This window comes from Hordeum vulgare, chromosome 2H (genome assembly GCF_904849725.1).
Source record: "Hordeum vulgare subsp. vulgare chromosome 2H, MorexV3_pseudomolecules_assembly, whole genome shotgun sequence".
NCBI classification, from domain to species: domain Eukaryota; kingdom Viridiplantae; phylum Streptophyta; class Magnoliopsida; order Poales; family Poaceae; genus Hordeum; species Hordeum vulgare.
In genome coordinates, this window is record NC_058519.1 from 161,353,440 (window position 1) to 161,425,528 (window position 72,089).

A 72,089-nucleotide genomic window follows, 5' to 3' on the forward strand; every position below is an offset into this window, starting at 1 on the left:
TCTGTAAGATATTCAGTAAAGTTTAATGGCAAGTTACTGGAATACTTTTCCCCCTCGAGGGGGCTTCGACAAGGTGACCCACTACCCCCCTTCCTATTCTTATTTGTGGATGATGCTCTCTCTGCTTTGATTAGTAAATCTACGAGGGGGGATAGATTGCAAGGGGTGAAAATTTGTCGTGGGGCTCCTGAGATTTCTCATCTACTTTTTGCGGATGATTCACTCCTATTGTTCCATGCAACTGAGCAGCGAGCGGTAATGGTTAAAGGTTTGTTGAACACCTTCGCGTCGGCCATGGGCCAGTTGATAAACCCCTCGAAGTGTTCCATTCTTTTCTCAGACAACTGCTTGCCATCCGTTATGACTGATATCAAGAGTGTGTTGGAGATTACTCAAGAAGTTTTTGAGCCAAAATACTTGGGTCTTCCAGTTCCGGAAGGGAGAATGCACAAAGGCAAGTTTGAAACAGCCCAAGAACGTCTCAGGAAGAGACTAATTGATTGGAGCGAGAAATATATGTCGTCAGGTAACAAAGAAATTTTAATAAAATATGTGGCTCAAGCTATTCGTGCATATGTTATGAGTTTGTTTAGGCTTCCTGCCTCGGTTTGTGATGAGCTTACCCGTATGATGCGCCAATACTGGTGGGGAGTAGAAAATGGGAAGAAGAAAATTGCATGGATGAGTTGGGACATGATGAGGCTTCCTAAATCAATGGGGGCATGGGCTTCAGGGATATGAGAGCGTTCAACCAAGCGTTACTGGCCAAGCAAGCTTGGAGACTTCTCGACTCCCATGACAGCCTATGTGCGAGACTACTGAAGGCAAAGTACTAGCCTCAAGGTCAGTCGTTAGATACAGTGTTTTCAATCACTGGTTCCGCGGTATGGAAAGGTATATTGCACGGGTTGGAGCTGTTGAAAAAAGGTGTTATATGGCGGGTGGGGGACGGGGAGCACATCCGGACGTGGCGAGATCCTTGGATCCCACGACCATCATCCTTCCGTCTGATCACCCCGAAAGGAACCTGTCGTCTTAATCGCGTTTCAGCTTTTCTGGACGCTAATGGAGCTTGGAGGACCGATCGTCTCCGTGAATATTTCTGGGAGATGGATGTTCAACATATTCTCAAGATACGCACTTCTCCAAGGCAGCGTTCTGACTTCATATCATGGTACCCAGAGAAGACTGGAGTTATTTCAGTTAAAAGTGCTTACAAGTTGGCCACATGCGATCACGACATAGCCTTTTCGGAGGGGCATCAAGTGCATCAGCAAATGGCTCCCGTTCTTTGTGGAATTGTGTGTGGCAGTCCTCGGTGCCGCAAAAGATGAAGATAACTGCGTGGCAAATTATCACAGGAGTTTTGCCCACGCATCAGTGTAAGGTGGTGCGCCATATTCCCACAAGTTCTACTTGTCGACTATGTGGACTGGAGGAGGAAGATACTTTCCATGCCCATGTCGCTTTAATTCGCTCGGCTTATGATCATTTGGTTCTAGAGATTAAGGAGTTGATGAGTAATAGGGAGTTTGTACCTCTGAAAATATGTCGCTCTCAGAATAGAGTTGCCGATCGATTGGCCAATTATAATCGCTCCGAGCGAGCTACAGCGGTGTGGTTGCGTTCGGTTCCACCTTGTATTGAGGGTTTGTGGCCTCTCGACTGAACACTATGACTTTGGAATAAAACTTCGTTTACCCCGGAAAAAAATGAAATGGAGGAAGATTGGGTCAGCCTATGTGAATCTTGACGCGCCGATCCAATGTTCACTTTTCCAATTAAGAAAAGTTAGCAGACCCGTAAATACAAGATGCATAAAATAAAATTTATTTAAAAAATAGTTTAAAATACTAATTTAAAAAATAGAAAACTATCAATAACTTATAAAAATAAACTATATATATTTTTATGAAGCTCCTTTACAAACAAGAATATACAACCCTTAATTTTCCCAGACAACAAAATAACAATAGTGTAACAACGAAATAGTGACCTCCGGTAAGAAGAACGGATAAAAGAGAGAAACTGCATAGAAAAATAGGCATGAAAAAGGAATATTAACCCAACAGTAAACGTTAAAATCAGCTCACACTGGCAAACATAAAATGAGAGAGCTCCTACCTGCCGCTCATTGCAGCACGGAGCCCCAGCGCCCCAAAGGGGGGCGCCCCTAATGGGCGGGCCCAGTTTTATATCTTTTTTCTGTTACCTCTTTTCTTCTCTGTTATTTTTATTTTTTTGTTCGTATTTTTCTTTTTCCTTTTCATTTTTTATTTTAAAAAGCAGAGCAGTTTTCAAAAATATTGAACAAATTTGAAAGCACGAACACATTTTTAAAGCACGAACATTTTTTGAATTATGAGAACAAAATTTAAAAAGAGGAAAAAATATATAAAATATGTACAAAATCATTTTTCGAATTCCCATATATTATTTCAAAGTCCAGAACATTTTTTCCAAATTCTGGAAAAAGTTCCAGAACATTTTTTCAAATTCCAGAACATTTTTTCAAATTTGAAGCATTTTTACAAACTGCGGAACATTTTTTCAAATTCCGGAATATTTTTCAAATTCTAGAAGATTTTTTAAAATTCCGGAAAATATTGCAAATGACAAAAAATCAAATTCCGGAACATTTTTTCTAATTCCGGAACATATTTACAAATTCTGGAACATTTTTTGAAATTACGGAACATTTTTTTCAAATTCCAGAACATTTTTCAAATTTCGAAAAAAAATCAAATTTAGGAACCATTTTTCAAATTCCGAAACATTTTTTCAAATTCCATGACATTTTTGAAACAAAAAATAGAAAAAAAGAAACAGAAAGAAAAAAAAGGAATAAAGAAACAGTCAAAAAACAGGAACAGAAAAACAAAAAAAATGATGCTGGGAACCTTCGGCAAGCAAAACTGTGCCGGCCCAAGTGTTGTCAGGAGGGTGTGCGGAGCCCCGACTATTTCTGCGTCAAATAGGGTTTTTCATAAAATGAACCCATAAATAATGAACGGATAATGCTTGCTTGAGCAAGTCTGGAGTTAGTCCTAATCACTACGTGCTAAATCTGACGGTCAATGAAGTGAATGAGCCTAAAATTTTTCTCAGCTAGCTGAGAAATAGCAAAACCGTTTTATATTTATGAACGGTGTAGCATTTCTGCACGTTTAGTTAGCTACTGGACAATGAACATCACAAGTCTACCTGTCATCGTTTTAATCTCATGCAGACGGTGGAAAAAGGTGGTTTTTTTCAAGCTTTTGAAGATACGAACAAACCGTGGAAAGAAAGCGGACCGACGGAGCTCCGGTTCAACCTGTGCCAAGGGAAGCCATATTATAATAAACAACCTGCTTAACGTTCTTCCTGACGCGTGTGCGTGTGTGACTAAGTATGTTGGAAGCTGTAACTCGATCTTCCCCTTTATCCGAAGGGGTTTCCCAACAAGTTCATCCAGCTCCGTAACATATGATTAGTTTGATTTCCTGGTACAGTCAATTCGAAGTTTTGAATCACGCCAGTCCTTTTCTTCCTGGTCCACCAAGGAAATCAAGCAGAGATAAATCTATTGCTGTCCCTTCCGTGCGGCAGTGTTTTGAATCTCTGACCACCGGATCTGGATCCGGGCCAGTAATTTTCTATATTCAGTAACCGTCGCCGTCTAGCCAGACAGCTTGGCAAATCGAAACTTCAAAGATTTGTGACGGTTGGTTGACTGTATACGCTTCACCTCCTCGCCAGAAAAATGTTACTACTAGGTTACCAACATTTAACACCAGTCGCTAACACCACGAACAGCCTTAGCCATCGGCCGATCACGCATGGAGCAGAAAGAAGCTCCGGTTGAAATTGAATAGTACTACTAGTAATCCCTCCATTCCTTCTACGCCGTACAGGTACAGTTCTATGCTGACCTTTGATCCTGTCAAAATTCTGAGTTTCTGAGCCTCTCTCTGACCGGACCATCCGGCCCGGACTTGCCCAGTCAGTTGCCCCCCTTAACGCCGGGGCTGCTGCATCTCATCCAGGAACACGATCGAACAGCTCGATACGGGCAGGTCTGGCTGCTCGTGCATGCCGTCGAGCGAATGGTCTCCCAACTAGTACTCGTAGTACTCCCCCATGCATTCACAGTGACGGAGCGATCGTTTGATTAGTCAGGCGAGACTGCGAAGCCTGCCGGCAGGTCCCCGGGGTTTCTCCGGCTGCGTGGAAAAATAGAAACAACAGAGACGCCAGGCGGAAGCGGCGCAGAAGCTTCTTCATCATGCCGGCGTCAAGTTGCGCATGCAGTTGCTTGTTGGACAGGGAAACGCTCGAGCACGCGCAGCATCCGAGCAAGTATCAGAGATTGGAAATGTAGGAGTGGTCGTACTAGGGTAGGAGGAGTTGACCTCTCTCTTTCTCCGGATCTGCCGGGAGCAGACAGAGAAACGAGACACGGGGGGTCGTTGAGATTTGCGGACATGGAAAGCTTTGCTCGAGGCATGCATGATGGGCCCGTCTTCGTCTCGTATACAAGTAAACCCGTCGTTGTCAGAGACACTGGCTGGAGCTCGAAAATGATGGATTTGGTGTTCCTGTTTATCAGGAGGACTACTTTTATTGTCGCGAACGAGTCTTTTATCTTCACTGTTGTCTTTTTTTTGGGGGGGGGGGGGAGGGGGGGGCTTGGTGTGTGTTTTCACACAAATATAACACCGTGTTCTTGGTCATGTAGATGGAAAAAAAAGAGCATTCTAAAGAGGAGTAGTTGTTTTAGTCGAGCATATGCTACATTGTTCTGGACTTTGGATGCGTCTTACCTTGCCGGTCAGGATTGCTCCTCTCTTTTCGTATATCAACTAGCATGAGCTACTAGAACGACGCAAGGTTTTGTACTCCCGTTTAGAAAATACAGTTAAACTTGCGTGCGTTTTTAAAATAGATAAGGTTTAAGGCGTGGAAGCAATTACTTTTATTAATTAGTACTAGTACTAGTCATGTATGCGCCCTCCCAATTTGCTGCTCAGGCATTAGTACTACTCCCTTCGTTCCTAAATATAAGTCTTTTTAGAGATTCCACTAGAGGACTACATACGGAGCAAAATGAGTGAATCTAAATTTTAATGTATGTCTACATACATCCGTATGTAGTTTTCTACTAGAAACTCTTAAAAGACTTATATTTAGGAACGAAGGGAGTAGTATTTTCTCAGTTGATTAGGCGCATTAACATTTACACCTGCTACATCTCACAACCAATCGATGACTACCTTGCTCCCAGAGATTTTCAAGCGTGCCTTCTAAACCGTGAGGAGGGAGTAGTACTAGTAACAGCCTTTATTAAGGAAAAATTAATGCAATGCTTTTAGGATCATTGTTTTCTACCGCATTTCAAACACTAATGTGTGTTCTTTTTCTCTCTAGGATACTCAACGTTGCATGCATCTTTTTTTTCTTCCAAAAAGTAATTCTTTATAAAGATTCATAGGACATAACCAAAATCAGTTTCGTTATAACTCATCCAGCTGAGTTTTAATTATGTCTCATTCACCTTTTACTTTTATAGTCCTTGAATGTGATACTTTAAAATGCGTGTGTGTTGACGTGGTTGTATCTGTTTTTATTTTTTTTATGTGAATGAGATTAAATTATATCTCATCTAGATAAGTTCTAAACACCCAACAAAAATTACATTGAAATTCATTGACCACAGAACAACCATGGCCGCCTTCAGAACGAGAGAGGGGAAAGATCTCGAGCTCTTTGGCTTATCTGTGAAGAAGATTCATAAGTCATAACCCTATGTTCGGTCTTGACACCGCTGCATGCAACCTTTGAACATATAAAAACTGGTACACTGCGGCCCAGAGACAGAAGCTGCCGTACAAGTTCCAGGAGCCACGACATGTTGATCCGCCGGGCGGTTGATCGGCGACCACGTCTCCACAAGGGAGCTGATCGCTGACCACGGATTAAAGACGACAAGCGTCCGGCAAGTCACAGTCTGCACCGGTATAACAAACCCACCTCGAACTGAAATTTGCATCGAGACAGGAGCTGAATGCAACGTGCAGTACGGTTTGACTGCGCGCGAAACGCCGGGAGGGAGAGAGAGAGAGCGGCATGTGGCGGTTGGCGACCGGGGAAGGCGTCCGTGTCATGTGGAGCACGGTTTAAACGCGCGCGCGCAGGAGCCGGTCGCCGCTGGTTTAAGCCGGGAGAGAGGGGCAGCGGCAGCTCGCCGCCGGGACGACAGCGACGGAGAGGATTCCGTGCCTGCCAAGTTCCAGGATCCCAGATTCTGCCCTCCACTAGAATCTGCATCTTTTTTTTTCTTTTTCCAAACCATGGGTTCTCTTTCTCTGTCGCTGGAGTTAAAAGCAGGAACGATTCTCTTCGAAATTACATGGTCGATAGCCAATCATGTCCCCATTCCATTCCAGTAGAAACAAAGATGGGAACAGTGTCAACCAGCCGGTGAACCGACCATTCAAAGCTACGGCATTCAACAGTCTTTAGTTTTTAAATATGTTTATAAAAGTACCATGAGATAGAATAGGATGACTGAAGAAGAATAAGAAGAAGAAGAAAAATCATGGTTGAATTATGCAGGTAGGAGAAACGAATCAAAAGTTTCCATTGGGATTCAAGGTTTGAGTCTTCATTTGGTCAAGTCTAAAGAAAGTATACGGTTGTTCTAAGTTTTGTAACTCGACATTGCAAACTAATTCTAGTTCAAGTTTTGCTCTCAGTCAAACTTCTCACTACACATCTCTTGTCTTTCTTTCCCCTCTCGCAAGGCGACTAGGACAAACTCTTTTGCCCCTCGATCTCCACCTGGGGCTCCTGTATTCGCCTCCTTCTTGCATGTCGAGGCAGTCAATGGTGGGGAGAGGAATACTGGTGCTTCGGCTTCGGCTAGTAGATAGGTTAGGATTTTAGAATGACGTTCGGAAGGATGACGACACATCTCTGAGTCAGCCTTTCAGACTTTGATTCTTCTTAAGTTCGTCCATCGAGACGGATTCACAGCTCCAGCGTAGATTCCCGCAGCTCCTCGCGACGGAGAGGTTAGGGTTTTTCGTCGTGCGTACGAGACGACGAGATTTGTCATCACGGTCCTTACATTAATTCAAGGGTGCAACATCGACGTTTACGGCTTCGGATTGCTGGTCCTTAGCGCATTTGCACAAACACTTTTCGATTGTTAGAACAAGGTCGGGCCTTCTCTGGTATGGGATCTGCGACAACGGCGTGTCGGCAACTCATTCTGGCATAGGCAGTGGTTGTTTGCTGGTCCAAAGATTTTAATGTAATTTTTATTATGTTTGAGGTGTTTTATATTTTTGTGAACTTTTATAATAAATAAGATGATACCCATGATGTTGCGGGAACGGCTGCAATATATTTCAGTGAGATTTGATTGTCTTGATTACAAATATTTATATTAATAACACGTGAACTAAAAATAAAAATTGACTTATTAGGTTTGATTATGTATAGTTGTAAAAATATTTATTAAATATAAGTAGAATATTAGCATGGAAAATAGTTTCTCATGCATGGTTGCATGTTGAGGTGGGTCTTATCAATCCATAATTTTGTAGTGATGTGACATACTTGCATGTTGAGATAAATAAGTCGGTAGGAATGACTCTCTTGGGTATATAGAATTTGAGGGACGTGGAGTTTCTACGCAAGGAGCAAATGCTCCTGAAGTGAACAGTAAAATAAAACATATTCAAAAAACTTTCAAAATTTCTGAATTTTTTTGTGGCATATTTTCATAATTGTTTGTTGTGCAAGCAAAATTTCATTGTAAAATCACATTGTTGGAAGGCATGGTAAAAGTACAAAATCGATGCTCTGGAAATGTTACTTACAAAAGCATTTTGGAGTTCTGATTTTGTTTTTTGGCACGACTTCACCAAAGTGATTTCGTGATGAAATTTTACATGCACAAGAACCATTTGTGAAAGTATGTCACACAAATAATTCAGAATTATTTGAATTTGGTCTGTATTTTTTAAAGTTTACTATTCACACCAGGAGTGCTCCTGGATGTAGAGATTTTTTGTTCAAAAGGACCACCCGTCGAATTAAGTTGATAGAAAAGACCACTTGTGATAGGCGTGCCAGGCCACCAGCCGACACGTGTCACCTGTCGCTACACGCGGAGGCGCAATACTCTTCATCGCACTGCTCATGTATGGGATGGTTTCACACAACAAACCTGCACAACAACAAAAAAAATGGCGTGAGCGGACAGTACATGCCGCCACATCCCGTGGCAGCAACACTTTCATGGAGGGGTGCGGTGAACAATAATTTCAAAGAAATCAAAAAAAGTAGCAGAAACATGTAAAAAAATTGCACCCACTAAGAACACTCAGTCGTCTTTGCTTCAAAAAAAACAGATTTTTAAAAACTATTGTTCACTTGCATGAACAGTGTTTCCGTTTTGTTGTGAGAAACATGTCCCGTGCGTGATCTGTAGCATGAACGGTGTTTGCTACTTCAGTGCGTGGCGGCAGGTGCTATGTGTTAGCTGACGCGCCTGCCACCACATTGCAACTGTTTTTTTTTTAAGAATTCATCTCACATGTGGTCCTTTTCGTTAATTTGATTCGGCAGGTGATCCTTTTGCAAAAAATCGGGTGTAGGAAGGCACTTTCGGAATTTGAGTCATTTTTTCACAACAAGACAATCTTCTTGCTATTTCACAATTATATTTAAAAAATGCTAACATACAACACCAAATATATAAAGTATGTAAATATATTTTATGATGAATCTTATGAAACTAAATTAGTGTCATTAGTGGTTGATATACTTTTTGTGGACATGGCTTAGAAAATATGTTGAACTTCAATAAAATGATGCTAAGAGCCAAGCATTGGAATGGTCTTATAACACTTCCTTGTATGGCAAACCAACCTGTGATTGGATGGTTAGAGAGACAGTGGTATCCCCAGCCCACCAGGTTCAAGTTTTGGTGCTTGTATTATTTTTGAATTTATTTTAGAATTTTCCGTGATACGCTTTCAGTAAGAGGAGAAGTTTTCATCGATGACGAGGTGCCTATGATGACTTCGTAAATTTTAATATGATATGACGACTCAGTTTTTTTGGAGATGCTTATAAGGATAGGATATGCATACGTGCGTTCATACGAATGAGTTTTTCGGAGGTGCTTATAAAGATAGGATATGCATGTGTCCTTGCTACGCATCCCTTCGTATCAAGTGCTCCATGGTCCATTTTGGTTCCAGCGTGAACCGGGGTCGCCCGTCGACCGTGCGACACCTCTCGATTTAGCGTTTGAGGGCAGTTGACCTTTGCAATGTTGGAGATAGATGGTTGTTGCTTCCATGGTTTGGTCTTTCGAGTGAGGGCAAGGGCACGGTGCTTTCATGGTAGTGTCTTCCCAGGACTATAGTTTCCTTTTGGGTGCAGGTCGTAACGAAGGTCAATGGCCACGCCATTGCAAGTGTTTTGCTTCCTCCTACCGTTATCTTCGGTTTTTTTAGCACTTTCTATCTTTCATTTAGTTTCTTTTTTAATGTAAATTGATGGTACTTCCTTCATCCCGGTGTATAGACTAACGGGAGTAACATAGGTAGTAACATAAGAGGGTGCTTGGATCCAAGTTACTAAAACTAGTCTCACTAAAAATAGTCTCTTTAAGAGGTTAAAGTTCCAAGCACCCCTGACTAAAGAGAGGCTAAAACTAGTCTTGAGGCTAAAATCTTTTAGTCAGGGGTACCCCTACTAAAATGTGGATTAGTCCTCTCTCTCCTCATTTAACTCTTCTCCTTTAAAACATGCGAGTTATGGATTGGAGGGTTTGAAGGATAATAAATGCTCATTAACTTGGTTTTAGTCTCTTTAGTATTTGGATTCAAGCATGGGTGAGGCTAGCAAGCTTTAGTCTCATTACTTTTAGTCATGGGACTAAAACGTATCCAAGCATCCTCTTAGCATGTTACTACCTAACATAGCGGATACCAAGGCAAGATGAGTCTATAGCCTAATAAATGGTAGGCTCAATGTTACTACCTCAATGTTACTATCCACTCTAGAGGTAGTAACTTAGGCAAATAACATGTGTATGTTACTACTCTATGTTACTCTCCATTGTGAGTAGTCATCATCTTAGGTTGGGCACCATGACCAAGACAGAGAGGCAAACAAGAGAAATAAATGCTAATTTGCTAATTAATATCATTGCATGCAATGAATTGACCACTGCATGTCATGCTACTTAGGCTGGCCATAGTGGGGAGTATCGTATAGTAGTATCATGCATATGATACTATTGTATAGTACTACCTTCATAATGCATAGTATCATAAAATAGTATTATAGATGACCTTATTTATTAACATGCATGACACATAGTAGCATATCATTTAACATGTTACGGTATCTACCTATGTTACTATAACCCTCTCTCTCTTCTTTAATTGTCTGCCACATCAACATGTTTGTTAGTCCCAAGTATATGATATTACCTTAGTTACTCCCACTATGGCCAGCCTTAGGCTGCTCATAGTGGGGAGTAACATATAGTAGTATCATGGATATGTTACTATTGTATGATACTACCTTCGTAGTGCATAGTATCATAAACTAGTATCACAGGTGATCTCATTTATTGACATGCATGACACATACTCCCTCCGTCACGGTTTGGAAGGCGTGCATGCAAATTCTATAGGACCTAGGTGGTTACTGATTCGCTGTGAAATGAGTTAAAAATAGCATTCACACTACGCATGCATATAGAAGTAGTACAACGGAGTACTAATTAGCTGCTAGGAGTAAATGCAACGTGTCTTAATCTTTGTCTATTTTGGAAAACGCACGCAAGTCTAACTGTGCCTTCTAAACCGTGACAGAGGGAGTAGTAGCATAGCATTTAACATGAAACGGTATCTACCTATGTTACTATAACCCTCTCTCTCTTCTTTAATTACTTGCCACATCACCATGTTTGCTAGTCCCAAGACTATATTACTAGCTATATATGATACCCCCACTATGGCCAGCCTTAGCCTCAATTCATTAAAAACATACATGTCCCACGTCTCATATTGGTTGATTCATTTACTCATGTCAAAAAACAAGAAACGAGATGGAAGTTAATGCACCGTGTCTAAGTGTTTTGAGATTATTTGATTTTCGTAAGATGACTTATACACCGGGACGAAGGGAGTATTTGTAATCTTGCATGATTGGCTCTGTTAATTTAAAGTCGAGCTCGCCTTGAGCCTAAGATCATAATCACAAAGATACTCTAATGCATGATACCATAGTAAAGCAAGATTACGAAAATATCATTAAAATATTAGATTCTTGGAAAGTGGGACTGAAAAACGGATTATAGGAAAGGTCAACTCCTATAGCGTGAAGTAACTTGGTCCTCGGGAATCCAAAAAAATACCGGCAGGAATTGTTTGCTATCCGAAAAAATAAATCATAGAAATATACTTTCTTCGTCCTAAAATAAATATCGATGACTTAGTATAAATATTGTATTAGTAGTTTAGTTAAAAATTACCACATTTATTTTAAGACAAAGGGAGTATTTGACAAACATGTGGTGTTTTGACTAAAAAACATGTCTTGTTTGGCTCAAACGCAGGCTCATCAGGGGCGGATCCAGTGTATAAGCAATGAGGGCAGCTGTCCCCATTCAATTTTTAGTATATTTGTAATTGTAATATGCCAAGGTAAATAGTCATTTGCGCCCACTTAGTGAAGAAAATTTTCTCATTTGACACATTTTTGCGTCCTCTAAAATTTAATCCTGGGTTCGCCCCTAAGGCCCATATTACATTTTTGCAGTTGGGAATTCAGAACTTTCACATTCTGCATCCCAAATATGAATTTGATCCATGGCAAGTGAAAACTTCTACATTTAATACCCAGTATATCTAACGCGGTATCTTGACTATATAGTTTGAATCCATACGGTTCACTGTTCACGTGCCGTACGTCTGCCGCTGTAAACATCAAAGGAAAAATAAGAGATGAAAAATATACGTCCGCTGCACCTACACACTGTAGTGCACGTGTGTAGGTCGCGAAAACTGAGGTACATATCGTGATGTGTGAAGCCAACACCACTGAAACCGAGCACTGAGTCACACATATTAGGTCCTTAAGATTTTTTTAGGCCGGCCGATTGCAATATCACACTTCCAAAATGTGCGGTGGCGTTTTTTTTTTTAAGGATAAAACATATCCACGTTGACTTTTTTTTCCTTTAAGAAATGTATTCAAACTTTTTACAGACTTCCTCTAAGAGCATCTCCAACCGCAGCCCTATAATTGAGCACGAAAAATAGATGGAATAAAATAATTTAGGCATAAATTATTATTATTTTTTACATGAGAAATAGCCGTCTTGAACAGCAACCCTATTTGTTGCCCAAAAATGACAGTTTGGTGTGGTTTTTGACACGAAATCAAGGACAACTGCTCCAACAGCTGCCCGAACGTAGGATGGCAGCGCCGCTCAGCGTCGGAGGAGCCGGCAATGGTGTGTGGTAGCCGGGGGACAGGCAGATCCGAGGGCTTTCGCCTGCATGCAGGTGTTCAGAAGCACCTCACGTTTTTGGACAGTCGTCGAAGTGCCCCAAATTTGCCGCATGAAAAATCTCTTTTTAGTGCTGCCCAACAAGTTTTTTTTTAAAGTTTGGCCAGTTGTTAAAGACCGTATTTTGGCTTTTCATACCCTAAAAACGACTTATGCCCTATTATATGGTTGTTGTTGGAGATGCTATAAACAAATACGTTTTATAGTAATTTTCAAAGAGTCGCCTTATGGATTAAAAAGTCACGACTGAAACTACTAAAAATATATAAACACCTTACATGTAAGTAATGACGGGAACTATAGTTTTTTTTTTGCGGGTGAACATGAACTATAGTTTTGCTAACAGATTGACCGTTTACGACATGTGAACAAAGGTAAGATATTCTTCATCGATGAAGTACATGTATGCATTTTTGTTATACTTCAATCTTCATAGACCTTTTATAGAAGATTTTATGTAACGGAAACCAGTTGAAGGGTAAAATGCTCTAGGATGTGATCTTCTAGGGGGTTAAATGATAGAGGGGAAAGTGATCCAAGATCATTTAATTACAGAGTATTGTTTTGTATGTTTTTTAGAAACAAGGTTTTTCTTGACTTCCTTTGAGGAAACCATCGTCTTCAAGGTTCATTTACAAGGTACAAAATAACATAATATCGAAATGCCAACGAAGGACATCTACATTATTGTATGTTTTTTAGAAACAAGGTTTTTCTTGACTTCCTTTGAGGAAACCATCGTCTTCAAGGTTCATTTACAAGGTACAAAATAACATAATATCGAAATGCCAACGAAGGACATCTACATTATTGTTGATTGGTATACACTCCTTTTCTTTCACATCCCCACCACCCCACCCCCAAATCAGGCTGGCACTCAACATCATTCTTGGCTTGTAGGGCGCAAGTTGGAGGATCCGCGGAAGCTACTTTGGCATGGTTAAAAGATCAGCATTGGTTAAGATCCAACGCCTCAAATTTCATAAACAAACTAAATTATGAAATATGTCACCAATCTCGAATTAGTTCACTTTATGCATTAGCACATATCTCGACGAGCATAGTGAGCTCCCAGGAGTAGTACTCCGCGAGTCGTTGTAGCTCGAGGAGGCGATGGACACAAGGACCCTGCATTCATGGATGGCGGCACTGCTCCGCTCCTTGCAAAAACAATTTTGGCGCTCTAAAGATGGCGGAGGGCCATTTTTTCTTAATTGACAGAGAGCAATTTGCATTACATATATTCAAAAAAGAAACATTATTGCCATTCTTGGCTCGTAGGGCAGAGCCTGCAGGATATGGTTAGATCGCCATTGGTGAAGATCCAAGGCCTCCCAAATTTAGTAAACAAAAGCAAATTATTGAATATGTGATCGATCTATACTTTATTTGACTTTGTGCAGTACATGTACATATGCCCGTCATTATTTGCAAAATCTGAACTTCCGGTGCCTGCATGGCCAGCCGTATAGCTTATTTTACTACACATTGGCGGCTAAGGCATGCACCCATGAACCTATACTTTAATTTACCGAAAAAGAACCAACCAAAGAAAAACGAATGTCCCCTAATAAAAAAACAAAACGAACGAATGAATCCTCTGCACGTTAATTAATTATTTGATGACTGTTAATCTGCCCCCTCGACTATTTTGTTATTCCTGACGTGGAGCCGGGTACTTCGCTGAATAGTAGCCGTTGAATTTCCGTTCAAAATTAGAGCCTTGAAACGATCGTTTCCCTCCTCTGCACTCTCTCCATTTTTTCTATGTTGTACAGCACCGCGTCGGCTGCCGCTGACACCAGCTCGGCCATGTCCCTGCAGAAACGGATCGCCATTGCATACAGTTAGCTCTCAATCGGTTGCATCCATGCATGCATGCATTTGCGCATGGAATTTCACGTACGGCACAGAGGGATTGATCCAAGAGGAAGAAGAAAACGATGCATGCGTATAAGGATAAGGATCCATGACGTACCCTGTGGCCGAGTCGTAGGTGAGGCCGACGGTGTTCTTGGCCTCGCGGAGCGCGTACTTGTAGCGCTCGACGTCTTCTGGGAGGTAGCCTTCGGAGGCGGCGACGGCCTCGGGGAGCACGAGGTCGGAGGGCTTGATGTTGTAGAAGATGGGGATGATGGTCTTGCGTGACTCCACGAGCATGGCGAGCTCCCAGAGGCAGTACTCCGAGTCGCAGTAGCTCGGGGAGAAGATGGCGACGGCGATGCTGCATTCGCGGATCCCAGCCCTGATGGTGTCCCTGAGCCGGTCACCCGGCCGCATCGACATGTTGTCCAGGAAGCCGCGGATGCCGCCCTGCGCGAGGCGGTCGTAGAGCAGGCGCGCCACCGTGCGCTTGGTGTCGGCGCCGCGATGGTTGATGAACACGTCGTACTGGGGTTCCCCGGCCAGAGACTCCTCGTCGTACTCCACCCGTCGCGCCACCACGGCCTGTTGCTTCTTCCTCCCCTCGCTGGCGCGCACGGCCTCCGCCGACGCGCTCAGCCGGGACGCCATGATGGACGACCTACGCGAAACTCCGGTTGAGGCCATTGATGGAGAGGTCGAGCAAAGCAAGCTCTCAGCTGCGTACGTACGTGTGTGTGCGTTGGATCGACGATGGAGATCTGTACTGCTGCTACGGGCGTGCAGGTCGTGGCTAGCTAGGTAGGTCCGGAGCGATGGAGGCGACAGCAGCTGTATGAATGAATTGATCAAACTGATGGAAGGATGGGGCTTATATAAGGCTAGCTAGAGAGCGGGAGAGCTATACGAGCTCCAACGAGGGAGACCGCCAGCACGCGCGCGATCGAAATTCCTGTCGCCTGGTGGCTATGAGCAACTGGTCGCGCGCGGAATCAGAGGGTTTGAAAATGAGGAAAACTAGTAGTAAACGCGTAGCGATCGAGCAGCTACCCAAGCCCCATGTGATACGTACAACTACGCACCGCGCGCGCGCCGGTCCGGTTCAAATTCAATGCTGCCCTCGCGAGACGCGAGAGAAACCAACGCCCGGACCAAGATAGTAAAAAACCACTCCTCTACTACGTAGTACGTAGAATGTTTGATCGTACGTTGATCACTTTTACTACTACGAATCGTCTTTCGTCCATTGTTTGTGCGTGCATGGATGATGTGCAGACCGACCGATCCCGGCTTTTGGGCGACGAACGAATTGAGGGGCGAATTCCTTCGAGGCAGGTTTGATTTGTCAGCCAAAAATGTGCATGCACGCTTGGACCGTGGAGCGGGAGCACATGCGGGAGTATTTTAGATGGATTGGGAGACAAGGAAGGAAAAGCAACCAACGGGCCGGGTTGGAGGTGGAACAGAGACTCCACGTACGTACAGAGCTACCGTTTCAAAAGAGACCGCTTCAACAAAAGGGCGTTCCTCCTGCGCATGGGGCCTGACGTCATCTTGGACTCTCCGACTGTACGTACTAGTACGTGTCTGCGTTCGCTTTGATGAGTTCAACTTTCAACACCTCGTACTCGTGCCCGTCCAAATTTACCCTGGCTAGCATTCCCGTCTCGTCTCGTCTCGTCTCGGTAAAAAGGTGAGGTGATTCTTGTTTCTTGTTTTTGACAGACGGTGATTCTTGCTCTCGTTTTACCGGACGGATGGACGGGCGTCGCGTCAAGACTCAAGAGGGAGGGCGCATGCATGGATCCACGTCGGAACCAGGTAGGTAGGTCGATTATATTGGGACGTGGGGCCCCGAGACTGATCCAAGAGATCAGTGTGACAGGGACTTGAGGAGATCAACTAGTCCAGCAAGGACGGCGTACAACTGCATGCACTGCGTGCGTGCGTGCGTGCGTACGGGTTGATTTGTTCCTGTGAATAAATTTCCTTTTCCCATCATCTGATATATATATGTCGTAATGGTGCAAATTAAAGTGTTGCATATCGGAATGTTCAACTAACTAAATATTCTACGCCTAGATCTTTGTGTATGCGTTTTACATTTGGATATGTATACGAACAACAGGGAAGAAAGCTCGACCGGTCCCGTAAAAAAAACTAGGCAACAAACTAGCTCAGATGGTTAGATTTCTTGTGGCTGAAAACCCAGCATGGTGTGTTTAATGTGAGAAGATGTACGTTTATGATGATTTGATCAATCTTAAAATGTTGTGTCTACTAACATAAAAAAAAGGAGGTGTGAACAAACGACTAAATCATGAGCATGCTTCCTTTTTTTTCCTTTGGAAATTGTATGAGCATATACTCTTTTCATCTTTGGGAAATGTATGAGTAGGAAGTACGATCTATTTTTTTTCTATGAGAAATTTCCATCTATTCATACTCATGGCATCACTACCAAAGGTACTCGCAAAAGAAAAAAGAATATTAGAGGTAATAAAAATTACAACCAGGTTAGTGGATCACCTAGCGATGACTATAAGGCTGATCGTAATGAAAGTATCATAAGCAGTATCATGCATGCAAGCTAATTTTACTTGATGATGTGGCACACCATTAAATAAGAAAAGAAAGGATATGATAGCGTATCATATGAAATATTGTATCATACGCTAGTATCATATCCATAATACTATGCATTACGAAAATAGTATCATATACTATAGCATCATATGCATGATACTAGTATATGATGCTCTCATTACGAACAGCCTAAACTAGGATCCAAACTGTGATGTCAAGTTTTATAAATATATTTTCATAGAAAAAATAAACAGCAACATAAAAGATTGTACTTTAGTTGTAGTAGTTTAAACATATTTATTGTAGCACCCCTTTGGGATAATACACACTCCCTCTATAAATAAAGAAATATAAAACTCGGTAACAAACTAGCTCAGATGGTTAGATTTCTTATGGTTGAAAACCTAGCAGGGTTCATATCTTAGATTTAACATTGATGATCATAATTTTTTGGTTTATTTCAATTCATCTGATGATGTGTGTTCAGTGAAAAGTTGTACATCTCACAACTTTATCAATCTCAAGATGTTGTGCTTACTAACATAAAAAATGGGGTGTGAACAAAAGACTAAAGCATGAGCATGCTTTCTTTTCTTCCTTTGGAAAATGTACGAGCATACTCTTTTCCTCTTTGGGAAATGTATGAGTAGGAAGTACGATCTATTTTCTTTGTATGAGAAATTTCCATTTTATTCATAGTCATGGCAGTACTACCGGAGGTACTCGCAAAAAAAAGAATATTAAAGGTAATAATAAAACTTATAATCAGGTTAGCGACAACTACAAACTAGGATCCAAACTGTGATGTCAAGCCTTATAAATATATTTTCATAGAAAAATTAAACAGCAACATAAAAGATTGTACTCTTTGGAATAATACATACTCCCTCTATAAATAAAGAAATATAAGAGTTTTTAATTTCTAGTGTTACATGGCAACTGGGTGGAACTGTCGTCGCGAGTCCACACGTCTGTCAGTTGTCATGTTTTTCTAGTGTCACATGGCAATGCAATTGTTTAGATGTGACGACTGCAGTTGAGCAACCATGACAACTGTAGTTGTTTAGACATAACAACTGCAGTTAAGCAAACAATTACCACGGTTCAACAAACATGACAACTTTCACGTGGGGGCACGCGGGACCGCGAAGTGGTAGGCCGGACGTGCGGGCCACGAGGCAGAAGGCCGGACGTGTGTGCGTTAGCTGTTTTGCCCACACGTAGATGTGCGGTCTATTTTTTTACACACCACAAGAGACGTGTGGCAAGACTCTCTTAGGGCAACTCCAATGGGCCCACCCAAACAGACGACGATTTTGTCCGTTTTTTGTCCGTTTGGGTCGGTCAGGCGGACACAAACGTACGCTTTGATGTTTGGGTCGGCGCATGCGTCCAACGCTGGCTCGACCCATTTTTGTCGGCGTGCACCAAACATGCATAATTAAACATAAAAGCAGGCCACGAAGGCCGACGAGAGTCCATGTGCTACATTATTAATAAAAAAAGAAAAAACCCTAGGCGTCCTCGACGACGGCGGCAAGGTCGAGCTGTGCCGAAGCGGGGGTGGGCTATGCCGGCGCGGGTAGTGCTGGTGTCGGCGGTGGCGCAGCACGGGCGCGCTCGTTCGCTAGGCGCAACGCCATCTTAGCTTGAAGGTAGGCGGCCTCCTCTGGAAGAAGCGCGCGAGGGTGGACGACGAGGGTGTTCTGAAAGAAGCCGGGCGTAGCACTAACGCGTTCGTGCGACTGGTGCATCGCCCTCTTAGCCTGCAGGTAGGCGACCTCCTTTGGAAGCATCGCGCTGGCATAGACGACGAGGTTGTCGTCGTTGTCCATGGCTGTTGGGTCGTCGACGAGGAAACAAAGGGGTGGCGAGATGGGGACGGGAGAGGGTTCTGGAAGAAGATGGCCGGAACCCACCGCACGCTCGGATTAAAAAAGGCCGGTCGCTGACGCGTGGGCCCGAGGATTGCGGCCGTCATAAATAATGTTGACCGCGGTGGTTGGGGGCGGACACCATGGGAGCGCGCGCGTCCGCGCCGACGCATTTCAGTCCCAAATTTGGGTCGAAAATGGGTCGACACAGACGCGTTTAATTTGGCAATGGATCGGCGCGTTGGACCATCATTTTTATCTGCGTCAATCCAAACGGCCGGCGACGGACGAAATGAATCGCCCCATTGAAGTTGCTCTTAACATCCACACATGTGGACAACGTCAGGACCCATAAAGAAATATAAGACCTTTTAGATCACTTTGCAGTCCTTGGACAAATTTATCCATTTATACCACTACAAAGTACAAAGCTTAAGACCCAACAAGTGATAAAACAAGCTTTTTGTGAAGATAAGAGAAACGAGATCTGCACACCTTAATCAGAGAAAAGAAAATTGAAAGAGAAAGAAGATAGAACATACAAACAGAAGCAAAAGGGGCCTCGTCGTAGACTCCTCGTGCACTTGCCGGTCGTCGGAGGTACAGCTACGGGGAGTTGGTGACCGGCGGAGCAGCGGAAGCGCCGGCGCTCACGGTTGTGCTTCAGGGAGGCGGGCGTTTGGTGTGCAACATGTGCATCCTCCCCACGGCGTTGTGCTAATTGCCAACTAATTAGGAAACTTAATTAATAATTCGATAGTAGGAGTATGAGGAACCCAATTGTCACGGGATATGAGGATCATCTGATTTTAGGGAAGTTAACTATAGCAGCTTTGTGTTGTGCCAATTGCCAATTAATTAGGGAAGTTAATTAATTACCATAGTACGTACACGGGATATGAGGATCACCAAGATTCCAAATAACTTTAACTCTTCGTGTTATTTTCAAGCCGATCGAGCACGTGGTTGCACAATTGGAAGTGACATTGTATCACGCAGAGGGATCTGTTCAAATGCTTGCACACTAAGATTGCATTACTAACTTAGCTCGCTATATTCAGTCAACAATTTGTATCACACTTTAAGTAGAGAACGACTAAGAATTGGTAGCCTGATCCTAGGATAGGATCGGATCAACACTACTGTGAGGACACATAATATTAAACCATTCACAATTGACACTTTTTCTAGAGAAGGATAACCTCCTGCCTTCTACATCGATTGCTACACGAAATCTCAAACTGTTGATTACTATTAAACAATGTCTAGCAGTGTCAAGAATTGTTACCAAACAAATCGTCTTATAAAGAAACCGAGGTCATCCACATTGTTTCTTTTACATATGCAAAACGTGTAGCATGAAAATGTTGGGGCTAGTCTGAGATTTAAGTGTGACCAATTTGTGTGCTAAAGCCAGTTTTTCCCAAAGAAACTCCTCCTACCAAAACCTGAAATGAGATTACAGATATATAGCATTCTGTAGATCATACATTGTATCACAATTTCTATCTAGATGAACGCAAATGCGAAAAGCAGTGTATAATTAAGCTATGTACCCACCAACAATTTAATATAGATTTATCTATCATCAAATATCTCCTCACAAGCTCTTGGTACGGGCGCTTCTAGTAGACAACCTCCATGAGATCGGCCTCATTTGTTGTGGTCATGTGGACCTACACATAGTCGTGGATGAAATTATAATGTGTCATTTTACATGGGTGGATCTAGAACTGGGCAAAGCCCCGAGCCCAGGTGTGCTACAGTCCATCTACGGTGTCGCTACCTTGTAAATATGCTACAGTAAAGGAAGTATTTGCTCTTTGTGTCCCGGGCCCAGCCCCCTGGGACTGGGTGTACTTCGTTCATGTATCACAAATTCTTATGGTGGATGTAAAGTTTTAAATTCTTCACTCCAAAACCATGTCTTTATTCTTGCACTTTTCTCCATCTGCATACTTGATCATGCTCCAACATTGGCACCTATTGTCCATGTTAGGTCATTCGTTCCTAAGCAAACACATCTGACTTAGGCCCTGTTTGGAACCACCCAGATTATATAATCCAGTTTTTATAATCTATTCTGTTTCCAAACAGGACAACTTATAGTGTAGATTATAAAAACTAGATGGATAGATTATTAAAAACTCATAATCTACTCTATACCAGCTAAAATCAGATTATGGATTGCTAATGACCCATTACCCTTATAAAGTTGGAGATAATTACATTTCTACCACCGCTACCCTCCTCTTTTAAAAAAAACAGAGGGTAGACATGTCATTATGCAATGTAAAATCTGGATTACAGTTTATATAATCTGGCCTCCAAACATGTCCACCTAGATTATTTTTATAAACCAAATTATATAATTTATCTTCATAATCCAGATTATCATAATCTATTATGGTTCCAAACAAGGCCTTAGGCAGTGATACATTGCAAACGTGTTGATTCCTTTCTGAAGGTTGCTAGCATAAATTTAGTGATTGTGTACAATTCTAAGGACTGGCGCACTCACAGTTTCCAAAAAATATTATTTTATGATATTGTGATTTCAAGAACCTTTCAAAAAATTCCCAAAATACCTACAAGGAATTTCATAAGTAACCACGAAGACTTGCGGAAGGGAACCTATGGACCCTAGTCCATTTTCTTCCTACCAAACTTTCAATTTCATTCAACGCTCCTTTAGTTTCTCATGTTTACATTCACGTTAAATTCCCATCAAATCCAACTCTTCATTTTATTGCATTTAATCCTTATAGCTACCTAGCTATTGCAATGAAATACCATATATAGGTAGGTATGATGGACTCTCATGAAAGAAACTTGGTTCAAGAATTTGGATCCACAAATAGTATCTCTACTTAGTACGAAGTTTGGCAAGCAAAACGTTCTAATTAAACAAGCACCATATGTCGGAGGATCCAAAACAATATAACTTCTATGCAAATATATTCAAACATAACCACTACGTTGTCTTCCTTGTCCAACTTTAACAATTTCATGAGGGTTGAAAATAATTAATGGATACTCACAGTCATAAAAACGGTCCAACATAATAAACTTGTATGTGAAAGTTCACTTACTTATTGACGGTGTCCGGGACTAGGGGATACTCACCCGTCGTCTCCCAGCCAATGGGTCAGGACGAGGACCCCCATGACGGTTCACTACGGGACTAATTAGGGCAACCCATGACATATACGAGCAATATTTCACAAGACTTGGTGATCAACGCAAGGACACTTCTCCACGGACGTAGCCGACTAGGACTCTTGTTATCATAGGCCTCTGGTGCATTACATAAGTCGAGGTCAGGCTAGACATAATCATATTATCAAACATCATTACCCTTAGGGTTTAGACCACAACATACGATCTCGAGGTAGATCATCTATGTACTCGATACTTCATCATTAATATAAACAAAAGATGACGTAGGGTATTACCTCCATCAAGAGGGCCCAAACCTGACTAAAAATTATCCATGTGTTCATCCTGTTACCCATTGATCCAAAATCCATAGCTCGGGACCACCTACCTGAGAACTGTCGGTTTTGACACCAACATTGATGCTTTCATTCAGTTTCACTGTTGAGTCATCAAAGATTGATGGCTCGTCTGCTTATTAGCAACAATTTTTACTCAATGGCAAATTCGTATTCAACGTATGCGTATCCTCGAGTGTCTCTTTGATGATTGCCTTGGCGGAATTGTGCGGAATTGAATCTACAATAACCTGGCAAAATTTCTCAACGTTCCGATGGAAGAATCTCCGACAACTTTCGATATACTAGAGCCGTGTCGAAACTAGACGGGAATCTCGATGAGTTTAGGACGAGGTGTGCAGTATCTAGCTCGGACGCACATGGGAAAATCCAACCTTTCATTGGCTGCGGAATTTCTGTGTGGATCATCCCTCAAAATTTCAGCTCGATCCGACCATTCAAACTCCGATTAACGTGTGATGAGTGCATCAATTTTCGGATATGTTTTATGCGCGAAAACGAATCCGACCCGAGTTCATCTTTCTTCATGAACGGGGTATTCGACATCCTTTTTGAAAGAATTTTTGTCAAGGTATTGTCTGTTCTCAGATACGTGCCCACAAATTTTAAAGCATTTTTCTAGGTAAGCTTCACCGTTGCGTTGGTGTCAAACCAGTCCGACAACGTTGCTCCACGGGTGCCAACCTACGGTAATATGACATGATGTAGACAAAGTAAACTCAAGCAATATGAATAAACCCATCATTTTATCCTTAGCAGCAGCAACACAAATACGCATCTTGCCCCCTTCAGTCACTAGGATATAGAAATTTGCTAGGTTGAACCTATTGTTGGGGAACGTTGCATGAGAAGCAAAAAATTTCCTACGCACATGCAGACCTATCATGGTGATGTTCATCTACGAGAGGAGATTAGATCCACATACCCTTGTAGATCGCTAAGCGGGAAGCATTAAACCTCTAGTATATATAGGAGGAGCCAAGGGGTAGGGAAAAGCCCTAGGGCGCCGGCCAAAGGTGGCCTCCCTGGGTCGGCCGAAGTGGGAGGGAGGAGTCCTTCTCCAATCCCACTTGGATTAGGACTCCTTCCTTATTTTCCCATCTCTTTTGGATTTTCTACTTTTTCCTCATGGGCTTTCTTTGGATGACTTTGTCAGCCCATTATACCTTATTGCGCATCCAGTAAAACCATGTGGACCCCTTGGGGCATGGTGGGCCCACCCAGTGGGCCCCCGGAACCCATTCGTCACTCCCGGTACACTGCCGGCAATGCCCGAAAACTTTCCGGAATCCAAACACCAACTTCCCATATATCAATCTTCGTTTCCGGACCATTCCGGAAACCCTCGTGACCTCTGTGATATCATCCGGGACTCCCAACAACCTTCGGTCACCAGCACATATACCTCAACTATACTAAAATGTCACCGAACCTTAAGTGTGCAGACCGTGCGGGTTTGAGAACTATGTAGACATGACCCGGGACACTCCTCGGTCAATATCCAATAGTGGGACCTGGATGTCCATATTGGATCCTACATATTCTACGAAGATCTTATCAGTTGAACCTCTGTGCCAAGGATTCATATAATCCCGTATAACATTCCCTTTTGTCCTTCGGTATGTTACTTGCCCGAGATTTGAACGTCGGTATCCCTATACCTATTTTAATCTCGTTACCGACAAGTCTCTTTACTCGTTCTGTAATACAAGATCCCGTGACTTACGTTTAGTCACATTGCTTGCAAGGCTTGTGTGTGATGTTGTATTACCGAGTGGGCCCCGAGATACCTCTCCGTCACATGGAGTGACAAATCCCAGTCTTGATCCATGCTAACTCAACGGACACCTTCAGAGATACCTGTAGAGCACCTTCATAGTCACCCAGTTACATTGCGACGTTTGATACACACAAGGTATTCCTTCGGTGTCAGTGAGTTACATGATCTCATGGTCATAGGAATGAATACTTGACACGCAGAAAATAATAGCAACAAAATGACACGATCACATGCGACGTTCATAGTTTGGGTCTAGTCCATCACATGGTTCTCCTAATGATGTGATCCCATTATCAAGCGACAACACTTGTCTATGGTCAGGAAACCTTGACCATATTTGATCAATGAGCTAGTCAACTAGAGGCTTACTAGGGACATTGTTTTGTCTATGTATCCACACATGTATTTGAGTTTCCAATCAATACAATTATAGCATGGATAATAAACGATTATCACGAACAAAGAAATATAATAATAACTAATTTATTATTGCCTCTAGGGCATATTTTCAACAGTCTCCCACTTGCACTAGAGTCAATAATCTAGTTCACATCACTATATGATTTTAACGATCCAACACCCATATGGTTCTCGGGATTGATCACGTCTTGCTTGTGTGAGAGGTTTTAGTCAACGGTTTTGAACCTTTCAGATCCGTGTGTGATTTACAAATCTTTATGTCATCTTATAGATGCTGCTACTACGTGTTATTCAGAAATATTCCAAATATCTACTCTACTATACGAATCCGTTTTACTACTGAGAGTTATTCGGATTAGTGTCAAAGCTTGCATCAACGTAACCCTTTATGACAAACTCTTTAACCACCTCCATAATTGAGAAAAATTCCCTAGTCCATTAGTTACTAAGGATAACCTTGACCACTGTTTAGTGATTCAATCCTGGATCACTCTCTGTACCTCTTAACAGACTTGTGGCAAGGCACTCATCTGGTGCGGTACACATCATGACATACTTTAGAGTCTATGGCTAAGGCATAGGGGACGATCTTCATCCATTCTCTTTCTTCTGCCATGGTTGGGCTTTGTGTCTTACTCAAATTCACACCTTACAACACAGCCAAGAACCCCTTCTTTGTTGATCTATTTTGAACTCCTTCAAAAACCTGTCAAGGCATGTATTTCATTGAAAGTTCTATTCAACGTTTGATCTATCTCTATAGATCTTGATGCTCAATGTTCAAGTAGCTCTATCCAGGTCTTCCTTTGAAAAGCTCCTTTCAAACAACCCTTTATGCTTTACAGAAATTCTACATTACTTCCGATCAACAATATGTCAACTACATATACTTATCAGAAATTCTATAGTGCTCCCACTCACTTATTTGGAAATACAAGTTTCTCATAAACCTTGTACAAACCCAAAATCTTTGATCATCTCATCAAAGCGTATAGTCCAACTCCGAGATGCTTGCACCAGTCCATAGAAGGATCGTTGGAGCTTGCATACTTGTTAGCATCCTTAGGATTGACAAAACCTTCTGGTTGTATCACATACAACCTTTCCTCAAGGAAACCATCGAGGAAACAATGTTTTGACATCCTGTGTGCAATATTTCATAAATAATTCAGCAACTGCTAACATAATTCCAACAGACTTTTAACATCGCTGCGACTGAGAAAGTCTCATCGTAGTCAACTCTTTGAACTTGTTGGAAACATCTTTGCGACAAGTCGAGCTTTTCTTAATGGTGACTTTTCACCATCATCGTCTGTCTTCCTTTTAAAGATCCATCTTTACTTAATAGTCCTACGACCATAAAGTAGTTCTTCCATAGTCTACACTTTGTTTTCATACATGGATCCTCTCTCGAATATCATGGCCTCCAACCATTTGTCGGAATCCGGGCCCACCATCGCTTCTCCATAGCTCGTAGGTTCATTGTTGTTCAACAACATGACCTGCAAGACAGGGTTACCGTACCACTCTGTAGTAGTACGCGGCCTTGTCGACCTACGAGGGTTTGTAGTAACTTGATCTGAAGCTCAATGATCACCATCATCAGTTTCCACTTCAATTGGTGTAGGCGCCATAGGAACAACTTCGTGCACCCTGCTACACGCTGGTTGAAGAGACGGTTCAATAACGTCATCAAGTTCCACCACCCTCCCACTCAATTCTTTCGAGAGAAACCTTTCCTCGAGAAAGGACCTGTTTCTAGAAACAAACACTTTGCTTCCGGATCTGAGATAGGAGATGTACCCAACTGTTTTGGATATCCTATGAAGATGCATTTATCCGCTTTGGGTTCGAGCTTATCAGACTGAAACTTTTTCACATAAGTGTCGCAGCCCCAAACTTTTAAGAAACGACAGCTTAGGTTTCTCCAAACCATAGTCTATACTGTGTCATCTCAACGGAAATACTTGGTGCCCTTTTTAAAGTGAATGCGGTTGTCTCTAATGCATAACCCATAAATGATAGTGGTAATTTGATAAGAGACATCATAGTATGCACCATATCAAATAGGGCGCGGTTATGACGTTCAGACACACCATCACACTATGGTGTTCTAGGTGGCATGAATTGCGAAACAATTTCCACATTGTCTTAACTGTGTACCAAAACTCGCAGCTCAGATATTCATCTCTATGATCATATCATAGACAGTTTATCCTCTTGTCACGACGATCTTCACTCTGAAACAGCTTTGAACCTTTCAATATTTCATACTTTGTGATTCATCAAGTAAATACTCTTGTATCTTACTCAAATCGTGAGTGAAGTAAGAACATAATGATATCCACTGCGTGCCTTAACACTCATTGGACTGCACAAATAAAAAAGGTATTGCTCCCAACAAGCTACTTTCTTGTTCCATATGGTATGATTTTGCATGTCTCAAGTGATTCAAAATCAAGTCAATCCAAACGATCCATCTGCATGGAGTTTCTTCATGCGTTTAGCACCGACATGATTCAAGCGGCACTGCCACAAGTAAGTGGTACTATCATTACTATTTTGTATCTTTTGGCATCAATATTATGAACATGTGTAACACTATGATCGAGATTCAGTAAACCATTGAAGGTAATTATTCAAGCAAACAGAATAACTATTATTCTCTTTAAATGAATAATCATATTGCAATAAACACGATCCAATCATGTTCATGCTCAACGCAAACACCAAATAACAATTATTTAGGTTTAACACCAATCCCGATGGTAGAGGGAGCGTGCGATGTTTTGATCACATCAACCTTGGAACACTTCCAACACGTATCGTCACCTCGCCTTTAGCTAGTCTCTGTTTATTTCGTAGCTTTTATTTCGAGTTACTAGTCACTTAGCAAACGAACCGGTATCTAATACCCTCTTGCTACTAGGAGTACTAGTAAAGTACACATCAATATCATGTATATCAAATATACTTCTGTCGACTTTGCCAGCCTTCTTATCTACCAAGCATCTAGGGTAGCTCTGCCTCAGTGACCGTTCCCCTCATAACAGAAGCACTCAGTCTCGGGTTCGGGTTCAATCTTGGGTTTCTTCATTAGAGCAACAACTGGTTTGTCGTTTCATGAAGTATCCCTTCTAACCCTTGCCCTTCTTGAAACGAGTGGTTTTACTAACCATCAACAATTGATGCTCCTTCTTGATTTCTACTTTCACAGTGTCAAACATTGCGAATTTCTCAAGGATCATCGTATCTATCCTTGATATGTTAGAGTTCATCATGAAGCTCTAGCAGCTTGGTGGCAGTGGCTTTTGGAGAACCATCACTATCTCATCTGGAAGATTAACTCCCACTTGATTCAAGCGATTGTTGTACTCACACAATTTGAGCACACGCTCAACGATTGAGCTTTTCTCCTTTAATTTATAGACAAAGAATCTTGTCGGAGGTCTCATACCTCTCAACAAGGGCACGAGCATGAAATCTCAATTTCATCTATTAGAACATCTCTTATGTTCCGTGACGTTTCAAAACGTCTTCGGCGCCTTGCTTCTAAGCCATTAAGTATTACGCACTGAACTATCACGTAGTCATCAAAAACGTGTATGTCAGATGTTCGCAACATCCATAGACGACGCTCGAGGTGCAACACACCGAGTGGTGCATTAAGGGCATAAGCCTTGTGCGCAGCAATGAGGACAATCGTCAGTTTTACGGACTCCGTCCGCAAAGTTGCTACTATCATCTTTCAACTAAAATTTTCTCTAGGAACATATAAAAACAGTAGAGCTATAGCGCAAGCTACATCATAATTCGCAAAGACCTTTTGACTATGTTCATGATAATTAGTTCAATTAATCATATTACTTAAGAACTCCCACTCAAAAAGTACATCCCTCTAGTCATTTGAGTGGTGCATGATCCAAATCCACTAACTCAAGTCTGATCATCACGTGAGTTGACTATAGCTTCAGTGGTAAACATCTCTATGCTAATCATATCAACTATACGATTCATGCTCGACCTTTCGGTCTCTTGTGTTCCTAGGCCATGTCTGCACATGCTAGGCTCGTCAACTTTAACTCGAGTGTTCCGCGTGTGCAACTGTTTTGCACCCGTTGTATGTGAACGTTGAGTCTATCACACCCGATCATCACGTGGTGTCTCGAAACGACAAACTATGGCAATGGTGCACAGTCCGGGAGAACACAATTTCATCTTGAAATTTAAGTGAGGGATCAGCTTATAATGCTGCTACTGCAACAAAAGACCTTCCAACGAAGCGAGAAACATGCTGACGGGAGACTGTTCTTGTCTTGATACTCCTCAGCAACGGCACCAGGAATCCTTCTGCTACGGCTACGCCTTAAGGGACTTCCTAGGCAAATATGCAAAGGATTTCCCCCGTGTCTTGGAGCCTTGCGTTGGTGTTCCCTCGAAGCGGAAAGGGTGATGTAGCGCAGCGGTGGTAAGTGTTTCCCTCAGTTTGAGAACCAAGGTATCGATCCAGTGAAGGAGTATCACAAGTGCGTGCACAAACACAAAAAGCTTGCTCCCAACGCTATGAAGGGGTTGTCAATCCCTTATATATTGTTCTCCAAGTGAGAACTGAAAGAAACAAAGTAACAAAGCAAAGTAAAAGCGAAAGTGGAAATGATATGTGTGAATAGACCCGGGGGGCGTAGTGTTTACTAGTGGCTTCTCTGATGAAAGCAAGTAGATGGTGGGTGAACAAATTACTGTCGAGCAATTGATAGAACCGCGCAAAGTCGTGATGTCATCTATGGCAATGATTATATATATAGGCATCACGTCCAAAACAAGTAGACCGATACTTTCTGCATCTACTACTATTACTCCACACGTCGAACGCTATCCAGCATGCATCTAGTGTATTAAGTCCAAAAGAACAGAGTAACGCCTTAAGCAAGATGACATGATGTAGATGGACAATCTCATATCTACGACACAATCCACCTTGTTACCCTTGATGGCAACTACATGATGTGTGCCTTGCTGTCCCTACTGTCACTGGGAAAGGTCACCACACGGTAAGAACCCAAAACCAAGCACTTCTCCCATTGCAAGAATCATAGATCTAGTTGGCCAAACAAAACCCAAGACTCGGAGATACTTACAAGAATATCAAATCATGCATATAAGAAATCAGCATAGACTCAAATATATATCATAGATAATCTGATCACAAATCCGCAATTCGTCGGATCTCGACAAACACACCGCCAAAGAGGATTACATCGGATAGATCTCCATGAAGATCATGGAGAACTTTGTATTGAAGATCCAAGAGAGAGAAGAAGCCATCTAGCTACTAACTACGGACCCGTAGGTCTGAAGTGATCTACTCACGAGTCATTGGAGGGGCGATGATGTTGATGTATAAGCCCTCCAACTCCAAAGTCCCCTCCCGCAGGGCACCGGGAAGGTTCTCCAAATGAGATCTCGCGGAAACAGAAGCTTGCGGCGACGGAGAAGTGTTTTCGTGGATTCCTTGATTTTTTCTGTATTTTAGGGAATATATAGGCGAAGGAGCTAGGTCAGGGGGGCGCCAGGGAGGCCACAAGCCTGCTAGCCGCCGCCCCCTGGTGGCGGCTACAAGGCTTGTGGGCTCCCTGTAGCTCTCCTGGCTTGGCCCACAAGCCCCCTGATCTTCTTCCGTTCGGCAAAAAATTATTTCGGGGATTTTATTCCGTTTGGACTCCATTCCAAAATCAGATCTGAAAAGAGCCAAAAACACAGAAAAAACAGGAAGTGGCACTTGGCACTGAATTAATAAGTTAGTCCCAAAAAAGATATAAAAGGTACATAAAACATCAAAAGATGACAAGATAACATCATGAAACCATCAAAAATTATAGATACGTTTGAGACGTATCAAGCATCCCCAAGCTTAACTCCTGCTCGTCCTCGAGTAGGGAAGTGATAAAGAATGAATTTTTGATGCTTTCATGCTACCTAGCATAGATGTCCTTTGTAACTCCTCTTATGTGACGTGAATGTTTAGATCCATTAGATTCAAAACAATAGTTTGCTATTGACGTGGAAACAATAATACTTCAAGCAAACTAGCATGGTAATCATGAACTTTCAAAATAACAAGGCCAAAAGAAAGTTATCCCTACAAAAGCATATAGTCTCGCTATGCTCTATCATCATTGCACAACGAATTTAAATCACAAGTAATTGTTTTCACACCTTTACTTTCTCAAACCTTTTCAACTCTCACGCAATACATGAGCGTGAGACATGGTTTTAGCACTATAAGTGGTGTGGAGTGTGGTGGAGGTTGCAAGAAAAACAAGGAGAAGATGGTCACATTAACTAGGCATATCAATGAGCTGTGGAGATGCTCATCAATAGATATCAATGTGAATGAGTAGGGATTTCCATACAAATGATGCACTAGAGCTAAGAGTATGTGAAAGCTCTTAAAGAAAACTAGTGGGTGTGCATCCAACTTGCTAGCTCACGAAGACCTAAGGCAATTTTGAGGAAGTCTATCATTGGAATATACAAGCCAAGTTATATAATGAAAATTTCCCACTAGCTATATGGTGGAGACAAAACGAGAGACTCTCAATCATGAAGATCATGGTGCTTAATATGCACAAGTGTGGAAAGGTGGTAGCATTGTCCCGTGTCACGCCCAAGATGCGACCCTATCCTCAATTTTACCGCTTGCTTAACCCTGTGTTAGCATTGCTAGTTGTAGGTGTATATGCTTCCATGTGATAACATGGGTTCCTTGTCATATCACCATATTAATGCTATTTAATTTAATGCACCTATATACTTGGTAAAAGGTGGAAGGCTCGGCCTTTCTAGCCTGGTGTTTTGTTCCACCTTTGCCCCCTTAGTTTCGGCTACCGGTGTTATGTTCCATAATTGAGCGCTCCTAACACGATCGGGGTTGTTATGGGGACCCCCTTGATAATTCGTTTTAGATTAAAGCTGGTCTGGCAAGGCCCAACATTGGTTTTACATTTGCCCAACATAATAATTTTGATAATACTGAATGCATAGGGAGTTAGCGCTACACGAGGAGTAATTCTACATAAACAGGGGGGCCTAGTGCTGATGGTGTTGGTCCCAAACGGTCTGCCTGCGGGGCCACCACGAGGAAACTCGAGGTTTGGCACCCGTAGCTAGTTCCATCCGTCGTGTCCTGAGAACGAGAAACGCGGCTCCTATCGGGTACGTCGACACGTCGGGCGGCCTTGCTGGATTAGTTTTACCTTTGACGAGATATCTTGTGCATCGGGATTCCGGTGATGCTTTGGGTAATCTCAGAGTTGAGGTTTTCCACTAGGGAATCCGAAGAGATCGCGAGCTTCGTGATTGAGGATTTCTGTGCGGCTTGTGGTAATTTGTGATGGACTAGTTGGAGCACCCCTGCAGGGTTAAATCTTTCGGAAAGCCGTGCCCGCGGTTATGTGGCAACGTGGAAACTTTGTTTAACACTGGTTCTAGATAACTTTAAGTTAACTTAATTATAACTTGCCAACTGTGTGCGTAACCGTGACTGTCTCTTTCGCGAGTTCTTACTCCGATCGAGGACACGGTGGGGTTATGTCTGACGTAGGTAGCTGTTCAGGATCATTCACTTGATCATCGGTAGCTCACATCCGTTATGCGTAGATCTTCCCCCTCTTATTCTTGTACTCGTAAGTTTAGCCACCAAACATATTCTTAGTCGCTGCTGCAACCTCACCACTTAACCATACCTCACCCATTAAGGTTTGATAGTCTTGATACCTTTGGAAATGAGATTGCTGAGTCCCCATGGCTCACAGGTTACTACAACACCAGTTGCAGGTACAGGTAAAGGTTACTTGACGCGAGCGCGTTGATTGTTCATTTGGAGTTGCTTCTTCTTCTTCTTCTTCATCGATCTATGATGGGTTCCAGGCCGGCAGCCTGGGATAGCAAGGATGGACATCGTTCTTCTTTTGTCGATTGTTTTCGTCCGTAGTCGGACCCTGCTCTTACTCTTGATGTTTATGTAATGTACTGATGTGACTCTGATGTAGCTTGTGGCGAGTGTAAGCCAATTCTATATATATCTCATCTTTTCAGTACATGTACTTGCAACGATATCCATTCTTGCGACACGACGAGATGCGCTTCTATCCCTGACGAGGCCTTCGTGCCAAACTGAGGATAGGGTCGCATCTTGGGTGTGACATCCCTTCTCTCTTTTTCTCTCATTTTTTTGGTGGGCTCTTTGGCCTCTTTTTTTTATTTTTATTTTTTTGGTGGGCATCTTTGGCCTCTTTTATTTCCTCACATGGGACAATGCTCCATCAATGATGATCATCACACTTTCAACTCAAAACTTAGAGCAACGATAACTCTATATGGAATGCCTTCGGTAGTGTACCGTGACAATGATCTAGCATGGCATAGACATTAATGGGAACATCATGCTAGCTATCTTACGATCATGCAATGGCAATGTAGAAGTGGTGGCATGATACGTCTAAAACGTATCTATAATTTTTGATGGTTTCACGCTGTTATCTTGTCTTCTTTGGATGTTTTATGTACCTTTTATATCTTTTTTTGGACTAACTTATTAATTCAGTGCCAAGAGCCAGTTCCTGTTTTTTTGTGTTTTTGACTCTTTTCATATCTGATTTTGGAATGGAGTCCAAACGGAATAAAAACCCCGAAATGATTTTTTTCTGAACGGAAGAAGATCAGGGGGCCTCTCGGCCAAGCCAGGTGGGCTCCACGGAGCCCACAAGCTCCCACCACGCCACCAGGGGGAGGCGGCGGTGTAAGGGCTTGTGGCCTCCCTGGCCGCCCCCTGACCTAGATCCTTGGCCTATATATTTCCAAATATTCTGCAAAAAATGAGGGGAGCCTCGAAAATACTTTTCCGCCGCTGCAAGCTTCCGTTTCCGTGAGATCTCATCTGGAGACCCTTCCTGGCGCCCTGCCGGAGGGGACTTTGGAGTTGGAGGGCTTCATCATCATCATCATCGCCCCTCCAATGACTCGTGAGTAGTTCACTTCAGACCTACGGGTCCGTAGTTAGTAGCTAGATGGCTTCTTCTCTCTCTTTGATCTTCAATACAAAGTTCTCCATGATCTTCATGGAGATCTATCCGATGTAATCTTCTTTGGCGGTGTGTTTGTCGAGATCCGATGAATTGTGGATTTGTGATCAGATTATCTATGATATATATATTTGAGTCTTTGCTGATTTCTTATATGCATGATTTGATATCCTTGTAAGTCTCTCCGAGTCTTGGGTTTTGTTTGGCCAACTAGATCTATGATTCTTGCAATGGGAGAAGTGCTTGGTTTTGGGTTCTACCATGTGGTGACCTTTCACAGTGACAGTAGGGGCAGCAAGGCACACATCAAGTAGTTGCCATCAAGGGTAAAAAGATGGGGTTTTTATCATTGGTTTGAGATTATCCCTCTACATCATGTCATCTTGCTTAAGGCGTTACTCTGTTCTTATGGACTTAATACACTAGATGCATGCTGGATAGTGGTCGACGTGTGGAGTAATAGTAGTAGATGCAGAAAGTATCGGTCTACTTGTTTTGGACGTGATGCCTATAGATATAATCATTGCATAGATATCGTCACGACTTTGCGCGGTTCTATCAATGGCTCGACAGTAATTTGTTCACCCACCGTCTACTTGCTTTCATGAGAGAAGCCACTAGTAAACACTACGGCCCCCGGGTCTATTCACATCCATCGTTTACACCTCCGCTTTTACTTTGATTTGTTTCTTTGTTGCTTTCAGTTCTCACTTGGCAAACAATCTATAAGGTATTGACAACCCCTTCATAGCGTTGGGAGCAAGCTTTTGTGTTTGTGCAGGATCTTGTGATACTCCTCCACTGGATTGATACCTTGGTTCTCAAACTGAGGGAAATACTTACCACCGCTGTGCTACATCACCCTTTCCGCTTCGAGGGAACACCAACGCAAGGCTCCAAGGCCACGGAGGAAATCCTTTGCATACTTGCCTAGGAAGTCCCTTAAGGCGTAGCCGCAGCTGAAGGATTCCTCGTGCCGTTGACACGACAATTTCTGGCGCCGTTGCAAGGGAAGCACAACTGACATCACAAGTATTTCTGGCGTCGTTGCCGGGGAAGAGAGATCAAGATCTATCCAAGTAGGTCTCACAAACTCTTCCCTTGCATTTACTTTTGTTGCCAGTTGCCTCTCGTTTCCTCTCCCCCACTTCACATTTGCCGTTTTCATTTGCCTTTCTCCTTCGCCGTTTTCTTTAGCCTTTTTGCTGTTTTCTTTTGCTCCTTTCACTCTCTCTTCCTGCTCGTTGGTGTGTGAGATAGTCCATCAATGGCTAGGCCCACCACTCTAAACAACACCCCTGAAAATGAAGTTCTCAATTTCAGGTAGAATGAGGAAGAAAATTTGAAGGACGCTTGGTATAGGATTTGCAATGCTCAAAGTAGATCTACTCGTAAGCAATCCACTACCGTCCTCCTTCGCAGTTTCTATGTTGGAATTTCTCCTCGGAATAGGTATATCCTTGATACCATTGTAGGCGGGAACTTCTTGGGGAGCCATATTGTTGACTCCTATAGAGCTATCATGAATTTGGTAGGCTCACCCCCGCTCATGGTTAATGGAACTATCTTGACCTTGGAACACGTGATGCAAAGGCTTGACGCTATTGAAAACAAAATTGCCACAGTTGAACTTATTGAGGGTTTGGATAGAAAGATCCACAATCAATCTACTTTTACTTTGCTTTGTTTCTTTGTTGCTTTCAGTTCTCACTTGGCAAACAATCTATAAGGTATTGACAACCCCTTCATAGCGTTGGGAGCAAGCTTTTGTGTTTGTGCAGGATCTTGTGATACTCCTCCACTAGATTGATACCTTGGTTCTCAAACTGAGGGAAATACTTACCACCGCTGTGCTACATCACCCTTTCCGCTTCGAGGGAACACCAACCCAAGGCTCCAAGGCCACGGGGGGAATCCTTTGCATACTTGCCTTGGAAGTCCCTTAAGGCGTAGCCGCAGCTGAAGGATTCATGGTGCCGTCGACACGACAATTTCTGACGTTGTTGCAAGGGAAGCACAGCTGACATCATGGCACATGTCATGGTGGTAGTTGCATGGCAATATATCTTGGAATGACTTTGAAAAAGCAATAGTAGGTAGGTATGGTGACTGTTTTGAGGGAGGCTAATGGTGGGTTTTGTGCACCGGCGAAAGTTGCACGGCACTAAGAAGATAGTGATGGTGGAAGGTGAAAGTGCATCTAAACCATGGACTCAACATTAGTCATGAGGAACTCATATACTTGGTGAAAAAGTTTTATTAGTAATCGAAACAAAGCATTCAACGCATACTCCTAGGGGAAGGGTTGGTAGGTATAAACTATGGCGTGATCCCGACCGCCACGCAAAGGATGACAATCAATAGACTAATCATGCTCAGATTTCATCACATAGCGGTTCACCATACGTGCATGCTATGGGAATCACTAACTTCAACACAAGTATTTCTAGATCCACAACACCTTACTATCATAACTTCAATATTACCATAACCAGAACTCAAAACTAATTGAGATGAATCAAACTTCTCTAACTATTCAATGCACATGAAGGTGGAAGTTTTCGTATCCATTTGGATAACTACCCCTTTTGAGACTACTTTCAAAGCAAATATCAACTACCAAGCCACGCACCGCCATGCTCTAAAAGATATAAGTGAAGCACATAGAGCAAAATCATCTAGCTCCAAAGATATAAGTGAAGCACATGTGAGCTGAATTGTCTACCAAAGGATATAAGTGAAGCTCGACAAAATCACGATGAGTGCATGTCTCTCTCTCTAGGTGTGCAGCAAGGATTATTGTGACACAACAAAAATAAAAAACTCCTACGATACAAGACGCTCCAAGCAAAACATATAACATGTGGTGAATAAAAATATAGCCCCAAGTAACGTTACCGATGGATTTGAAGACGAAAGAGGGGATGCCTTCCCGGGGCATCCCCAAGCTTAGGCTTTTACGGCATCCTTGAATCTCTTGGGGTGCCTTGGGCATCCCCAAGCTTGAGATCTTGCCACTCTTTATCTATTTGTCCATAAGAACTTCACCGAAAACTTGAAAACTTCACAACACGAAACTTAAACAGAAACTCGTGATAACATTAGTATAAGAAAGCAAACCACCACTTCCTTAGGTACTGTAGCAAACTTAAATTCTACTTATTCTGATGTTTGGTTACTGTATTTTCAATCTTACATGGCTAGTACTCTCGATACTATCCACAGTTTCATCAAAATAAGCAACCAACACAACAAAAACACAATATGTTAACATCAGACCAGTCTGTAGCAATCTGTATACTTCGTATACTTCTGGTACTTTAAAAATTCTTAAAAATTACGACAGTCTGAAGAATTTGCGTAGCAATTATAATAAAAAAGAATCAACTCAAAATCTCTTACATAAAAAAAAGGAAAATTCCTTTCGTGAGCGGAAAGTTTCTGTCTTTTCCAACATGACCAAACGATCATCCCCAAGACTAATCGTAACGGTTTTGCTTGGCACAAACGCAAAAATAAACACAAAAAACACAATCATAATAGAATTATGAAAGTGTGGAAAACACAAAACAGAAAGAAAAATGATAGATTTGTTGGGTTGCCTCCCAACAAGCGCTTTTGTTTAACGCCCTTAGCTAGGCAAAAGGTGATGGAATCACGTATAGTCATCTTTGGTGCTCAAACCATAAGTAGTGTGATCATTTATCATCTTAAGATCTTCATCTTTATTGGATGACTCACCACTAGCTTTAGGAACAAAAACATACTTGACGGTCTTTTTGAGAGTGAGATTTGGAGTATTTTGGACAGCGGCAAAAGCGGAACCCAAGTTGGTTATGACATCTTCTAGTTTGCCAATTCTAGAAGAATCATTAACTATAAGTTCCTTCTCCCTTAGATTTTTCAAAAAAATTCCCACTTTGGATCCGTACTGAGTAATTTGATTGTGGATCTTTCTATCCAAACCCTCAATAAGTTCAATTGTGGCAATTTTGTTTTCAATAGCGTCAAGCCTTTGCATCACGTGTTCCAAGGTCAAGGTAGTTCCATTAACCATGAGCGGGGGTGAGCCTACCAAATTCATGATAGCTCCCTAGGAGTCAACAGTATGGCTCCCCAAAAAATTCCTGATTACAATGGTATCAAGGATATACCTATTCCAAGGAGAAATTCCAACATAGAAATTGCGAAGAAGAACGGTAGTGGATTGCTTACGAGTAGATCTACTTTGAGCATTGCAAATCCTGTACCAAGCGTCCTTTAAATTTTCTTCCTCATTCTGCCTAAAATTGAGAACTTCATTCTCAAGGGTATCGTTTGGAGTGGTGGGTCTAGCCATTGATGGACTATTTCACACACAAACGAGCAGGAGGAGAGAGTTAACAAGCAAAAGAAAACAGCAAAGGAGAAAGGCAAATGAAAACGGCAAATGTGAAGTGGGGGGGAGGAAAATGAGAGGCAACTCGCAAAAAAGGTAAATGCAAGAGATGAGTTTGTGAGACCTAATTGGATAGATCTCTCCTTCCCTGGCAACGGCGCCAGAAATACTTCTGCCACTGCAACAAAAGACCTTCCAACAGCGCCAGAAATGTGCTAACGGGAGACTGTTCTTGTCTTGATACTCCTCAGCAATGGCACCAGGAATCCTTCTGCTACGGCTACGCCTTAAGGGACTTCCCAGGCAAATATGCAAAGGATTTCCCCCGTGGCCTTGGAGCCTTGCGTTGGTGTTCCCTCGAAGCAGAAAGGGTGATGTAGCGCAGCGGTGGTAAGTATTTCCCTCGGTTTTAGAACCAAGGTATCGATCCAGTGAAGGAGTATCACAAGTGCCTGCACAAACACAAAAAGATTGCTCCCAACGCTATGAATGGGTTGTCAATCCCTTATAGATTGTTCGCCAAGTGAGAACTCAAAGAAACAAAGTAACAAAGCAAAGTAAAAGCGAAAGTGGAAACGATATGTGTGAATAGACCCCGGGGCCGTAGTGTTTACTAGTGGTTTCTCTCATGAAAGCAAGTAGACGGTGGGTGAACAAATTACTATCGAGCAATTGATAGAACCGCGCAAAGTCGTGACGTCATCTATGGCAATGATTATATCTATAGGCATCACGTCCAAAACAAGTAGACCAATACTTTCTGCATCTACTACTATTACTCCACACGTCGACTGCTATCCAGCATGCATCTAGTGTATTAAGTCCAAAAGAACAGAGTAGCGCCTTAAGCAAGATGACATGATGTAGATGGACAATCTCATATCTACGACAAAGCCCACCTTGTTATCCTTGATGGCAACTACACGATGTGTGCCTTGCTGCCCCTACTATCACTGGGAAAGGTCACTACACGGTAAGAACCCAAAACCAAGCACTTCTCCCATTGCAAGAATCATAGATCTAGTTGGCCAAACAAAACCCAAGACTCGGAGAGACTTACAAGAATATCAAATCATGCATATAAGAAATCAGCGAAGACTCAAATATATATCATAGATAATCTGATCACAAATCCACGATTCATCGGATCTCGACAAACACACCGCCAAAGAGGATTACATCGGATAGATCTCCATGAAGATCATGGAGAACTTTGTATTGAAGATCCAAGAGAGCGAAGAAGCCATCTAGCTACTAACTACGGATCTGTAGGTCTGAAGTTAACTACTCACGAGTCATTGGAGGGGTGATGATGTTGATGTAGAAGCCCTCCAACTCCAAAGTCCCCTCCGACAGGGCACCGGGAAGGGTCTCCAGATGAGATCTCGCGGAAACGGAAGCTTGTGGCGGCGGAAAAGTATTTTCGTGGATTCCTTGATTTTTTCTGTATTTTAGGGAATATATAGGCGAAGGAGCTAGGTCAGGGGGCGCCAGGGAGGCCACAATCCTGCTAGCCGCCGCCCCCTGGTGGTGGCTACAGGGCTTGTGGGCTCCCTGAAGCTCTCTTGGCTTGGCCCACAAGCCCCCTGATCTTCTTCCGTTCGGGAAAAAATTATTTCGGGGATTTTTATTCCGTTTGGACTCCGTTCCAAAATCAGATCTGAAAAGAGCCAAAAACACAGAAAAAACAGGAACTGGCACTTGGCACTGAATTAATAAGTTAGTCCCCAAAAAGATATAAAAGGTACATAAAACATCCAAAGATGACAAGATAACATCATGAAACCATCAAAAATTATAGATACGTTTGAGACGTATCAAATGCTACTGTCGTTCTAAGCAAAATAAGGTGCATAAAAGGATTAACATCACATGCAATTCATAAGTGACATGATATGGCCATGATCTTGTGCTTCTTGATCTCCATCACCAAAGCACCGACATGATCTTCTTGTCACCGATGCCACACCATGATCTCCATCATCGTGCCGCCATGGAGGTTGTCGTGCTATCTATGCTATTACTACTAAGGCTACAACCTAGTAATATAGTAAACGCATCTGAAACACAAACATTAGTTTAAAGACAACCCTATGGCTCCTGTCGGTTGCCGTAGCATCGACGTGCAAGTCGATATTAACTATTACAACATGATCATCTCATACATCCAATATATCACATCATGTATTTGGCCATATCATATCACAAGCATACCCTGCAAAAACAAGTTAGACGTCCTCTAATTTGTTATTGCATGTTTTATGTGGTTGCTATGGGTATCTAGTATAATCGCATCTTACTTACGCAAACACCAAAATGGTGATGTGCAAATTGCTATTTAACCTCTCTCCAAGGACCGGCTCGGTCAAATCCAATTCAAGTAAAGTTGAAGAAACAGGCACCTGCCAGTCATCTTTATGCAACGAGTTGCATGTTAGTCGATGAAACCAGTCTCTCGTAAGCGTACGAGTAATGTAGGTCCGGGCCGCTTCAATCCAACAATACCGCCGAATCGAGAAAAGACTAAGGAGGGTAGAAAATCGAACATCAACGCCCACGAAAAGTTTTGTGTTCTACTCGAGATAACATCTACGCATGAACCTAGCTCATGATGCCACTGTTGGGGAACGTTGCATGGGAAACAAAAAATTTCCTACGCACACGAAGACCTATCATGGTGATGTTCATCTACGAGAGGAGATTAGATCCACATACCCTTGTAGATCGCTAAGCGGGAAGCGTTAAGAAATGCGGTTGATGTAGTGGTACAACTTCATGATTCAAATCATCGTCGTCCCACGATCCGTTCCGATCTAGCGCCGAACGGACGGCACCTCCGCGTTCAGCACACGTACAGCTCGATGACGATCTCGGACTTCTTGATCCAGAAAGAGAGACGGAGAATTAGATGAGTTCTCCGGCAGCATGACGGCGCACTGGTGTTGGTGATGATATATTCCTGCAGGGCTCCGCCCGAGCTCCGCAGAAATTTAATGTAGAGAAGAACTACGAGGACTACGTTTGAGTTGCACGTGGCAAAGTTGTATCTCAAACAGCCCTAAACCTCTAGTATATATAGGAGGAGCCAAGGGGTAGGGCAAAGCCCTAGGGCGCCGGCCAAAGGTGGCCTCCTTGGGTCAGCCGAAGTGGGAGGGAGGAGTCCTTCTCCAATCCCACTTGGATTAGGACTCCTTCCTTATTTTCCCACCTCTTTTGGGTTTTCCACTTTTTCCTCATGGGCTTTCCTTGGATGACTTTGTCAGCCCATTATACCTTATTGCGCATCCAATAAACCCATGTGGACCCCTTGGGGCGTGGTGGGCCCACCCAGTGGGCCCCCGAAACCCATTCGTCACTCCCGGTACACTGTCGGCAATGCCCAAAAAATTTCCGGAATCCAAACACCAACTTCCTATATATCAATCTTCGTTTCCGGACCATTCCGGAAACCCTTGGGACGTCCGTGATCTCATCCAGGACTCCGAAAAACCTTCGGTCACCAACACATATAACTCAACAATACTAAAATGTCACCGAACCTTAAGTGTGCACACCCTGCGGGTTCGAGAACTATGTAGACATGACCCGGGACACTCCTCGGTCAATATCCAATAGCGGGACCTGGATGTCCATATTGGATCCTACATATTCTATGAATATCTTATTGGTTGAACCTCTGTGCCAAGGATTCATATAATCCCGTATAACATTCCCTTTCTCCTTCGGTATGTTATTTGCCCGAGATTTGATCGTGGTATCCCTATACCTATTTTAATCTCGTTACTGGCAAGTCTCTTTACTCGTTTTGTCATACAAGATCCCGTGACTTACATTTAGTCACATTGCTTGCAAGGCTTGTGTGTGATGTTGTATTACCGAGTGGGACCCGAGATACCTCTCCGTCACACGGAGTGTCAAATCCCAGTCTTGATCCATGCTAACTCAACGGCCACCTTCAGAGATACCTGTAGAGCACCTTTATAGTCACCCAGTTACGTTCCGACGTTTGACACACACAAGGTATTCCTCCGGTGTCAGTGAGTTACATGATCTCATGGTCATAGGAATGAATACTTGACACGCAGAAAACAATAGCAACAAAATGACACGATCACATGCTACGTTCATAGTTTGGGTCTAGTCCATCACATGATTCTCCTAATTATGTGATCCCATTATCAAGCGACAACACTTGTCTATGGTCAGGAAACCTTGACCATCTTTGATCAACGAGCTAGTCAACTAGAGGCTTACTAGGGACAGTGTTTTGTCTATGTATCCACACATGTATTTGAGTTTCCAATCAATACAATTATAGCATGGATAATAAACGATTATCACGAACAAAGAAATATAATAATAACTAATTTATTATTGCCTCTAGGGCATATTTTCAACACCGATCACAATGCACCTCTCTCACCGAAGAAATACAGATTTAGTTGAACAAACTATTTCAATAGATCGGAGAGAATTACGAAGCTATCATAATCATACACATAAGAATCATATAAGTATGCATAGGTGACTAAAATATTTATCATGAATAATCTGAACACAAACCCACAATTCATCGGATCCCAAGTTCCCAACAAACACACCACACAAAAGGAATTACATCATATCGATCGAAGCGAAGATTGGATGATCATTGTATTGAAGATCAAAGAGAGAGATTGACATCTAGGTACTTACTATGGCCCCGTATGTCTATGGTGTATGATAACCCACAAGTATAGGGGATCGAACAGTTTTTGAGGATAGAGTATTCAACCCAAATTTATTGATTCGACTCAAGGGGAAGCCAAAGAATATTCTCAAGTATTAGCAGTTGAGTTGTCAATTCAACCACACCTGAAAGATTTAGTATCTGCAGACAAGTATCAGTAGCAAGGTAGTATGATAGCAGCAGTAGCAACAGTAACCAGTAGCAGCAAAGTGACAGCAGTAGCAAGAAAGTAACAGTAGTAGCAACAGAGTAAAAGTAGCAGCAGTGAGAGCAGTAGCGGCAAAGTAACGTAGCAAGGACCAGTAGGAAAAGACTCATAGGCATTGGATCGGTGATGGATGATTATGCCAGATGCTATTCATCATGCAACAGTTATAACACGGAGAGATATGTAACTAGCTCCAATTCGTCAATGTAATGTAGGCATGTATTCCGTATGTGCTCATACGTGCTTAGGGAAAAGAACTTGCATGACATCTATTTTTCATCCCTCCCGTGGCAGCGGGGTCCTAATGGAAACTATGGGATATTAAGGTTCTCCTTTTAATAAAGAACCTGACCAATGCATTAACACTTGGTGAATACATGAACTCCTCATACTATGGTCATCTCCGGCAGTGGTTCCGGCTATTGTCACTCCAGGGTTGCCGGGCCATAACACATAGTAGGTGACTACAACTTGCAAGTTAGGATCAAGAACACACATATATTGGCGACAACATAATAGGTTCAGATCTGAAATCATGGCACTCGGGCCCTAGTGACAAGCATTAAGCATGGCAAAGCAGTAGCAACATCAATCTCAAACCATAGTGGATACTAGGGATCAATCCCCATCAAAACTAACTCGATTACATGATAGATCTCATCCAACCCATCACCGTCCAGCAAGCCTACGATGAGATTACTCACGAACGGTGAAGAGCATCATGGAATTGGCGATGAAGGAAGGTTGGTGATGACGATGGTGACGATCTCCCCTCTCCAAAGCCAAGAACGGACTCCAGATCTGCCCTCCGGATGAAGAACAAGAGGTGTCGGCGCCTCCGTATCATAAGACGCGATGACCTCTTCTCCTTGATTTTTTTCCGGGCGAAAGGGACTAAATAGAGATGAGATTGGAGGCGGTGGAGCTTCGTGGGCCCCACAAGCCTGCCAGGCATGGCCAGGGGGGGCCCGCGCATGGTGGGCTTGTGGTCTCTCAGCTCCACCCCTCCGGTTAATTCTTGCGCCAGTATTTTTTATATATTCCACAAAAAATCTCCGTAAATTTTCAGGTCATTCCGAGAACTTTTATTTCTACGCAAAAACAACACCATGGCAATTCTCCTAAAAACAACGTTAGTCCGGGTTAGTTCCATTCAAATCATGCAAATTAGAGTCCAAAACAAGGGCAAAAGAGTTCGGAAAATTAGATACGACAGAGACGTATCAACTCCCCCAAGCTTAAAGCCTTGCTTGTCCTCAAGAAATTCAGTTGACAAACTGAAAGAGACAAAAGAAAAACTTTTACGAACTCTGTTTGATCTTGTTGTTGCAACTATGTCTAACTCATATCTAGAGTTTGAGCAAGATCACAAGCTAACCACATAAGCAAATGACATCTAGGTCTCACGGTAAACTCATATCAGTGGCATAATCAACTAGCGAGCAAATAATAATAAGTCTCGAATGTCAACACTTCAAACAAAACAATCATGAAGTAGTACGAACACATAGTATCTCGCTAGCTCTTTCTGAGACCGCAAAACATAAATGTAGAGCACCTTCAAAGACCAAGGGCTGACTAAACATTGTAATTCATGGCAAAGAAGATCCAGTCAGAGTCATACTCAATCACAGTTAAAATCAAAGCATAAAAATGACAGAGGTGCTCTCTAATTGGTGCTTTTATAAGAGGAGGATGACTCAACAGGAACATAAATAGACAGGCCCTTCGTAGAGGGAAGTATTGATTTGCAAAGGTGCCAGAGCTCAAGCTTTTAAAACAGAGACAAATAATTTTGGGTGGCATGCTTTCATTGTCAACGCAATGACCAAGAGTTCTCACCATCTTCCATGCTACACATGCTATAGGCGGTTCCCAAACAGAAAAGTAAAGTTTTGACTCCTCCACCACTGATCAAGCACACTCCACGACTAGCCGAATACTCGGGTGCCGTCCATACCAACATCAATCCAGGGGGAGTTTTGTTTGCAATTATCTTTTCGATTTGAGCATGGAACTGGGTATTCCAATTACCGGCCCCTTTATCGTGAATGATAGTGAATAAACACATATCGAGGATAACACGCCTACCATGGAAGATACTGATAGCCCCTTGTCACCACATGAGCGGTTCGGGCATGCAAAACAGATTATTTCTTGAAGTTTAGAGAGTGGCACATGCAAATTTACTTGGAACGGCAGGTAGATACCGCATATAGGTAGGTATTATGGACTCATATGGAACAACTTTGGGTTTATGGAAGTGGATGCACAAGCAGTATTCCCGCTTAGTACAAGTGAAGGCTAGCAAAAGACTGGGAAGCGGCCAACTAGAGAGCGACAACAGTCATCAAAATGCATTGAGATTAACCAACATTTAGTGTAAGCATGAGTAGGACATAAATCACCATGAACATGAATATCATAGAGGCTATGTTGATTTTGTTTCAACTACATGCGTGAACATGCGCCAAGTCAAGACACTTGAAACATTCAAAGGAGGATACCATCCTATCATACTACATCACAGTCATCTCAAGATTCATGTTGGCATCCAAGGCAAACCATTATAAGCTCCTAGCTAATTAAGCATGGCATCAGAAACTATGATCTCTATGTTGTCATTGCAAACATGTTTCTCTCACAACAAAGCTGAATCAGGAACGATGAGCTAGTCGTATTTACAAAAACAAAATAGATCGAGTTCATATCAGCTTTTCGAGGCTCAATCACTTCATCATATATCGTCATTATTGCCTTTTACTTGCATGACCGAATGATGTGAACAATAATAAGAGTGCTCTTGCATTGGACTAAAGCTCGAATCTGCAGGCAAACACAAAGGAGAAGACAAAGTAATATGGCTCTTTGACAGATAGACAGATATGCATGCGAGAGCCACTAAACATTGTAACCATGGTCTTCTACCTTGACCCAAAGAAAAAGAAAACTATTTACACGGGAAAGCTCCCAACAAGCAAAAGAAGAACAAGAAAATCTTTTTGGGATTACACGAGTGGATTATAGGATTACAGCAAATGCCAACCCTTGCACCAGTGGGGAAGGGTGGCTTATATAGAGTGCGCTGCCCTTCATAATGGCCTGGTGGACAAGGGTGGAATAGTGGCGAATAAATGCCTACGTTACAGGTAACGTAAGCCTTAAATGCTAATGATGGTGTATGAAAACGTATGACCATTGCCCTCCTAGGAGGTTACGATGTACAGAGTGGATTCCAGTCGATATGTTAAATATGCTCCGAGTGCTCATCGCCGACTGGATGATGGGGGAGTCCTTGTTCAGTCGGAACTGTCTAAGGGCCTTGTCCTCTATGAAGGGTAGTCCTTGGGTAGGACCTATAGGGCAGGCCTATGACCCTACCCTGGGACTATAACCCCATATTAGTCCCCGAATGGATCGGGGTTGGAACGATGAAGTGATGTCTGGAGTACGGAACCGACTGGTATGGAGGTGACTTTAGCGTTGTTTGCCTCGATCCATTTTATCCTTTCAACCAGTGATCCGAGTGAATATACCAGTGAAACGAACCGTCGGGGACCGAGTGCTTCCGTGGAATCTTTCGACGTGACTGGTCAAACTGACAGCACCGGATTTTCCGGGATCCTCAAATTTCGGTTGCCGCACGCTCAGCGGGGATGACGACATCGCCATCGAGTAGGTTTTGCCTCCTCGATTGCCGCGCCTTTATCTTCTCCACTAACCTCGCAGCGGCCGGTTGGGGGGATAAGATCTCGGGTCCACCTGTTAGTGACCCAGTCGGAAGCTTATTTAAGCCTCCCCGGCGGGATTTCCTGTTGCGCTGCTCAACCTCCTCTCATTAATCCCGCTCCTCCCGCAGCTCTCCGCACGCCTCAAGCCTCCTCCTTCCCCTCCTCCTCTGCGGATCCGTCGCCTTCGCCATGACGAAGGGGCAGACCAACAAACTCGAGTCGCAGAAGAAGAAGAAGAAGAAGAAGGGGGCGGCCCCTACTAAGCGGCGGCAGCGGGCGCTGCCGGCGAGTTGGATCCAGGGGGATTTCCTCCCCTCCTCGGTGATGGAGAATGACTTGCTGGAGCTGGTGGAGCATGGCATGATCGTCAACAAGTCCTAGAGGCTCCCGGAAGGCGAGACGGAGCTGGCGCCGAAGGAGGGGGAGCGCGTTCTGCTGCTCAACCATGTGTTCATGGGCTTCTCCTTGCCTCCCCATCCTTTCTTCCGAGGTATCATGACTTACTTCGGGCGCGGCTCCATCACTTTCCTCTGAACGCAATAGCCCACCTTGGTGCATTCGTCACCCTCTGCGAGTGCTTTATTGGATGTCCCCCCACTGGGGGCTCTTTAAGTATGTCTTCTCCGCTAGATCCCAAACCGTCAAAATGTTTAGCCAGTCGGACGATAAGACCCATATCCTCCAGCTCTGCGGGGGTTTAGGCTTCCAAAAGAAAACAAAGAGTAGCTATCCCTCCCTCCAGTTGTCCGAGTCAGTTAGGAACTGGCAAGCGTCCTGGTTCTATTGCCAGGACATTGCTTGTCCGAATGCTTCGAGTGGGTTGCCACCTTTTAGCTTAGACCGTCCAGGCCCTCCCAGGAAGCTTGCGCTCTCTAAGGGGGAAAGGATCTAGATCCAGCCTTTGGTCGACACACTGATAGCCGTCGTCCGTATGGGAGTCACCGGCACGGACCTGCTGGAGACTTTTCTGGGTCAGCGCATCCAGCCGCTGCAGGCCCGACACCACGCCATGTGGCACTACGCGGGGCCTTCGGATTCCACTCGGTCTCATCCAGAAGACGTGAGCGGGGAGACTGTGAGTGCGTGGGTCCGCGGCATCACAGGCGCGTGCGATAACCCCGTGGGAGCCCGGCGGGTGAAGCCCTTCCGCGCCAAAAATCCTCCTCCGAATGAGGTGAGAACATCTTGTCGAGTGCTTTTAATCTCCTTAGATTTATTGCTTTTCTTGTTCCGCTGACTGACGTTGCCGACTGTGTTTTGTACAGGAGTGGACTAACTGGCATTCTGCAGTCTCGAACGGGAATCCAGCCGAGGAAGAGGAGGGCAGCCAGGAGGGCAGCGCGGATAGCGCCGAGTACGTCTCCGACAGTGGGGAGACGGAAGAGGAGGAGGAGGAGGATGGGGAGCAGAGCTCGCCACCCTCACCACCAGAGCACTGAACCAAGCGTCGTCATGACCCTGCTGCTCCGCCAGCTCCTCCAGCTCCTCCCGTGGCTCCGAGTGCTCAGAGTGTGAAGAGGACCAGGGACGCTGCTGCCGAGCCCGTGAACCAGCCGTCCAAGGTGGCCAAACCTAGTGGGCCTAAGCCTCGGAAAGCTTTGCCTCGGATGAGGATCGCTGTTCCGGTCGCCTCAGCGTAAGTGTCTTGTTCTTCCATCTCCCTTCAGTATCCGATTGAACTCCTCTTTTTGGGAGCTCATGCTTATCCGTCGAGTGGATTTCACTCAACAGAGCTGCTACCTCCGCCACCTCTCTGTCGCGCCAGGACGATGATCCCATGGACACGGATAATGCCGCCACGTCCCAGCAAGGTACGTTGTCACGACTCCGAGAGCTGTATTATTGTTTCGCGAGTGCTATCTTTGATCTTGACCTTTTTCTGTAATTTCATTTTGTTCAGTCGGGCTTCCTTCGGAGGTGATCCATCTGGAGGACGACGACCAAAGGGGGTCGGATCCAGCTTTGGCGCCTGTCCCTGAGGTTGTCGCATCTACTGCTGCTCACACCATGAACGTGCCGCCGACTGAGACGGTGCCCCTCACGGCGGAACCGACTGGAGCGGAGCTCGGGATGCCCGGGGAGTCTTCTGCCGCGCTGGGTCCGTCAACTGTTCAATATGACGCCCGACGCCTCCCAGAAGACCAGGTGGGGGCCCCCAAGGACGCCATGGTGCAGGTGGAGCTGATGGTGGGTGACGCCAAGGGAGCGTATGACTCCATCGCGTCTCTGTATAAGAAGAGCTTGGAGCTTCGGGACGACATCCGAGTAAGTGCGCTAGTAAGTGTTTACATTCCTCTTAGTACCCACTGGGGGTTTTAGCGATATACTCGGATACAGTAGGATGATTTTGCAGTGGGTTCACTCCGAGTGAACCCGGTGGGTGTAGTCCCCGAGACTTCTACCGAGTGCTTGCACCGGCAATTGTCTTTACATGTATTTTCCGTAATCTGAACAGATCAGAGCTGATCTGCCCGAATGGTATCAGTGGGGCCACTCCGAGTGCACCAACTGGGCGTAGTCCCCGAGAGTAGTGTTACTCGGGTCGAGTAATAGTAATCTTATAGTGTTGTTTGTTTGCTATGGAGCTAGATAGGGCCGACCTGATCGAGCTTCATACCAGTGGGGTCAATCTTAGTGAACCCACTGGGTTTAGTCCCCGAGACCGTTGTGGATTGCTTGCATCGGCAGGGGTTTGAAGAATTGTGATCTTTCATTGTTTTGTCGTATCTGACGAGAATTTTTCCTTGTTGAATGTGGCTGATCCTCCCTTTGTGTCTCTTTGGCAGAAGACTTGCGAAATGGGATCTGCGTACAATGCTCTGAAGGCCGAGAAGATTCAGCTTGCCGCGGACTTGGAGGTGGCTGCAAATGACCTGGCTGGTGTGAAGGAGGCTCTTGCTGACCGAGAGAAATCCTTGGAGGAGTCTCGGGAGACCAACAAGGCATTGCTAGCCGAAGTAGAAAAAAATGAAGAGTCAGAGATCCGAATGGAGTATAAGTCTGACAGTAGATGTATGGGGTACGAAAGGATGGGCCAGCTGAAGGTGATGAACACTCGGTGCATGGCGCAGGAGAACTACGTCAGCGACTGGGCAAGGAAGATGGTCGCACTGCTTGGTGGTAAGTTGTTCCCGAGTGCTTCTTGACTTTGGAGTTCACTCTGTCGTGCTTAGTTTGTGCTTGTCTTTTCTTTGCACACTTCTGCCGGGACGTTGAGGCTGAAACAACAGAAATTGAACGGTCGCTTGTTTCGAATGTTCCACTCGGCGATGAAGCTAACCGGGACATGCTCCGAGCGCATTCTCGCCTTAACAGGGTGGGCCCCTTCATCGGTCGTCTGAGAAAAGTTGTCGGCTGGATCGACAAGGAGCTTTGGCCTGAAGACGAATCCCGGAACGAAATAGATGGGTTGATGACTCGGCTGGAGGACGTCCCAAGCAGAGTGCAAGCATGGAAGAAGTCTGCCGCTCGGTGCGGTGCGGACGTGGCGCTATCTCTGGTCCAAGTGCACTGCAAGGAAGCCCGTGAAAAAAAAATGAAGACGTTGCAGGTCGCCAACACCAAGAAGCTTCGATTCGAAGATTTCATGGAGACCTTCCTCGACACAGCCACTCGCATTGCAAACGGAATCGACCTTGACACCTTTGTGGAGCCTGCCAGTCCCGGCGACGCTTGAAAAAACTTTATGGTGAACGCACATTAACCTCGGTATGCCGAGTGGTATCTGTATTAAACTTTGGCCACTATTGTTGGCCATCACATTCGTGGTTCGGTGTGGATAAACTTGATTCACACCGAGCCGACTAATCGTAGATCCAACTTTGAATTTGAATCGGATCTTTTGCTCTTCTTTCGCTGATTTTTTTTTTGACACGATTTTGGCTCGTGGTTTTTGTTTGGCGTCTCTTGGTGAAGCCAATGGCAAACATGCGGAGCATGTAGTTATTAGTTGTCTTGACATCCACATGAGCCTCAATGAGGGTCTGCTAAGCCTCCGAGTGCGCACTTGGAGCGAGCTTTTACTTAGGCGACTCTGGGTCGCGGCTAAGTCTCCGAGTCTGACTGTTAGAGCGCACTCGGAGCGACTTGTTACTTAGGCAACTCTGGGTCGCGGCTAAGTCCCCGAGTATGACTGTTAGTGCGCACTCGGAGCGAGTTGTTACTTAGGCGACTCTGGGTCGCGGCTAAGTCCCCGAGTGTGACTGTTAGTGCGCACTCGGAGCGAGTTGTTACTCATGTAGTTGTCAGTTGTCTTCACATCCACATGAGCCTCAATGAGGGTCTGCTAAGCCTCCGAGTGTATCTCGAGTATACACTCGGAGGAAGCTTTTTTACTTAGGCAACTCTGAGTCGCAGCTAAGTCCCCGAGTGTGACTTTTCGTGCACACTCGAGTGAGTTGTTACTCATGTAGTTGTCAGTTGTCTTCACATCCACATGAGTCTTAATGAGGGTCTGCTAAGCCTCCGAGTGTATCTCGAGTATACACTCGGAGGAAGCTTTTTTACTTAGGCGACTCTGGGTCGCAGCTAAGTCTCCGAGTGTGACTTTTAGTGCACACTCGGAGCGAGTTTGTACTTAGGCGACTCTGGGTCGCAGCTAAGTCCCCGAGTGTGACTTTTAGCGCACACTCGGAGTGAGTTTGTACTTAGGCGACTCTGGTTCACAGCTAAGTCTCCGAGTGTGGCTTGTAGTGCACACTCGGAGCGAGTTTGTACTTAGGCGACTCTGGGTCGCAGCTAAGTCTCTGAATGTGTCTTTTAGTGCACACTCGGAGCGAGTTTGTACTTAGGCGATTCTGGGTCGCAGCTAAGTCTCCGAATGTGGCTTGTAGTGCACACTCGGAGCGAGTTTTTGCTTAGGCGACTCTGGGTCGCAGCTAAGTCCTCGAGTGTGACTTTTAGTGCACACTCGGAGCGAGTTTGTACTTAGGCGACTCTGGGTCGCAGCTAAGTCCCCGAGTGTGACTTTTAGTGCACACTCGGAGCGAGTTTGTACTTAGGCGATTCTGGGTCGCAGCTAAGTCTCCGAGTGTGGCTTGTAGTGCACACTCGGAGCGAGTTTTTGCTTAGGCGACTCTGGGTCGCGGCTAAGTCCCCGAGTGTGACTTTTAGTGCACACTCGGAGCGAGTTTGTACTTAGGCGACTCTGGGTCGCAGCTAAGTCCCCGAGTGCGACTTTTAGTGCACACTCGGAGTTAGTTTTTTAGACCGGAGTCTGCAAACGCGGAAGAATTTTGAATCAGCAAGAAATCAATCTGCTTTGTATTACTTCAATGATACTTGTTCTTTACATTGTCTCCCTTGGCGGTTATGTGTAGAAGCGCTTCAGGAGATCTCCATTCCATGCTCACGGCTCGTCCGTTTCCCTGTCGAGGTTGTAGGGTCTATATGCTCTGTTGTTCAGCACCTTAGAGATGATGAAGGGTCCTTCCCAGGCGGGAGCCAACTTGTGTGGTCTCTGCTGATCCACTCGGAGCACCAGGTCGCCCGCTTGGAATGTGCGGCTCCTGACGTGCCGCGCGTGAAATCACCGCTGATCTTGTTGATAAATTGTTGAACGAATCAGTGCCATCTCGCGCTCTTCTTCTAGAAGATCCACTCCGTCTTGCCTGGCTTGCTCTGCTTCGGCTTCGAAGAAGAGTTCGACTCGTGGAGAGTTGTGAAGCAAGTCACTCGGAAGGACTGCCTCTACTCCATAAACGAGGAAGAACGGGGATCACCCTGTAGATCTATTCGGAGTTGTGCGGAGGCCCCACAGCACCGAAGGCAGCTCCGTGACCCATGCGCCGGCGGCATGTCCAACTTCTCGCAGGAGTCGAGGCTTCAACCCTTGAAGAATAAGTCCATTCGCCCGCTCTGCTTGCCTGTTTGTTTGGGGGTGCGCCACGGATGCAAAATCCACTCGGATACCTTGGCCTGTGCAAAAACCTTTGAACCTGTCCGAGTCAAAGTTTGTGCCATTGTCAATGATTATGCTGTGCGAAACCCCGTATATGGCGATGATGTCTCTGATAAATTTGATGCTCGTAAGGGCATCAAGCTTCTTGATGGGCTTGACTTCAATCCACTTGGTAAACTTGTCGACTGCTACCAGCAGGTGAGTGAATCCTCCTTGGCCTATTCTGAATGGTCCGACTGTATCTAATCCCCACACGGCGAATGGCCAAACAAGAGGAATTGTCTTCAGTGCAGACGTTGGCTTGTGGGACTTGTTTGAATAGAATTGACAACCCTCGCAACGGTCGACCATATCTTTTGCCATTTCATTCGCCTGCAGCCAGAAGAAACCAGCTCTGAATGCTTTGGCGACGATTGCCCTTGAGGAGGCATGATGACCGCAGATCCCGAGTGAATTTCTTCCAAGATTAACTATCCCTCCTCAGGGGAGATACACCGCTGAAGGACGCCTGAAACACTTTCCCTGTACAACTGGCCATCAATGATGGTGAAGGACTTCGACCTGCGGATGATCTGCCTAGCTTGGACTTCGTCTTCCGGTAACTCTTGCCTCATGATGTATGCAATGAACAGCACAGTCCATTCGGGGATGACAGCTAGGATCTCCATGATCAAATCAACCACAGCGAGGACCTCGACTTCAGTCGGATCTGTTGAGCTCTTCGGTTGTACTGGTTCCTCTGTAAAAGGATCTTCTTTCAACGAGGGGAGGTGTAGGTGCTCGAGGCAAACATCACTTGGGACCGGTCTCCGAGTGGATCCAAGTTTTGCCAATTTATCTGCTGCTGGGTTTTTCAGTCGAGGAACATGGTGAAGTTCCAGACCTTCAAACTTCTTCTCGAGCTTCCTTACTGCGTTGCAGTATGCAGTCATGGTGGGGTTCCTTACGTCCCATTCCTTCATTACTTGATTAACCACCGGATCTGAGTCGCCATAGACCATCAGGCGACGTACGCCGAGTGTGATGGCCATGCGCAATCCGTAAAGGAGAGCTTCGTACTCTGCTTCGTTGTTGGAAGAATCAAAATGTATCTGCAACACATACTTGAGTTTATCACCTTTTGGGGATATGATCACTACGCCGGCGCCAGAGCCATTCAACATCTTGGACCCATCGAAGAACATGGTCCAATGAGCCGAGTAGATGTGAGTCGGTTGCTGTTGTTCTACCCATTCTGCTATGAAGTCAGCCAGAGCTTGAGACTTTATAGCTTTCTTGGCTTCGAACTTGATGTCGCAGTATAGCATCTCCATTGCCCACTTTGCTACTCGGCCTGATGCGTCCCGGTTGTGGAGAATTTCTGACAACGGAGCATCACATATGACAGACACCGAGTGGTCTTGGAAATAATGAGCTACCTTCTTTGCAGTCATGTAGATCCCATAAATAAGCTTCTGATAATGGGGATACCTCTGCTTGGAAGGAGTCAGGACTTCGGAGACATAATATACTGGCCGCTGAACCTTGTACGCTTTGCCTTCCTCTTCGCGTTCGACTGTCAGAACGGTGCTGACGACTTGATTTGTAGCCGCGATATACAGAAGAAGGGGTTCTTTATTGAGCGGGGCACTAAGAACCGGCTGGGTGGAAAGCAGGGCTTTGAGGTCGTCGAATGCAATTTGGGCTTCGTCTGTCCACTCGAAGGTATCTGATTTCTTCATGAGTCGGTACAGAGGTAACGCCTTCTCGCCGAGCCAAGCGATAAGCCTGCTCAAAGCCGCTAGGCAACGTGTGAGCCTTTGAACATCATGTATTCTTACCGGCCGCTCCATTCGGACAATGGTCCCGATCTTTTCGGGGTTGACATCGATCCCTCATTCGGAAACGAAGAAACCGAGCAACTTTCCGCAGGGAACGCCGAATGAACACTTGGCTGGGTTGAGGTTGATATCGTACCTACGAAGGTTGGCGAATGTTTCTGCCAAGTCAGTCAGCAGGTTGGAACCTTTGCGTGACTTGACTACGATATCGTCCATATATGTCTCCACATTTCGACCGATCTGGTCAAGGAGGCATTTTTGGATCATGCCATAAAAGTTGCTCCTGCATTCTTCAAACCGAATGGCATAGTGATGTAACAGAAACACCCGAATCGGGTGATGAAGGTTGTTTTTAATTCATCCGGACCATACAGACGGATCTGATGATAGCCTAAATAGGCATCAAGGAAGGATAAACGCTCGCAACCCGCAGTCGAATCAACAATTTGATCAATGCGGGGGAGTGGGAAGTGATCTTTCGGACAGACCTTATTGAGATGCTTGAAATCGATGCACATACGGAGATACTTGTCCTTCTTGGGCACCATGACAACATTAGCGATCCACTCGGAGTGGTGTACCTCGCGAATGAAGTTGGCTGCCAAAAGTTTAGCCACCTCCTCTCCGATTGCCTTCCTCTTGTGCGCGGCGGACCGGCGCAGGCATTCTCGGACGGGCCGAGCAGCAGGATCCACATGCAGTCGGTGCTCAGCCAACTCCCTGGGTACACCTGGCATGTCAGCGGGCTTCCATGCAAAAATGTCCCAGTTCTCACGGAGGAATTGGATGAGCTCGGCTTCCTATTTTGGATCAAGGGTGGTGGAGATGTTTGTCGGGGCAGCGGCGTCGTCCGTCGGGTGGATGCTGACTTTCTTCGTGTCTCCCGCCGACTGGAATGCGGACTCGGAAGCTGGCTTCTTTGAACGCATCAGGTCAGCGGGGTCAACGGTCTTCTTGTACTCATCCAGCTCGAGAATAGCCATCTGCTGATCGGCAATCCTCGACCCCTGCTGCAGACACTCCTCGGCTCGCTGCCGATTGCCCGTGACCGTGATCACACCTTTGGGGCCTGGCATCTTGAGCTTCAAATAGACGTAACATGGTATGCACTCTGGAAGTCCACCACCTCGAATGTCAGCTTCTCCTTGCGGAAGTTCTTGTCAGAGCCGAAGACGACATCCAACGCGATCTGGCCGAGTGATTTGGCCTTTCGTCCTGGGACGACTCCGTGGAACTGCATACTGCTCTCGCTAAGTTTGCACATCGGAATGCCCGTTCCCTTGAGAGTGTCGACGTACATGATGTTCAAGCCGCTGCCGCCGTCCATGAGGACTTTGCGCAGCCTGACTCCTTCCACAACCGGGTCACCGACCAGAGCTTGCCTCCCTGGGGTGGGTACATGCGCTGGATGGTCCGACTGATCAAAGCTGATCGCAGCCTGTGACCACTTGAGGAACGTGGGGGTGGATGGGGTTGCCATGTTCACCTCCCTATTAACCAGCTTCAGTCGACTTTTGCTTTCTACATCAGCAAAAATCATCAACGTTGCATGGACTTGGGGGAACGGATCCTCCTTGTCCTCATCATCCTGCTCGGCGTCCTTCTCACTCGGCTGCCCTTCGCCGAATCCTTGGATCAGGAGGCGACACTGCCGAGTGGTATGCTTCGGGAATATGGCATTGCCTTCTTCATCCATCTTCGTGTGGATTGGACAAGGTTGATCCAGGATGGAATTTCCTGACTGCCTCTTCTTGGGGGTGTACTGAGCTTTCCCCTTGCCTTTGAACTTGGCATTTGTAAAGGCTGCTGCCTCTGCCTGCGGAGTGGATTGAGCTTTGTGCTTCTGCTTCCGATTGATGTTCCCATCTCCATCCGCGACTGACTTATGCTTGCCGCTACGTATGCGGTCCTCTTCTTCGCCATTTTCATAGCGTGCGGCTATCTCCATCATCTTGCTCATGGAGATGTCGCCTATCCGACCGAACTTCAGGTACAGATCTCTGTACCGCACGCCTGCCTGGAAGGCGCAGACTGCTTGATGCTCTGTGACATTCTCCACCGTGTGGTAGAGGGTCGTCCAGCGCTGGATGAAATCGCGCAAGGGATCGTTCTGCTTCTGGACACAGTGCTGGAGCTCTACGAGACCAACAGGGCACTTGCACGTACCCTCGAAGGTCCTGATGAAGACTCGGGACAGATCTGCCCAGCTATAGATGCTTGACGGAGCTAACTGGTTTAGCCAAGCTCGCGCCGAGCCGTCGAGCATCAGGAGGAGATGTTTCATGGCGACATGGTCATCTCCGCCACCGATCTGGACCGCCACTCTGTAGTCATCCAACCAAGTTTCTGGCTTGGACTCTCCTGTGAACTTGCTGATTCCCGTTGCCAATCGGAAGTTGGGAGGGATGTCAGCTGAGTGGATGGCCCGACTGAAGCACTCAGGGCCAGAAACAATGGTCCTGCTTCCACTCGGACGGTCTCTGTCGTGACCATCACGGTGGGCTCGACTTCTGTCGACCTTCTTCTGGGCGATGTACCCTCTTGCATTAGGCCTTGGATCATGCGCGTCACCGACTGAACGACGATCATCGTGATGCCGGGGCCCGTAAGGCCCACCCCGCGGAGGAGTACGCGAACGACGACGATCTTCTGGATGAGACCGAATGGGAAGCGGATTCTGACTCGGGTCCCTGGAACGGCTGCCTCCTCTGCGCCGCTGATGAGAGTCGGGACTGAAAACCGACCGATGCGTGTTCGCATGAACAGAACTGTTGTGGATCCTGTTGTGCGACTGGGAGACCGCCGAATTTTGCTGCTGCGCCGTATGCAACAGGGCACGGATCTGATCGATCCTTCTACCAGCCTCTGAATCAGTCGGCTGGAGAGAATCGCCTATCCTGGCAGCTGCAGCCAGGTTGCGGATGGGTGTGCGGAACACCTCGATGTTGCTCTGGCGAGTGCGTCGACTGACAGAATGATGGTGTTGACGACGAGCGCCGGATGATTCTCCAACCTCATGTTCGTTCCGACCAGTCCAGAGGGGACTTTCATGGGAGTCGGCCATGAGAACCTCGGCTGCAGGCCCGCGACCCGGGTACTCGGAAGGTAGCCCAGTCGGAACTGAGTCCAAGCACTGGGATGGCGGCGGGACCAGAACCGATTCGAGCACCACCACTTGAAGGACGCGCTCTGCCGCACCTGGGCGTGTTGCACCCAACGTTGGAAACGCGGACGACGAGATCGCTTGTTGCGGCGCATGACGGGGGCGAAGATCGACACTGGGGCCGATGGCTGGAGAAGAAGAACACCGCAGGAACTGGCACGGAAGAGCGTAGCCCCGCGACTGGGAAGCGCCTAGACGTCGAGGGGCGCATCCCGAAGCCATGCCAAATCGTCGCGATGAAGGAGAGGTCACCTAAGAGGATCTGACGACCCATGCACAGATCTCCACCGGACGACATGACGGAAGTATGAAATCGCAAACTCGCCGGAAGTCGCTTAGACGCCTGCCCCACGGTGGGCGCCAACTGTCGTGGGTATAAGTCTGACAGTAGATGTATGGGGTACGAAAGGATCGGGAGAGCCTTAGCTACGGCGAGGATGTATGAGTTCAGGCCCCTCTACGGTGGAGGTAAAAGCCCTACGTCTCAGTGCTCTTGGGAGCTTAGTGTTGAGTGGATTATAGGATTACAGCAAATGCCAACCCTTGCACCAGTGGGAAGGGCGGCTTATATAGAGTGCGCTGCCCTTCATAATGGCCCGGTGGACAAGGGTGGAATAGTGGCGAATAAATGCCTACGTTACAGGTAACGTAAGCCTTAAATGCTAATAATGGTGTATGAAAACGTATGACCGTTGCCCTCCTGGGAGGTTACGATGTACAGAGTGGATTCCAGTCGGTACGTTAAATATGCTCCGAGTGCTCGTCGCCGACTGGATGATGAGGGAGTCCTTAGTTCAGTCGGAACTATCTAAGGGCCTTGTCCTCTATGAAGGGTAGTCCTTGGGTAGGACCTATAGGGCAGGCCTATGACCCTGCCCTGGGAATATAACCCCATCACATGCGTTGGGGGATATCATATAATATGAACTCAACCATAGGAGGATTCTTCCTCGGATAGAAGTTAAAGCTTTGCACGAAGATATTAGTGAGGAGGAGGTATTGCGGACTCTTATGTTCAACGAAGGCGGTAAGGCCTACGTTCTCCACCAAGTAATAAAAGTCCTCATAAAGTCCGACGGCGCGTAAGAACACATCGCTTGGCCACTCGCACGCTCGAACTTCTGCAACCCGTGGGACAGGATACTTGGGCTTCTTCTTCTCACTTCCATCATCCTTGGGTTCACGGCTTGAAGAGCCTCTTAAGAACCTCCTCATCTTTTCACTTTTCTATCTCTGAAATTTTCTGAAATTTTAGTGACTCTAAGGAAAAGTGAATAAGGCCCAATGAAACTCGTAGCAACTACTCCCACAAGTGCCTAGAAGCCATATTACGCATCAAAACTACTTAGGACGAGCTAAAATTAGCATGCAAAGCTCAAAAACATGGTCACTGTCGTGGGTATAAGTCTGACAGTAGATGTGTAGGGTACGAAAGGATGGGCAGAGCCTTAGCTACGACGAGGTTGTATGAGTTCAGGCCCCTCTACGGTGGAGGTAATAGCCCTACGTCTCAGTGCTCTAGGAGCTTGTTGTCGAGTGGAATATGGATTACCATGAATTGCTAACCCTTGCACCAGTGGGGGAGGGCGGCTTATATAGAGTGCGCTACCCTCCACAACGGTTCGGTGCACAAGGGTGGAGTAGTGGCGAATAAATGCCTACGTTATAGGTAACGTATGTCTTAAATGCTAATAAAGGCACATGGAAACGTACGACCGTTTCCCTCTAGGGGGGTTACGATGCACAGAGTGGAATCCAGTCGGTTAGTTTGATACACTCCGAATGCTCATCTCCGACAGGATGGTGGAGGATTTGTTACCGACTGGATGATGGGAAGTCCATAAGTCAGTCGGAACTGACTAAGGGTCTTATCCCTTATGAAGGGTAGTCCTTGGGTAGGACTTATAGGGCAGGCCTATGACCCTGCCCTAGGACTATAACCCCATCATTAGTCCCCGAATGGATTGGGGTTAGAACGACGAAGCGATGTTTGAAGTATGGATTCGACTGGTACGGATGCGACTTTGGCGTTGCTTGCCTCGATCCATTTTGTCTTCTTTGTCCAACGATCCAAGTGGAAGTATTTGTGAAACGAACTGTCGGGAACCGAGTGCTTCCGTGGTATCTTCTGACGTGACCAGTCAACTGACAGCGGTGGATTTTCCGGGATCTTCAAATTTCGGTTGTCGCGCGCTCAGCGGGGATGACGACAACGCGCTCGAGTAGTACCTGACGCCTCGATTCCCGCGCCTTCATCTTCTCCACTGATATCTCCGCGACCGGTCGGGGGATAAGATTTCGGGGCCACTTGCCAGTGACCCAGTCGGAACCTTATTTAAACCTCAGCGGCGAGGGTTTTTTCGTTACACTCACCGGATATCTTGCACTTGCCTGCCCCGCTTCTCTCGCCACCTCCTGCGCCTCCCAAGCTCCTTCCTTCTTCTTCTCCATCGCGGATCCGCAGCCTCCGCCATGACAAAGGGGCAGACTAGCAAGCTAGAGGCGAAGAAGAAGAAGGGGAAGGCGGTGGCTCCTGCCCAGCGGCGGCAGCGAACGCTACCGGCGGGGTGGATCCAGGGGGATTTCCTCCCCTCCACGGTGATGGAGAAGAACCTGCTGGAGTTGGTGGAGCATGGGATGATTGTGCACAAGTTGTGGAGGTTGCCGGCGGAAGGCGAGACTGAGCCGGCGCCCCGGGAGGGGGAGCGCGTCTTGCTGCTGAGCCATGTGTACAGAGGTTTCTCTCTGCCTCCTCACCCCTTCTTCAAAGGTATCATGAACCACTTCGGGGCGCAGCTTCACCATTTTCCTCCCAGTGCCATAGCTCATCTCTCTGCCTTCGTTGTGCTCTGCGAGTGTTTCATCGGCTGTCCTCCCCATTGGGGGCTTTTCAAACATATCTTCTGTGCTAGATCCCAGACCATCAAACGGCTTAGCCAGTCGGATGACAAAACCCACCTTCTCCAGCTCTGCGGAGGCTTAGGCTTCCAAAAGAAAAGTAAAAGTAGCTATCCTACTCTGCAGTTGAGTGAGTCTGTTAGGAACTGGCAGTCGACATGGTTCTACTGCCAGGACGTTGCTTGCCCGAATGCTACCACTGGACTCCCTCCTTTTAGCTTAGACCGACCGGCTCCTCCTAGGTAGCTCGCGCTCACGAAGGCGGAGAAAACCCAGATCCAGCCTCTGGTCAATGCGCTTGTAGAGGTCGTCCGAAGGAGAGTCACTGGCATAGATTTACTGCAGGTTTTCCTGGGTCGGCGTATCCAGCCTCTGCAAGCTCGAGACCACGCCATGTGGCATTACACAGGGCCTGAGGACTCCACTCGGACTAACGTCGAGTGCGTGACCGGGGAGATGGTGGCGTCGTGGGTCCTCAACATCACCGGCGCCTGCGAAAACCCTAGAGGAGCTCGGCGAGTGAAGGCCTTCCGGGCGGACAACCCTCCTCCAAACGCAGTGAGTACAACTTGCCGAGTGCACACAACTGTCTTAGATTTATTGCTTTCTTGAATCACTGGCTGACGTCTGAGGTCGTCGACTTTATCTTGTGCAGGAGTGGACTAACTGGTTTTCTCCCGTCTCGAACGGGAATCCGGCCGAGGAGGAGGAAGGCAGCCAGGAGGGCAGCGTGGAGAGCGGCGAGTACGTCTCCGACAGTGGGGAGACGGAAGAGGAGTCCGTAGAAGAAGAAGAGGCAGATGAGGAGCAGAACTCACCACCTCCACCGCCAGAGCCTTAGACCAAGTGCCGTCACGAACCTGTGGCTCCTTCAGCTCCTCAAGCATCCTTGAGTGCGCCGCCAGCTGCTCCTGTGGTACCGAGTGCTTCGCCAGCCGTTCCCGTGGCTCCGGGCGTTCGGAGCACAAAGAGGACCAGGGACTCTGCTGCTGAACCTGCGGGTCAGCCCTCTAAGGTGGCTAAACCGAGTCAATCTAAGCCTCGGAAGGCTCTGCTGCGGATGAGGCTCGCAGTTCCCGTCACCTCAACGTAAGTGCATGGTTCTTCTATCTTCTTTCAGTATTTGATCAAATCTCTGCTTATTGGTCGAATGAATGGCACTCGACAGAGCTGCTACCTCTGCCACCTCTCCGGCACGCCAAGGGGACGATCCCATGGACATGGACAACGTTGTCACATCCCAGCCACGTGCGTCGTGGCGATTCTGAGAGTTTATATTACTGCATCATGAATTATGTCTTTGGTCTTGTCTTTTTCCTGTGGTCTCACGCCGTTCGGTCGGGTTTTCCTCAGAGGTGATCTATGTGGAGGAGGGCGACCAAAGGAGGTCCGAGCAAGCTACGGCGCCTGTCCTTGAGGCTGTTTGACCGGTTACCACTCTCGCCATGGACGCACCGCCGACTAAGACGATGTCGTCGACTGAAACGGCGCCGATCACTGCTGAACCGACTGGAGCAAGCCTTGGGATGCCCCAGGAGCCTCCTATGATGCCAGGCCCGTCGACTGTCGAGTACAACGTCCAGCGCCTCCCAGAAGATCAGGTGGGAGCTGCCAAGGGGGCCATGGTGCAGGCGGAGCTGATGGCTGGAGAGGCCAAGAAGCCGTACGAATCCATCGCGTCCTTGTACAAGCGAAGCTTGGAACTGCGGGACGATATCCGAGTAAGTGGGCTAGTAAGTATTTACTTTCCTCTTGTAACCCACTGGGTGTGCTCGGATAGCGTATGATTTTTTGCAATGGGTTCACTCGTAGTGAACCCAGTGGGTGTAGTCCCCGAGACTTCTGTCGAGTGCTTGCACCGGTAGTTGTCTTTATGCACATTTTCTTTAACTTGATCAGATCAAAAATTAATCTGTTCGAATGTTAACAGTTGGGGCACTCGGAGTGCACCTACTGGATGAGTCCCCGAGAGTAATTTTACTCAGGTCGGGTAGTAGTAGCCTCATAGGCTTATTTGTTGTCATGTAGCTCAATAGGGCGGACCTGTTTGAGTTTCATGCCAGTGGGGTCACTCTTAGTGAACCCACTGGGTGTAGTCCCCGAGACCGCTGTCGACTGCTTGCGTCGGCAGGGGTCTGAAGAACTTAGAATTTTTATTGTTGCCCTTGTTGAATTTGTCTGACCGTCTCTTGGCGCTGACTTGCAGAAAACTTGCGAGATGGGTACAACGTACGAGACTCTGAGGGCTGAAAAGGTTCAGTTTGCTAGTGAACTGGATGCAGCAATGGTTGCAATGGCTGGTATGAGGGATGTTCTGGCGGAACGAGAAAAGTCCTTGGAGCAGGCCCGTGAGGCAAACAAGGCATTGACTCCTGAGGTGGAGAAAATGGGGAAACAAAGGACGGAGCTGATGGGGCAAATGAAAGTGCTGAACAGGTGGTGCATAGCATAGGAAAATCACGTCAGTGATTGGGCCCGGAAGATGATAGCGCTTCTCGGTGGTAAGTCTTGTCTTCCAAGTGCTTGTGGACTGTGCATTTCATTCTGCGCTGACTGTTTGCTCGTCCTGTCTTTGCAGATTTTTGCATGGACGCTGAGGTTGAAGCAGCTGACGTTGAGCGGTCGATGCTTGAGAACATTCCACTTGGCGAGGACGCCAATCGAGATCTGCTCCGAGCGCACATTCTCCTGTGCAAAGTTGGACCTTTCATCGGTCGACTGAGAGAAGTCATCGGCCGAATCGACAAGGAGCTTTGGCCTGAAGAGGAGTCTCGGCACGAGATGGAAGGCTTGATGACTCGGCTGGAGGAGGTCCCGAATCGAGTGCAGTCATGGAAGAAGTCTGCGGCTCGCTGTGGTTCGGACGTCGCTCTGTCTCTGGTCCGAGTGCATTGCAAGGAGGCGCGCGAAGAGAAGCTGAAGGCGTTGCAGGTCACCAACACGAAAAAGCTTCGATTCGAAGACTTCATGGAGACCTTCCTTGAGAGCACCACCCGCATCGCCGACGGGATCGACCTCGACATGTTCGTAGAGCCTGCCAGTCCTAGCGCCAGTCCTGACGACGTTTGAGAAAACTTTTACCTCGGTATGCCAAGTGTTGGTTGTAAGAAACTTTGGCCACTGCTGTTGGCTGTCACATTCTTGGTTCGGTGTGGATAAGCTTGATCTGCACCGAGCCAACTATCCTTAGGTGAACTTTGAATTCGAATCGAATCTTTTGCTCTTCTTTTGCCAAAGAGTTGTTGATACGATTTTGGCTCGTGTTTTTTGTTTGGTGTTTCTTGGTGAAACCAATGGCAAACATGCGGAGCGTGTAATTGTCAGTTGTCTTGACATCTGCATGAGCCTCACTGAGGGTCTGCTGAGTCTCCGAGTGGATCTATAGGATACACTCGAAGGCAATAGAGTACTTAGGCGATTCGTGATCGCGGCTAAGTCTTCAAGTGCGACTGTCAGGTCGTACTCGGAGCGAGTTGTTACTCATGTAATTGTCAGTGGTCCAGACATCCACATGAGCTTCAATGAGGTTCTACTACTCATGTAATTGTTAGTGGTCTTGACATCTACATGAGCCTCACTCAGGGTCTGTTGAGTCCCCGAGTGTATCTGTGGGATACAGTCGAAGGCATTTGAGTACTTAGGCGATTCGTGATCGCGGCTAAGTCTTCGAGTGCGACTGTCAAGTCGTACTCAGAGCGAGTTGTTACTCATGTAATTGTCAATGGTATTGACATCCACATGAGCCTCAATGAGGGTCTCTACTCATGTAATTGTCAATGGTCTTGACATCCACATGAGCCTCAATGAGGGTCTGCTCAGCCCCCGAGTGTATCTGTAGGATACAGCCGAAGGAAGCTTTCTATTTAAGCGATTCTTGATCGGAGTTAAGTCCTTGAGTGCGACGGTTAGTGCATGCTCGGAGAAAATTTGTACTTAGGCGATTCTTGATCGCAGCTAAGTCCCCGAGCGCGACGTGAAGTGCACACTCGGAGAAAGTTAATACTTAGGCGATTCTTGATCGCAGCTAAGTCCCCGACTGCGACGTGAAGTGCACACTCGGAGAAAGTTAATACTTAGGTGATTCTTGATCGCAGCTAAGTCCCCGAGTGCGACGTGAAGTGCACACTCGGAGAAAGTTAATACTTAGGCGATTCTTGATCGCAGCTAAGTCCCCGAGTGCGACGTGAAGTGCACACTCGGAGAAAGTTAATACTTAGGCAATTCTTGATCGCAGCTAAGTCCCCGAGTGCGACGTGAAGTGCACACTCGGAGAAAGTTAATACTTAGGCGATTCTTGATCGCAGCTAAGTCCCCGAGTGCGACGTGAAGTGCACACTCGGAGAAAGTTAATACTTAGGCGATTCTTGATCGCAGCTAAGTCCCTGAGTGCGATGTGAAGTGCACACTCGGAGAAAGTTAAAACTTAGGCGATTCTTGATCGCAGCTAAGTCCCCGAGTGCGACGTGAAGTGCACACTCGGAGAAAGTTAAAACTTAGGCGATTCTTGATCGCAGCTAAGTCCTCGAGTGCGACGTGAAGTGCACACTCGGAGAAAGTTAGTACTTAGGCGATTCTTGATCGCAGCTAAGTCCCCGAGTGCGACGTGAAGTGCACACTCGGAGAAAGTTAGTACTTAGGCGATTCTTGATCGCAGCTAAGTTTTTTTTTAGACCGGAGTCTGCGACCGCGGAAGAATTTTGAATCTGCAAAAACTCAATCTGCTTTGTATTATTTCACCAATACTTGTTCTTTACATTGCTTCACTCGACGGTCACGTGTAGAAGCGCTTCAGGAGATCTCCGTTCCATGCTCGCGGCTTGTCTGTTTCCCTGTCGATGTTGTAGAGTCTGTATGCTCCGTTGTTCAGCACCTTGGAGATGATGAAGGGTCCTTCCCAGGCGGGAGCCAACTTGTGAGGTCTTTGCTAATCCACTCGGAGCACCAGGTCGCCTGCTTGGAATGTACGACTCCTGACGTGTCGCGCATGAAAGCGCCGCAGATCTTGCTGATAAATGGTTGAGCGAGTCAGTGCCATCTCGCGCTCCTCCTCTAGAAGGTCCACCCCGTCTTGCCTTGCTTGTTCTGCTTCAGCTTCGGAGAAGAGTTCGACTCGTGGAGCATTGTGAAGCAAGTCACTCGGAAGGACCGCTTCTGCTCCGTAAACGAGGAAGAACGGGGATCGCCCTGTAGATCTATTCGGGGTTGTGCAGAGACCCCAAAGCACTGAAGGTAGCTCGGTGACCCATGCGCCAACGGCATGTCCTACCTCTCGCAGGAGTCGGGGCTTCAAACCTTGCAGAATAAGTCCATTCGCCCGCTCTGCTTGTCCGTTTGTTTGAGGAAGTGCCACAGTTGCAAAATCCACTCGGATACCTTGGCTTGCACAGAAACCTTTGAATCTGTCCGAATCAAAGTTTGTCCCGTTGTCCGTGATTATGCTGTGAGGTACCCCGAATCTGGAGATGATGTCCCTGACAAACTTGATGGCCGTTAGGGCGTCGAGCTTCTTGATGGGCTTCGCTTCAATCCATTTTGTGAACTTGTCGACTGCCACCAACAGATGTGTGTATCCCCCTTGGCCTGTTCTGAATGGACCGACTGTATCTAATCCCCGTACTGCAAACGTCCAAACAAGAGGGATTGTCTTCAACGCAGATGTTGGCTTGTGGGACTTGTTGGAGTAGAACTGATAGCCTTCACATCGGTCGACCATATCTTTAGCCATTTCGTTCGCCTGCAGCCAGAAGAAGCCAGCTCTGAATGCTTTGGCGATGATTGCTCTTGAAGAGGCGTGATGACCACAGGTTCCCGAGTGAATTTCTTCTAGGATTAACTGTCCCTCCTCCGGGGAGATGCATCGTTGAAAAACGCCTGAAACGCTTTCCTTGTACAACTGGCCATCAATGACAGTGAACGATTTTGACCTGCGGATGATCTGCCTGGCTTGGACTTCGTGTTCTGGTAATTCCTGCCTCAGGATGTATGCAATGATCGGCACAGTCCAATCGGGGATGACAGCAAGAATCTCCATGATCAAATCAACCACAGCAGGTACATCGACTTCAGTCGGATTTGTCGAGCTCTTTGGTTGTACTGGTTCCTGTGTGATAGGATCTTCTTTAACTGAGGGAAGGTGGAGGTGCTCGAGGCAGACGTCACTCGGGACTGGTCTCCGAGTGGATCCGAGTTTTGCCAACTCATCAGCTGCTTGGTTCTTCAGTCGTGGAACATGGTGGAGTTCTAGACCTTCAAACTTCTTCTCGAGCTTCCTCACTGCATTGCAGTATGTGGTCATGGTGGGGTTCCTGACGTCCCACTCTTTCATCACTTGATTAACCACCAAATCCGAATCGCCATAGACCATCAGGCGACAGATGCCGAGTGCGATGGCCATGCGCAGTCCATAAAGGAGAGCTTCATACTCTGCCTCATTGTTGGAGGAATCAAAGTGTATCTGCAGCACATACTTGAGTTTGTCGCCCTTTGGAGATACGATCACAACGCCAGCGCTGGAGCCATTCAACATCTTGGACCCATCGAAGAACATTGTCCAATGGGCCGAGTAGATGTGGGTCAGTTGCTGTTGTTCTACCCATTCTGCTATGAAGTCAGCCAGTTCTTGAGACTTTATAGCTTTCCTGGCCTCGAACTTGATGTCGCGGTACAACATCTCCATTGCCCACTTTGCCACTCGGCCCGATGCGTCCCGATTGTGGAGGATTTCCGACAACGGAGCATCAGAAACGACAGACACCGAGTGGTCTTGGAAATAATGAGCCACCTTCTTCGCACTCATGTAAATCCCGTAGATAAGTTTTTGATAGTGGGGATACCTCTGCTTGGAAGGAGTCAGGACTTCGGAGACGTAATACACTGGCCGCTGAACTTTGTATGCTTTGCCTTCTTCTTCTCGTTCGACTGTGAGAACAGTGCTGACGACTTGATTTGTAGCCGCGATGTACAGAAGAAGGGGCTCTTTACTGAGCGGAGCAGTAAGAACCGGCTGGGTGGAAAGTAGGACTTTGAGGTCGTCGAATGCAACTTGGGCTTCATCTATCCACTCGAAAATATCTGATTTCTTCATGAGTCGGTACAGAGGAAGTGCTTTCTCGCCGAGTCAACTAATAAACCTGCTCAAAGCCGCTAGGCAACCTGTGAGCCGTTGAACATAGTGTATTCTGACCGGTCGCTCCATTCGGACGATGGTCCCGATCTTTTCGGGGTTGACATCGATCCCTCATTCGGAAACGAAGAAACCGAGTAACTTTCCGCTGGGAACGCCAAATGAACACTTGGCGGGGTTGAGCTTGATATCGTACCTACGAAGGTTGGCGAATGTTTTTGCCAAGTCAGTCCGCAGGTCGGAACCTTTTCGTGACTTGACTACGATATCATCCATATACGCCTCCACATTCCGACCGATCTGGTCGAGGAGGCATTTTTGGATCATGCGCATAAAGGTTGCTCCTGCATTCTTCAAACCAAATGGCATAGTGATGTAGCAGAAGCACCCGAATGGGGTGATGAAGGCGATTTTTAATTCATCAGGGCCATACAGATGGATCTGATGATAGCCCGAGTAGGCATCAAGAAATGACAAACGCTCGCAACCCGCAGTCGAATCGACAATTTGATCGATGCGGGGGAGCGGAAAATGGTCTTTCGGGCAGACCTTATTGAGATGCTTGAAGTCGATGCACATTTGGAGCGACTTGTCCTTCTTGGGCACCATGACAACATTGGCGAGCCACTCGGAGTGGTGTACCTCGCGAATGAAGTTGGCTGCCAAAAGCTTGGCCACTTCTTCTCCGATTGCCTTCCTCTAGTGCGCGGCGGACCGACGCAGGCGTTCTCGGACAGGCCGAGCGGTGGGATCCACATGCAGTCGGTGCTCAGCCAACTCCCTGGGTACACCTGGCATGTCAGAGGGCTTCCATGCGAAGATGTCCCAGTTCTCACGGAGGAATTGGGTTAGCTCGGCTTCCTATTTAGGATCGAGGGTGGTGGAGATGTTCGTCGGGGCAGCGGTGTCGTCCGTCGGGTGGATGCTGACCTTCTTCGTCTCTCCTGCTGACTGGAATGCAGACTCCGAAGCTGGTTTCTTCTCACGCATCAAGTCAGCGAGGTCGACTGTTTTCTTGTACTCATCAAGCTCGAGGACAGCCATCTGCTGATCGGCGATCCTTGAACCCTGCTGCAGACACTCTTCGGCCCGCTGTCGATTGCGTGTGATAGTGATCACACCTTTCGGGCCTGGCATCTTTAGCTTCAGATACACGTAACATGGATGGGCCATGAAACGCACATACGCCGGGCAGCCCAGAATTGCGTGATACGCGCTCTCGAAGTCCACCACCTCGAAGTCAGCTTTTCCTTGTGGAAGTTCTTGTCTGAGCCGAAAACGACGTCCAACGCGATCTGGCCGAGTGAATTGGCCTTTCGTCCAGGGACGACTCCATGGAACTGCATGCTGCTCTCGCTGAGTTTGGACATCGGAATGCCCATCCCCTTGAGAGTGTCGGCGTACATGATGTTCAAACCACTGCCGCCGTCCATGAGGACTTTGCGCAGTCGGACTCCTTCCACCACCGAGTCGACGACCAGAGCCTGTCTTCCTGGGGTGGGTACCTGTGCTGGATGATCCGACTGGTCAAAGGTGATCGCAGTCTGAGACCATTTGAGGAACTTGGGGTTGGCAGGCGTGGCCATGTTCACCTCCCTATTCACCAGCTTCAGTTGACTCTTGCTCTCAACGTCAGCAAAAATCATCAGTGTTGCATGGACTTGGGGGAACGGATCCTCCTTATCCTCCTCATCCTGTTCATTGCCTTTTTCACTCGGTTGCCCTTCGCCGAACCCCTGAATCAGGAGGCGACATTGCCGAGTGGTAAGCTTCGCATATATGGCGTTGCCCTCTTCATCCATCTTCGTGTGGATCGGACATGGCTGGTCCAGGATGGGGTTGTTGAACTTCTTCTTCTTGGGGGTGAACTGAGCCTTCCCTTTGCCCTTGAACTTGGCATTGGTAACAGCTACAGCTACTGCCTGCGGAGTGGACGGAGCTTTCTGCTTCTGCTTCCGAGTGTTATTCCCATCTCCATCGGCGACTGTTTTGTGCTTGCCGCTACGGATGCGGTCTTCTTCTTTGCTATTTGCATAGCGTGCCGCTATCTCCATCATCTTGCTCATGGAGATGTCGCCTGTTCGACCAAATTCAGGTATAGATCCCTGTACCGCACGCCTGCCTTGAAGGTGCAGACTGCTTGGTGCTCTGTGACGTTCTCCACCGTGTGGTAGAGGGTCGTCCAATGCTGAATGAAATCGCGCAGGGGCTCATTCTGCTTCTGGACACAGTGCTGGAGCTCCACGAGGCCAGCAGGGCGCTTGCACGTCCCTTCGAAGGTCCTGATGAACACTCGGGCCAGATCTGCCCAGCTGTAGATGCTTGAGGGGGCCAATTGGTTCAGCCACGCTCGCGCCGAGCCGTCGAGCATCAGAGGGAGGTGCTTCATGGCGACGTGGTCGTCCCCTCCTCCGATCTGGACTGCCACTCGGTAGTCATCCAGCCACGTTTCTGGCTTGGACTCTCCTATAAACTTCCTGATCCCCGTCGACAATCGAAAGTTGGGAGGGATGTCAGCCGAATGGATGGCTCGACTGAAACACTCGGGACCAGAGACGACGGTCCTGCTTCCACTCAGACGGTCAATGTCGTGACCATCGCGGTGGGCTCGGCCCCTGTCGACTCTCCGCTGGGCGATATGCCCTCTCGCGTCGGGCCTTGGGTCATAAGTGTCACCGACTGAACACCGATCATCATGATGTCTGGGCCCGTAGGGCCCACCCCGCGGAGGGGTGCGTGAACGGCGACGATCTTTGGGATTTATGGAACGGCTGCCTCCCCTGTGTCGCTGATGAGAACCAGGGCTGTGAACTGACCGATGCGTGTTCGCATGAACAGAACTATTGTGGATCCTGTTGTGCGACTGGGAGACCGCCGAATTTTGCTGTTGCGCCGTGTGCAGCAGTGCGCGGATTTACTCGATCCCCGTGCCGGCCTCTGAATCAGTCGGCTGAAGGGAATCGGCTATCTTGGCAGCGGCAGCCAAGTTGAGGATGGGCGTGCGGAACAACTCCACGTTGCTCCGCCGAGTGTGCCGACTGGCAGAACGGCGAGGTGGACGGCGAGCGCCGGATGTTTCGCCGATCTCGTGCTCGTTCCGGCCAGCTTGACGGGGACTTTCATGGGAGTTGTCCATGTGTACTTCTGCTGCAGGCCCGCGACCCAAGTACTCGGAAGGAAACTCAGTCGGAACCGAGTCCGAGCGCTGGGACGACGGGGCAACCACAACCGAATCTAGGACCGCCACTTGTGAAGACGCGTTCTGGCGCGCCTAGGGGTGTTGCACCCAACGCTGGAGCCGCGGACGGTGGGACCGCTTGTTGCGGCGCGTGACGGCGGTGTAGGTCGACACCGGAGCCGACTGCTGGAGAAGAAGAATGCCGCGGGCGCCGGCACGGAAGTGCATAGCTCCGCGACGGGGAAGCGCCTCGACATTGAGAGGGGCGTCCCAAAGCCATGCCGAATCATCGACGATGAAGGAGAGAGCGTCGAAGAGGATCTCGTGAGCCATGCTCAAATCTCCACCGGATGACATGACGAAAAGATGTAGTCGCAAACTCGCCGGAAGTCGCTTAGACGCCTGCCCCACGGTGGGCGCCAACCGTCGTGGGTATAAGTCTGACAGTAGATGTGTAGGGTACGAAAGGATAGGCAGAGCCTTAGCTACGACGAGGTTGTATGAGTTCAGGCCCCTCTACGGTGGAGGTAATAGCCCTACGTCTCAGTGCTCTGGGAGCTTGTTGTCGAGTGGAATATGGATTACCATGAATTGCTAACCCTTGCACCAGTGGAGAAGGGCGGCTTATATAGAGTGCGCTACCCTCCACAACGGTTCGGTGCACAGGGGTGGAGTAGTGGCGAATAAATGCCTACGTTACAGGTAACGTATGTCTTAAATGCTAATAAAGGCACATGGAAACGTACGACCGTTTCCCTCCAGGGGGTTACGATGCACAGAGTGGAATCCAGTCGGTTAGTTTGATACACTCTGAATGCTCATCTCCGACTGGATGGTGGAGGATTTGTTACCGACTGGATGATGGGAAGTCCATAAGTCAGTCGGAACTGACTAAGGGTCTTATCCCTTATGAAGGGTAGTCCTTGGGTAGGACTTATAGGGCGGGCCTATGACCCTACCCTAGGACTATAACCCCATCAGTCACCAAGGTAGCAAAAATAGGGCGGGCCTATGTATAAGGCACTAGAGCAAAAACTAATTGGACCAATGGAGGAGTCACTTACCAAGGAGCAATTTCCCCAAAACAGTTTGGTGAATGGTGCTTTGCACAAGGAGATCAAAAATCCGAGCAAGAAGAGCAAGAACACAGGTTTGAGCTGTGAAACGATTTTTTCTGGAGGTAGGAGAAGCAGATGGGAGGTAGAATGAGTGGAGGGGGTGCACGTGGCCCCACAAGCCTGGGTGGCGTGGC

General features: G+C 46.3%; 1 protein-coding gene across 1 annotated transcript; it reads right to left on the reverse strand.

Annotated features, from left to right (window-relative positions):
• Positions 1-14,304: 14,304 nt before the first annotated feature.
• Positions 14,305-15,172, reverse strand: LOC123425979 (TIR-only protein-like). Its single transcript, XM_045109754.1, has 2 exons — positions 14,568-15,172; positions 14,305-14,407 (listed from the first exon to the last, which is right to left on the reverse strand). The coding sequence occupies exons 1-2, from the start codon at positions 15,137-15,139 to the stop codon at positions 14,305-14,307; spliced, it is 675 nt and encodes a 224-aa protein (XP_044965689.1). The 5' UTR covers positions 15,140-15,172.
• Positions 15,173-72,089: the final 56,917 nt, after the last annotated feature.

What these genes read in the sequence shown, in the direction of transcription:
- LOC123425979 (XM_045109754.1), bottom strand. Translation starts at nt 15,139, where the DNA reads ATGGCCTCAACCGGAGTTTCGCGTAGGTCGTCCATCATGGCGTCCCGG. An exon ending in ACCTACGACTCGGCCACAGG is followed by an intron (nt 14,408 to 14,567) that starts GTACGTCATGGA and finishes CCGTTTCTGCAG; the next exon opens with GGACATGGCCGAGCTGGTGT.